The following is a 72,089-nucleotide window of genomic DNA, read 5'->3' as shown; positions in this document are numbered from 1 at the left end:
CTCCAATTTTCTTAAACTTAACAGCAATGATAATGGATTGCATTTATATAGCACTTTTTTAGGCACTCAAAGCGCTTTACAATTCCACTATTCTGCCTCTGTCAGTGCGCCCCAGGGTGGCTGTGGCTACAATGTAGCTTGCCATCACCAGTGTGTGAATGTGTGTGTGAATGGGTGGATGACTGGATGTGTCAAGCGCTTTGGGGTCCTTAGGGACTAGTAAAGCGCTATACAAATACAGGCCATTACCATTTACCATTTATTTATTCACTCTCACATTCACACACTGGTGCAGGCAAACCACAGCTGCACTAGGGCAGACTGACAGAAGCGAGGCAGCTATATCGTGCCATTGGCCCCCATGGCCAACACCAGTAGGCGGTAGGGTAAAGTGTCTTGCCCAAGGACACAGTGACCAGGACAGAGAGAGCTGGGGATTGAACCGGCAACTTTCTGGTTACAGATGAGCTTCCCAATGTGGACTTAACTGTCTACTTGTTGGTACAGCCTCTATCTTATCCAAATCCCACAGTTTTTCCATTAACATTGAAAGTTCTCCCACCCTTCCCTCCCCTCAGGTTAAGAGTTTGGGTGTCATACTTTTGTCCATAGTCTTATTACGTCCCGTACTGATTACGGCAATTCCCTCTTATTTGGTCTCCCTAAAAGGTCCCTTCATAAACTCCAACTTCTTCAACATTCCGCAGCTCGGGTCATAACTCGTACTCCAGCTTCACTGGTTGCCCATAGAAGTCAGGATAAACTTTAAAATCTTATTTCTCACGTACAAGTGTATCCATAAATCTGCTCCTTCCAATTTGTGTGACCTGCTCCATATCACCACTGTCTCCCGCCCTCTCCGATCCTCATCTGCTATTCATCTTACTGTTCCGTAGAGTTGGACCACTTTTTCGTGGTCTTGGTCTTGTGTTGGTCTTGACGGACTTTGGTCTTGTCTTGGACTTGCCGTCTCGGTATTGCTGTCTCAGATCGACATAGTGGTCAGAAGATTTGTAATCAACATCATCCATGACACACAATGTAACATTCGATAATGTGTCATGTGCAAAAGCATCAGCTCTAAGAGCCGGGCTTAGAGAGTGCTTTGCAGTGAATCAGAAGAGTCGACTCCCATTGAGTGAGAGCCGGCTCCTCACTTAATTTCCTTTGGCTGCTCAGCTCTCACACAGTGGCTCAGCTATGCTCCAATCCCTCCATATTAACCAATCACATGCTAGGATATAGGATAATATCATTATGTGAAAAACAGAGAGGGTGAGAGACGCGACAATCAAGTGAAGCGTGCGTCTGTCCTCTCAGTAAGTGAGTGAGACAGTAGACAGCGGTGAGGAGGGCTGTGCGAGTGCATCGCAAAAACACAAATATGCCTGACACCCGTAAATGAAGCAGCATCTGGTTGCAGTTTAAAGACTTTTTTGTCTCGGTCTCAATCTTGGTCTCGTCTCGACTTTGTCTTGGTCTTGATTCGGTCTGTCTTGGTCTTGATACCCTCTGCACTTGGTTTTGTCTTGGTTTAGGCGGTCTTGACTACAAGTCTACTGTTCCGTCCGCAGTGTTGGGGAGTAACGGAATACATGTACCGCCATTACGTATTCAAAATACAAAATATTAGTAACTGTATTCCGTTACAGTTACTGTTGAAAAAGGTAGTATTCAGAATACAGTTACTTTGATGAAAAAAAGGGATTACACGGCGGTGTTTTCCCATTTCATATGTTAGGCTATGCCCTCTCTATTTTTGGTAATTCCACGCCGGTGGAAACCCAAACGAAGCACGCATTAAGAGGCTCAAATACCTGTTTCTCAATCTCGCGTCTCATAATGATGTGAAGAAATATTTTTAAAAATGAATTACTATGAAGGCAATAGGCAGAGTGTTAGAGGCATCACCCTAAAGAATGGAGCATCATTGGCAGTGTAGTCCGTGCTGCAGGGAAAATGGACTGTCCTACCCGTTATGTGTCTGTGAGCGAGGGAGGGAGAAAAATAAGAGTAGAAAAGTACGAGCTGTCACCGAGCAGAAATGGGAGATGGAAGCATGTAAATATAATAATAACCACTGAAGCCAAAAAGAGTGTCTGACGAGCCCAGTTGTGAGCAAGCTATTAAGACTCAACTGTACACTTTTTTCAATTCAATTCAATTTCAATTCAATTTTATTTATGTAGCGCCAAATCACAACAACAGTCACCTCAAGGCACTTTATATTGTACAGTAGATCGTACAATAATAGATACAGAGAAAAACCCAACAATCATATGACCCCCTATAAGCAAGCACTTTGGAAGGAAAAACTCCCTTTTAACAGGAAGAAACCTCCGGCAGAACCAGGCTCAGGGAGGGGCGGGGCCATCTGCTATGATTGGTTGGGGAGAGAGAAGGAAGACAGGATAAAGACATGATGTGGAAGAGAGACAAAGGTTAATAACAGATATGATTCAATGCAGAGAGGTCTATTAACACATAGTGAGTGAGAAAGGTGACTGGAAAGGAAAAACTCAGTGCATCATGGGAATCCCCACGGCAGCCTACGTCTATTGCAGCATAACTAAGGGAGGATTCAGGGTCACCTGGTCCAGCCCTAACTATATGCTTTAGCAAAAAGGAAAGTTTTAAGCTTAATCTCAAAAGTAGAGATAGTGTCTGTCTCCTGAATCCAAACTGGAAGCTGGTTCCACAGAAGAGGGGCCTGAAAACTGAAGGCTCTGCCTCCCATTCTACTTTTAAATACTCTAGGAACAACAAGTAAGCCTGCAGTGTGAGAGTGAAGTGCTCTAATAGGGTGATATGGTACTACAAGGTCATTAAGATAAGATGGGGCCTGATTATTTAAGATCTTGTACTTGAGGAGCAGGATTTTGAATTCTGGATTTAACAGGAAGCCAATGAAGGGAAGACAAAACAGGAGAAATCTGCTCTCTCTTCCTAGTCCCTGTCAGGACTCTTGCTGCAGCATTTTGGATCAGCTGAAGGCTTTTCAGGGAGTTTTTAGGACTTCCTGATAATAATGAATTACAGTAGTCCAGCCTGGAAGTAATAAATGCATGAACTAGTTTTTCAGCGTCACTCTGAGACAGGATATTTCTAATTTTAGAGATGTTGCGCAAATGGAAGAAAGCAGTCTTACATATTTGTTTAATATGTGCGTTGAAGGACATGTCCTGGTCAAAAATGACTCCAAGGTTCCTCACAGTGTTACTGGAGGCCAAGGTAATGCCATCCAGAGTAAGAATCTGGTTAGATACCATATTTCTAAGATTTTCAGGGCCGAGTACAATAACCTCAGTTTGATCTGAATTAAGAAGCAGAAAGTTAGCGGCCATCCAGGTCTTTATGTCTTTAAGACATTCCTGCAGTTTAACTAATTGGTGTGTGTTATCTGGATTCATGGATAGATAGAGCTGGATGTCATCTGCATAGCAGTGAAAATGTATGCTATGTCTTCTAATGATACTGCCTAAGGGAAGCATGTATAATGTAAACAGAATTGGTCCTAGCACTGAACCCTGTGGAACACCATAATTGACCTTAGTGTGTGAAGAGGACTCTCCATTTACATGTACAAATTGGAGTCTATTAGATAGATATGATACAAACCACTGCAGTGCAGTACCTCTAATACCTACAGTGTGTTCTAATCGCTCTAATAGGATATTATGGTCAACAGTATCGAACGCTGCACTGAGGTCTAGCAGGACAAGCACAGAGATGAGTCCACTGTCAGAGGCCATAAGAAGATCATTGGTAACCTTCACTAAAGCTGTTTCTGTGCTGTGATGAGCTCTGAAACCTGACTGAAACTCTTCAAATAACCCATTCCTCTGCAGATGATCTGTTAGCTGTTTGACAACTACTCTTTCAAGGATGTTTGATATGAAAGGAAGGTTGGAGATTGGCCTATAATTAGCTTAGACAGCTGGGTCAAGGTTTAACTAAACAGCCAGCTTGAAGGCCTGTGGTACATAGCCGATTATTAGAGATAGGTTGATCATATTTAAGATTGAAGTATTAATTAATGGCAGAACTTCTTTGAGCAGTTTCTTAGGAATGGGGTCTAAAAGAAACATTGATGATTTGAAGGAAGTAATTATTTAAGTTAACTCAGAAAGATCAATTGGAGAAAAGGAGTCTAACTTAACATCAATGGTACTAAAGTAGCTGTAGATAATATTACATCTGTGGGATGATTATTGGTAATTATTCCTCTAATGATAAAAATTTTTATCATTTCCTCTCCAGCTTACAAATTATCGGCTTTAGGCTACGTATTTGAGAATTATACCACGGAGTCAGGTACTTCTGATTTGAGGCCTTAGTTTTCACAGGAGCTACAGTATCCAGAGTCATACGTAGTGAGGAGGTAAAATTATTAACAAGATAATCGACCTCTGTTGGGATAGCTCTCAGATAGCTGCTCTGCTCTATGTTGGTACAGGACATTAAAGATGATAACAGTGGGTGGATTATATTCTTAAACTTAGTTACAGCGCTTTCAGAAAGATAAGATAAGATAAGATAAGGGTTCTTTTACATTTTGAGAGAAGCCAATTGAGTCTAATAACAGATTAAATGCCAAGTTGAGACTGTAATTGTGAGCATCTACATGGATGTTAAAATCACCCACAATAATTATTTTATCTGAGCTGAGCACTAAATCAGATAAAAAGTCTGAGAAAACAGAGAGAAACTCTGTGTAAGGCCCAGGTGGACGATAGATGATAACAAGTAAGACTGGTTTCTGAGTTTTACAGCTGGGGTGGACAAGGCTAAGCATCAGGCTTTCAAATGAATTAAAAGTCTGTCTGGGTCTTTGGTTGATTAATAGGCTGGTGTGAAAAATTGCTGCCACACCGCCCCCTCGGCCTGTGCTTCGAGGTTTCTGGTAGTTAGAATGACTCGGGGGTGTTGATTCATTTAAACTAACATAATCATCCTGCTGCAACCAGGTTTCTGTAAGGCAGAGTAAATCGATTTGTTGATCAATCATTAAGTCATGTCGGGTGTATTGGGACCTAAAACAACATGGTCGCTTCACTTGCTGCCAAGCAGTAAAATAAAAAGCACGTGCAAACAATAGTACTCACATCTCCAGGCAGTTCAAGGGGATAGAGGGGGAAACTGAGTCAAGGCCACTAGCAGGCCATGGCAGCAGCACTCACAGTCGTCATCTCCACGTGCTCACCCGTGAACACACAAGTTCAGCACACCAGCAGAAGGGAGCTCTCTGACATGCCAGCAAGACGTCCGTCTCCTCCTACTGAATCACACAACCCCGCTAAATGCCAGTTCACATGCTATAACATTCAGTCTTAGCATTAGCTTAATACATAAGAACAGAGCAGAACTAGCGATTAAGCTAGCGGGTAATCGCAGTTAGTGGTTAGCCTGTTTCACACAACAACTTACAACAGAAGTGTCAGGCAAAATTTACATTTACCTCACGGTAGGGTAAAACAATTTTCTACTCCAGTTAACTATTCGTCAACCTGAAAATTCGTTGCCCTTCTATGAACTCTGCATCCACATGACACTGTTGTTCATCAGTGATGCGCGAATCATGAACAAATCGTTCAATACTCGAGAATCACTTTACTGACTCTTGAATCATTTTTTACAAGCCCAACTGACTCACTGACTCATCCCTGTTGCTGTTAGCAAACTAATTTCATTAGTAGAAATATATCTAGCTTATAATTAAAATTGTGGGGGAAAAAACAACAGCCAGTTTCTTAACAGAAACATTCCTGCTCTGAACTGGAAGAAAAAACCCGAAGCTCACATCAAGACAATAGCTCCTCGGTTCACAGTAGCATCGCTCTGCTAACATGCTAACAGCACATTTTAGTTACTCACCCCCTCCCTCCTGTGCTGAATCATACCACGAACGAATCACTCAGGACTCACTCACCCCCTCCCTCCTGGCTCACAGCTTCTTCTTCTTGGTTGGCAACCAATGTTAAGGCGCTTTACCGCCCCCTGGCTCACAGCTCAGTGAACATTTAGATGAGAAAATATATATTTGACACATTTGAGGAAAATACTAATAAAATAAAATAAAAATAAATAAAATAAATGTTCCCTTTACAATTTGTTTCTCTTTTTTGCTCCATAAAAATAGTTGTTTTTCTTTTTAATCACTCATCTTAGCAGTAGGATATACATGAAAAGAGAAACAAATTAAGTTTGTGTGAAAATGTACATTTTTTGCACTCTCTGGTCAACTGACTCAGTGACTCAAATTAATCAACATGAATTAGGAATTTTGGTGACTTAGAAAGTTGTCGGTGAACTGAGCTTCATAGCATGGCCTCTTAACTTCTTGTGAGTGATTATGAGTGACTAAAACTGGTGACTTCTCTGAGGCCAGTTAAATAGGGCTCATTGGATACAAGCACCCACAAATGCTACAATGGGAAAGTCAAAGGAGCTCAGCATGCATCTGAAAAAGCGAATTATTGACGTGAACAACTCAGGAAAGTCACTTGGGGCCATCTCAAAGCAGCTGCATGTCCCAAGAGCAACAGTGCAAACAATTGTTTGTAATTATAAAGTGCATGGCACTGTTTCGTCACTGCCACGATCAGGAAGAAAAAGCAAGCTATCACCTGCTGCTGAGAGAAAATTGGTTAGGAGGGTGAAGAGTCAACCGAGAAAAAGCGTATCTGCCAAGAATTAGAAGATGCTGGAACACAGGTGTCATTGCCCACAGTCAAACGTGTTTTGCATCTCCACAGACTGAATGCAGTCCATGGATGCAGAATGCAGAAGTCCGTTCCCTGCTGAAAGCCAGGGAAACTGTCTTCAGGTCTGGTGAAGCAGAGAAACTCAGGAGGGCTAGGAGAGAACTGAGTGCAGGCGTCAAGAGACCCAAAGCCACATACGCACAGAATATTCAGGGTCATTTTTCTTCCCATGATCCACGCAGTATGTGGAGGGGTATCAAGTGCATCACTGACTACAAAACCAGGGATACACAATGCCCTAGGGATCCTTCTCTGCCTGAGGCTCTCAACTGGTTCTACGCCCGCTTTGAGGACCTTAACACGCCCACCTCCAGCATCAGACTCTCCCCACCACCAGATGAAGAAACCCTCAGTGTGACTGCAGCTGAAGTGAAGAGGACCCTCAAGAGGATTAACCCCTGCAAAGCTGCCGGCCCAGATAACATCCCCGGGCGGGTTTTGGGGAACTGTGCTGAACATCTCTCTGAGGTCCTGACAGACATTTTAACTCCTCCCTCATCCAGCCAGCTGTCCCCCAGTTGTATGAAGACCGCAACCATCATCCCAGGTATAGGGCTTTGGAATTGACGTCACGCCGCAGTGCATTGTGGAATTGCGGCGCCATGACAGAAGGCCACAAATCAAAACAAACACACTGTGTTGGAAGCAGGACTGCCAGAACCATGCGTAAAATCAGTGCAAAAGACAAAGGGCTGTATCGTGACCGATTGCACCCAGATGCCAAGAGACGGTACTTGGAAAAAATAGCGTGCATCGGTAATGTGGACCCGTATGAAATAAGGCAGTGGAGTGGAAACCCAGACGGCCTACCGCCGTTGTCCTATCCCGATATCGTCGCGTACCTTGTCTGTGGAGTCAGCGCATACACGGCGAATCATTTTCGGAATTATAAATTCCTGGAGGCGCACATCTAATTCACAAACGGTTGGGTACAAGATTTGGCCGTTTTTAAGCCTCCACGTTGTGAGTATGTTGACCATATGACCAAGATACAGCCAGAGGTTGCACATAACATTGACTTCTCCTCAGCAGCTGCCCCCAAAATTGCTCTAGATGAACGATTCACGATTGTTGCCAGCTGTGCGTTGCCATGTAAATAGTTTGCATTTCATGTGTATGTACTTGCTAAGTACATGTGAACAGATCTTGAATAAAAAAAAATAAACATACTTTTAATTTCTGTTTTATTGAAACCACTTTACAGAAAGTACAATTATTTACAATGAAGTGTACATGCAACACAGCAGTTTTATGAATATTCAACAAGAGCAAGTTTCATTTGGCCCTGGTTTGACAACCACACTGGGGCACATTCACCAAAACACAGCAAACCTTAACAATCTTATCAAGCAGTGTTGTGTCTTCACCCTCACATGATATGAGTAATCTGATTGGCATTGTAGTGTCTAGCATGTTGAACTTGTTGCGCAAATACCTATTACTCGCTCAACATGAATTCTCAGGTGGGCAATTGCTCTCGTTTCTTCAACGTCCCTTGCATCAAGTTGACAGTAGCCTTTTGTAAACGCAGGAATCTTGACCTCTGCACACATCATTCCTACAGCATCTCTGATATCAAAGCCTCTGTCAGCCAATACTACATCCGCCGGTAACAGCCTTTGAAGAATGCCACATTTCTCTGTGGTGTGTTTATCTGATGCACCCCACCCCCCTCCCCCCCGTACCGGAAGGACCGGAAGATCAGACGCATTAGTGTGAGTAAGAGCATTTGGAAACCTGACAGTTTCTTCGAGGCTGGCAGGAAATCTTTCACAGTGTTGAAGAGGGACAATAAGACAGCATAACAAGGTAGTCCAGTGTAATATCTTACTTTTTCGGTATCATCCTTTAAGAAATGTTCATTCAGCTCTGTCTTTTGCAGCTGTGATCGAAGCAGTCTGTTCTCCTTCAGCAGTCGGTTTATTTCTGCTCTGCCCTGTTCATTGCACACACAATCCTTCGCCTGCCCTTTAGCTTCTGTGATGCTGTCAGTCCGATCACCACTGTCCACATTTGCAGCTGGTACCTCAACCTCCACTTATCCAACACAACTCCTGTCCACAGCCTCCATGACATTGTGATTTTGTTGTTGGTCTTCTGTCAGATCTTCATCTATTACTTCTGCACGGGGCACACCTTCAGACTCTGCAGCTGCATAACGAAAGCTTGTAAGATAAAATTAGTGCATACACATCAGGTAAATGTACACCAGTATTCCAGGCGCGTGATTCATCTGAAAGTTATGTGCAGATTAGCGTACAATGAGCGCAATTTTGTATGGGGGGGTGTACCTCCGATGGGTGCTCTTTTTCGCTTTCGTTGCATTTGCCTTGCGTGCCGGTCCAAGTTTGACACAGGTATGTCGTCGTGGCCCATGTGCAGCGTTGGAGCCCAGTCTGGATTTGTTACATCCATTTCATATGCTGGTTTGCCTGCAATAATGCCAAATAATAAGCTACTCCGTCAACATGACGTGGTTCTGCAGCATCACACATTAGGATGTTTTATCTAATGATCTATGACCTCAGCGCATTCAAAATAACACTAAAAGCCTATTAAGAGAGATATGAATTTATTTAGAACTCACCGGAAAGAAAATGCCGCGAGCAAACCAAGAAAAAATTGGGGATGGCAGATGGCAGATACATGAGATCCCTCCCGTTGCCTCTAGGAGGGGAAATGATGAAAAGAGAGCCCATTTTCCAGCTTCTTGCCTTCCCTATCGTGTGATCTAACGTTGCAACCGACAACACAGCAGGTACGAACCATAGCTGACGCTTCCATGTGCTTTGTTTGGCCTACTGTCATGGCGGAAGGGGGCGTGGCCCCATCCCGTGACATCACGCTCCAAAGCCCTATAAATGACTATTGGCCAGTAGACCTCACGCGATTGTCACGAAATGCTTTGAGAGGCTGATTATGGCCCACATCACCATCAGTGTCACTTCAGACCCACACCAGTATGCCTACTGGAAGAATCGATCCACAGAGGATGCCATTTCTTCTGTGGTTCACACCACCCTCGCCCACCTGGAGCAGAAGAATTCTTACGTCCATATGCTGTTCGTGGACTTCTCATCTGCTTTCAACACAATGATCCAGCAGACACTAGTTGATAAATTATTGACTCTTGGACTGAGCTCTTCTCTTTGTAACTTGGTCCTGGACTTCCTGACCAACAGGCCGCAGTCTGTGAGGATCCACAACGTCTCCTCATCTTCCATAGTCCTTAGCACTGGCTCCCCTCAGGGCTGTGTGCTAAGTCTCCTCCTGTTCACGCTGCTTACATATGACTGTAAGCATATGTCCCAACCATCCAGGCTGTCATGTTGTAAAGTTTGCGGACAACACAGCTGTGGTTGGATGCATCACAAACAATGATGATACCGGCTACAGGAAGGAGGTGGAACACTTAGAGGACTGGTGCAGGAAAAACAATCTCTGTTTAAATGAGAAGAAGCCAAAGGAGATGATTGTGGACTTCAGGAGGGGAAGACACACACACACACACACAGCCCTGCACGCCATTTTACAGATGTGCAGTAGATAGTGTTCTGTGCTCTGGCATCAGCGTGTGGCACAGAAACTGCACTGTGGCCGAGAGGAAAGCCCTACAGAGGGTGGTGAAGGCTGCACAGACATATACACCTACAGATGCAGGAAGAGAGCCACCTGTATCATGAAGGACCCCACTCACCCAGCACACACACTCTTTGTCCCGCTCCCCTCAGGCAGGAGGCTGAGGAGCATTAAATGCAAAACCACCAGACTGAGAAACAGCTTCATTCCAGAAGCTGTGAGACTTCTCAGTGCATAATGGACAAGAACTGATATTGTAGCACCTTAATCACTGCTGACACTTACTGACACCGTCACTTTATCAATGCTGGCATCATGCCCTTTGCTGCTAAAGTATTTATACCTACATTTCTATATCCATACTCCATACTGGTACTCAGGTTGTTGCACTCTATGTATTGTTATTCTGTTTTTCACTTTAAAAAAAACATTTATTCATCAACTTTTTAAAATTCTCTTTCTTTTGCTCTGGGACGTGTGTACATAATTTCGTTTCACCTCATGTAAACATGTGATGCAAATGACAATAAAGCTTCCTTGAATCCTTGAATCCTTGAGAAACCAGGCTCAGACATTTCAGTAATGACAAACTTCAGACCCATCTCTAAGCTTCCTTTACTGAGTAAGATCCTGGAAAAGATTGTTCACACTCAGCTAATGGACTATGACTTTCAAATTCCAGAAGCTCTTCAGTCCAGCTTTAAGCCTCTTTACAGCATGGAGACAGCGCTCATAAAGGTTATCAATTAAGTTTTGTTAGCAATGGACTGTGGTAAACATGTATTGCTTGTGGCACACCATGCGATACACTCCATGGCCCCTCTGGCTGGCTCCCAGTTAAATTTAGGATCTATTTCAAAATCCTTTTACTGGTTTTTAAATCCTTAAATGGTCTAGCGCCTGTGTATTTGTCCGATCTGCTGAAGCCCTATGTCCCCTCTCGTTCACTCCGGTCAGCTGAGCAACTGTTCCTCTCAGTCCCTAAATCACAGCTGAAACTTAGAGGAGACTGAGCGTTCTCTATTGTGGGCCCGAAGCTTTGGAATGATCTTCCTCGTCACAATAGGCAATCTACTTCAGTCTTTAAGTCAAGGTTAAAAACTCATTTTTGTTCACTGGCTTATATTCTTATTGTACTTTTTTACATTTCGGCTGTACAGCACTTTGGTCAACCATGTGTTGTTTTTAAAGTCCTATACAAATAAATTATGGTATGGTATGCAGGTAAGCAGATTCAGAGGTGCTCACTGTAGACGTTTAGAGTGTTTATTTACAAGAGATAATCACAGGGCACACAGATAAACAGGGTTAATCTGGGAAAGATCCAGGGGTCAGAAGGTACAAACAGCGGTGCAGTTCAAACATCCAATCCTTACTCTCCGTGCACACTCTTACGGTTCACTAACATTGTACGTCAACGTTCCAGCAATGAATGGCTGTCCACACCAACAGCTGTGCCTTAAGTAAGAGCTGTGATTATTCATCTGCCACAGGTGGGTGATCAGCCACAGGTGAGTAGGATGGAGGCTCAGGAACAATCCAACCCACAAACAAAGGCGGGGGGGGGGGGGCAGCAGAATCTACTGGGAGAACGAGAGGAGGCCCCTATTCCTCTTTCCTGGGTTTGTGCAACTTTTCATACTGGAGACCCTTTCTTGGATGTCTGCCACTGTGGTTACTGGTCCCCGTTCAGGGAGGTTTCTGTGGTCTGCTCTTAGATCCACTAGCCACTGAGCATTGACATTATGGGTTGTGTTCTTCTCCCATATGCTCTTCCATTATTGCTTCACCTCCAGCCTTGGTGATGCTGTTGTCATGCTGTTCTCCTGCCACCGAGTGTACGCGTTGGATGGTTCTGTGGAGAACAGATGGTTTATTCTCCTGCCTTCTACTTCTCTGGTTTACCTCTTCAAGTGGCTGGCCAAGGCTGTGAGTTTCCAATGCATCAGGTATGGACAGCTTGCTGTGCTTCTTCGGCACCTTCTTTAGCTCCTGCAGTTGGCTAACGTCCCTCCATGCTATGTTGATCTTGACCTCTAGTCTCCATGGAGGGTACTGCTCATTGTGGCTGTTCATCTTGTAGCCAAGCATCTCACTGATCACTTCTACTGTGGTGTAGCTCAGCTGGTTAGTCTTGGTAATGGTCACAATAGGTATTACTGCATTTACATCTATTAGATCTTCAGAGGGTACTTCACATAATCTTGGTAACCGGATACGGAGGGTCCAGGTTTCAAGCTTCGCCATGATCCTATCTTTTAGGTCAGTTCTTTGTTGAGTTTGCACTCTACGATCCTTCTTCCATTGCACTTGGGGCTTGTGTGGGGGTGATGATATCTCCCCCCTGACCTGTTTTCCTGGCTCTCCTTTGCCATAGCATTTGTGTTGTACCTTGTCAATCTCTAGCTGTAAGAGCAGTTCCTTCTTCTAAATGTTGGAACACTGAGCTACTAGTTGTTTCAATCTGGATGCCAGGTATCGAAGATTCAATAAGTCCCTCATCTTATTCATGTTAGAGGTTACTCAGGTTATTCAGGTTACTTGAGTAGTAGCATTCCAACAGTGCCCTGTTCTCATCCCTTGCCCACTTATGCCTTCTTGTTTCAGCATCCCACTTGTCATCAGTGTGTCCTGGTTCCTCAACAATGGACATGGACCTTGTTAATCCAGGCGACATCCAGAAAATAGTTCCATAAAACCTGCTCCAATGAGCAGTTCTCATGCCATTCAGGCCAGTTATTCAAGAGGTTCAACTGACATGGGTGTTGCTGCTAAGACTGATCCATTTAGTTGTTGAAAATGCTTGAAATGCTTGAAATGATTTGCAAGACTTTTATTTGCTATACAACAAGTCAAGTTAATCAAGATCACTCCAGATCCTTTCTATTGGAAATGGAAGGCATTTATTAAATTTGTTTTGATTGCTTGCAAACAAGCATCCAGGACTCATCATTTTGGTCTTTTTTGAAAAGCCAGCAGGTAAATACAGTAAGTCATTGAGATTTCTGCATTTCAGATAGTACTTTTCTTTTCTTTTCTTTTCCTTTTTTGCACTGTTTTTGCACAGCAGCATTGGCCTTAAACTCACAATTAGAACAACTATATTTTGCTGATTAATGTATCAGAATAAGGTTGTAATATGTTGTTGGCATATGTGCAACCTAAATTATCTAGAAGGTGCGGCTCTACTGTTGGGACATTTCAAGCGACATGCCTTTCTTCAAAGACTGCGTAAGTAAACCTGGAAAACTTCCAAACGTTTAAAGTGACAAACTGTTCTCACTGCACTGTTTCTGTTTCTGCACCTGAGCCAGTCAAACCTGAATATCTGAAACATGTTCATTCCTTCAGATGAGTCAGTACAAATATTTTGTAGGCCTGAATAAAACCTTTCAAAGAGAATTTCCATCACACTGACACTTCTGCTTGTTGCTTTTCCTTAATAACTTATATGTAGAAATTCAGGAGGAGGAATCAGCGGTGATCAGGCCAATCACAAGAGTTCATAAATGCATCCACAACACTGTAGTTAGATTTCCAGGGAGATTCAATTCAATTTTATTTATACAGCACCAACTCACAACAGCAGTCGCCTCAAGGTGCTTATATTGTAAGGCAGACCCTACAATAATATAGATGCATGTCAGGTTACATCGTAGTGTTATAAGGATTATTTATAATGTTTCGCTATAACACTATAGTGTTTATAGTGAAAAGTACAGGTTTGCTGCTGAAGCATAAATACACAGTTAGCCTTCAATTCAGTGGATGTCATCACATGAGGCCAAAAGCTGAAGTATTAATACATATTACATTTTTGACTGGTTTGGCCTATTGGTTTGTTTTCAGGATTCTTCACTCAGTTTTGCACAGCTCTGTAAGAAAATGTTCTCATCCATGAGGTTTGGCTCAACTTTGAACTTGGAAGGATTATTTACCAATGTGGGATTCTACATTCTGACTTGTATCAGAATCTAGTCAAGAACAGCTCCAGTTCTTAGTTACTTTTAAATTATTTTAAGGTTTGAGAAGATGGAACGATGGACCATAACAATAATTTAGACGTACATTTACTTCACAGTAGTGCTCAGTGGAACTCAGAAAATGATCACTGTGGACATCCTCAGTCCTCTCATGAGGGGGAATGCTCTTCCATGACCAAAGCAACATCTGAACTCATTATTAATAAATGTATCCAGTCAAAGCTCAAGTGACTAATTCAAACAGGATCTGTAAACTCAAACATAACAATATCAACATGAAGCGTGTATGAAATAACCAACAAGAGACTCACTGGAATTGCTGTATTGTTACTTTAATGCTCCTTCAAACTGCATTTGATTAGATTTAAAGTACAAAGTGACACCTGCAGCAAGAAAAATTAAAGCAACAGCGCCTCCTTCAAAGACGTAAAGTATTTTATATTATCTGACAGAGTTGATAGACTGAAGTTAAATTAAAACACCCGACTCCCAGACGTGTTGCATAGTGGGAGCATGGCTCTTTATGTAAATGTGATGAGGTATTCTGGGTAGGCCTGGATATCATTGAAGACTACAAACATGGTTGGATTAGCAGTGTCATCTGTGACGCTGTCATACAGGTCCGAGGCACTCCCAGATTTGGGAGGAGGGGTGAGCAGGCCTTTTTGTCCTTGGGTGTAGTCTCCAACTAGAACTCTGGCCTGGTACATGCGCTTGTGTCCACTGGTGTCGGGCGTGGCGTAGTTTCCTGCTGAATATCCAGGGTCCACAGCAAAGTAAGAACCGTTGCCGTAGATCGCAGCTGTAGACAAAGTGAACAAATTAACTGAATAACTAATTCACTTAAATTAGTGTTAAAATATTCTACCCTTGTATGTGTACTGTGTGTGACGGCTTTACCATTTTTTCCTGCGTAGCTGCGGTTGAAGCCTTGTTTGTTGATCAGATGGATGGAGGTGTCAGTGGTGCCGTGAAACAGAAGCAGTTCATTGTTTGTGTGTTTGTTCTTCACTTCCATTTGTTTCTTCATGATCTGGTAATTCTGCCACAGTGACGGATTTTGGACTCTTTCAATCTGCCAATGTAATCCAAACACATCATGTTGGTGATTTTCATCCAAGTACAATAACTCTCCTTCTTACCTCTGTGTGTCTGCTCTCTAATGATTGTTGACAAAGCTGACAAAGTATTTATAATTAAACATTCAGATGCTTCATCTGGTTTGTTAAAACATTAAAAGTATAACTGCAACTTTAATCTAAGATCCAATAAATCTACTTACACAGATATCTGTGTCTGTGTGATGTACATTTTATGTATATCACTTTTAACCACACTATTTTTCTAAGGAGAATCTTCACAGACACACCTATTATTGTGAGCTGAAAACATAGTACGCCACCCTCTTCTTCAAATATCTGACTCCAAAAACACCAAAGTGACAACCTCAAACATTTGAAAAGGGATTTTACAAACCAATGATTGTGTAACATGTCTACATTCATCTTTCAATACAGTTTAAGACAAACCATCTGAAGTTAAAGCTGATACTTGGGCACTAATTTGCTCTCTTTTTATCTTAAATTACATTTTCTATAAATCTGAATACTTCTGTCTGTCTAAATCGTACAGCCTGGTCTGTGTATTTATGACTGAACATACACTGATGATGGTTGGGTTGAGTCCGGTCTTTGTCAGTTCTTTCTCCACATCGTTGTATTCATTAGATGCTGGAGCCACAGCAAACAACTTCAGCAGGTCCTCCTTCATGTCCTCCCAACATGAAGGCAAAGGCAGAGCACCTGTACCTGCAGAACAAAAAGTAAAAACTCACCAGTGAAACTTTTCAAGCTTTTCTTGGTCCAATGCAAAAGGTTGGACACATTGTTTTGTGTTCTTCCAGCAGGTTAAATGAGGACTAAGTGCACATTACTGACTCACCTTTCAGGTCTTTTCGATGGAGCTCCAGGTCATTACGTCCGTTTGCTGAAACTGCTTTTTCACGCTCTGGGTCGGCGGTGTACGCGTCATTGTTGATCTTGATCTTTGCTTTTTGTTTTGTCTTGAAAGCTTCCTCGAGGGTGAGGTTGGTGTTCATGTCAAAGGCCACCATTGACCCATTATGGTCCTTAAATTGCCATTCCACCTGCTCACTCATCTCCAAGGCCTTTTTCATCAAGGCCTCCGCCCGCTCCACCTTACGGATGATGTCCCTGAAGGTCATCAAATAAAAAGGTAAAGAAATACTTTAACATGTAACATGTTAAACCTAAGAATTATTACATGTCAATGGTTTATGTGGCTTTCCTGTTTTCTGACCTGATTGTAGACTCAGCAGTGTAGACATCCTTGGTCAGACCCTCCAGGTGGATCTCCGGGTCCTGGTCCTCTGTTCCTTTATCCAGATGGATGCTGACCGTCAGTTCTCTCTGCAGAGCCTTCAGCTTTTCCACGTCAGCCTGTGACAGCTGACTAATGCAGGGGTCAGAGATGGTTTTCTGTGCCTGCTCAGCCATAATCAGGTCAGTAATCCTCTTCTTGGCCTGACTCGCTGTCTGCAGCATCAGACAAATGTGTGTTAATAACACAGATTTAAAGACAATACATTTATTTGTATTTTACTGAGTGTACTGGAACTATATCTCCTTGACAACGAGACCAGCAGTTACTTCAACACAGTGTCTCTGAATATGGTTTTGGTTGCTCAGTTAGAAACAGAGATTTTTCCTTTGATCTTTATTTACGATGGTAGTAAACCTCGCTGTGATGAAAGACTTGAGGAAGCTGAACTCTGAAGGAACTGTGGATTCATTCTCTAACAATGTTTTCTGAACTTTCGATCAAACAAGGAAATCTGTTTCTCTGCTGCTTTTGTTATTTATGCTAAACTAGCCTCGAGCTCTGCATTACATATGTAGGAAGATCTGAGATCAATATTAATAAAAGAAAGAGACTGTGTGTAATAATATATTTATACATGACTATTACAGTAAAGAGACTATTTAAACAAAGGGTTCATCCTAAAATGCACTGACCTCCGTCTAGAAAGCAGACTTCCTGTCAAATAAATAAATAAGAATGGAAACATGACGTGAATGAATTTGTACCTTGTGGTCATCGGCACACAGCTGAAGCACTACGGGCTTAAACTCCTCCCTCTCCAGGACTAAGTCAGCAGCGATTGGCTGCTCTGCTCCGAGCCCGAAAAACAAAGTTAGTCTAAAACAGCTCAAAATAACACTGTTGTATTATAGCAAAGAGATCTGTGATTGTCACATAGAGTCCAACCTCCATAAAACAATGTGTGAAAAATCCATAAAAACACAATACTTTAAAAAAACATATAAACAATATTTTAATTGAGAATAGTAAAATATAATATATTTAAGACACTGTAGCAGTTTCTATTCTTAGATCTTCATCACTGACAGAGTTTTGTTCAAAGAAGAGCTGATGTTAAAAACTGTATCAGCCTGAATGTGGATTTATTGTTAACAGACTAAAAACAATGTAATACCTTCAGTTTTGCTAACGACAGTCTTCTCCTTCATCGTCTCTCCCTGTCTCTTCTTCATGCTCGTGTGGAAATGTTTCAGCATGGCCGTCTGGAAGATCAGGATCTTCACACTCTGAACAAACCTCGGCTGTTTCTTCTTCACAAACTGCACCACTGCATGCACCATGGCGTCAGCCACCGCTGAAGGGCTGGCCCCTCCCTGACCTGACGGGCAGACGAAGACCAAGCGATGATAATAATGATGATGATGAAAGGATGAAAGTTTGTGAGATTCAGAATATGAGTTTCATTTCAATACAGTGCCAAGAAAAAGAGCTGGACAAAGGAAACATAGTGACTGTTTAGAGACTGTCTGAAAAACGTAGAAATAAATCAATTAGAACACGGAGCACCAACAGTCCACCTCAGAGTCGTTTGCACTGTTGGAAAAAGCACTGATGTGACTGAGATGAGCAAGCATGGAGGAGAGATGGAAACTACCTCGCAGCAGTAAATCCACCGGACAGTTAGCTGCTCTAATCACACATCGCTGTAATCTGACATCACACAGAGACGGTAGAAGGGAGCTGTGTTTCAACTTTGTATTAAAGACATTTTAGTGGCACAGCTGTGTGCATCCCAGGTTGTTCCTGTTCACATGACTGTAGTTTGTACAGACCTGTTCCCAGGGCTGGGAAGGCCACAGAGCTGAACTTGTTCTCCTCGCAGACCTTCAGCACTGAGTAAACCGTTTTTTTAATGCTTGCAGGGTCGTTCTGGCCGACGACGTGGATGATGTTCCTGCTGGGCAGCTGCCCGGCTGATGTCAGGATCATTGCACGAGGCTGAGCCGTGGAACTCACTGCAGAGAGGAAACAGCTGAATGTGAAGCATAGTGAGTCTAAAAAGGAAGTGAAAAGGCTGAAGCTTCATGTACACACCAAGCTGAGCGCACTCCTGCTCAACTGTTACTCCAGCACCGTCTAAGATCGCCTTGGACACTCCTGAGCAGCAATAAGAGGAGAGCAACAGGTGCAGTTAGTCAGATTTTGTTACACAGAAAAAACATGTTTACTTTCACAGAGTTGAACTTCAGTTACCTCTGTCTCGTTCTCTTTATATGTGTATATTTTAAAAAGATAATTCTCCACCCGCCCTGCAGGCGGTCTTCACAGTGTTTTGATTTTTGGTTTGTTCCTAGGACTGCGCTGTTCTGGAATCTGCTGGAGCCTCCAGCCCAGCGTGACGGGCACCGCCCTGAGTGCTCTAAAGCACCAGACAGCAGAGGTGGACAAGCAGACGAAGACAGCTGTAGGAATGTAGCTACACCGAGTGACAGCACCATCAGGAAGAATGAGAAGCTGGAGAAGTACCAAGGGCTCAGAGAAGAGCTCGAGAAGATATTGAGGGTGAGGGTAACAGTGGTCCCAGTGGTAAATCACTCGGTGCGGTGACTATCAACCTGGGCGAGTGGCTCCAGCAGATCCCAGGAACAACATCTCAGATCAGTCCTAGGAACAGCACAGATACTGCACAGGACCCTGAAGGAAGGTCCTACTCAGTGTCTTAACTGTTGTAGCCACAAATATAAAGTCAACACTCACCTGCTTTAAGGTTAAAGCTCTGATTGGAGGAATTGACAATGACATCACTGGCTTCCTTGGTAATGTCACCCGATGATGCCTGAAGGGTGACTTGATCGATCTGCATCTGGTGCACATCGAGGGACGTGGACAAGACTGGGACAGAGAAATGTAGGCGTGCATACACACACACACACACACACACACACACACACACACACACACACACACACACACAGTTTTTTTATAACACTCACTTTTTCACACTCACACCTATTTAAAAATCCACAGTTGACCAACTCTTCCATATAATTAAACAGGAATAGACAGAGCTGAAGATCTGAACCCAGGACCTGTAAGGTGAATGTGCCAATGAGCAAAGCACGATGTCGCCTCTTACAGGTTTATTTCTAAAGGCATTAAAACAAGAACTTATAACAACTGTCCACCCACTAATATTCACACTGTGTGTTTACTCTCTTCTGTCTAATGTGTTTAATAAGCTCAACAGTGACACTTGCTGGACAAACTAGGCTCACAAACACCTTTAACGACATGAATTGTCACTGATGGTCACATCAGGCCACTTAGTGAAAATAAAACATAAGTTTGTCCTGGCCAATCTCTGGCCTGCTACATTAAGACTAAATAACCTGTAAACATCACGTTAAACAGGATTCTGCTGGAGCTCTTTGTAGTTCTGAAGGTTCTTACCTGAGGAGTGCTGTGATTGGTCGACAGCCTGTGGAGCTGGTACCTCATTTAAACCACGTGCTTCATGTTGGACGTTCCTCTGAGCGGTCTGACTGGTGAACTCTCTGGTGAAACACTGATAATATATTTCATGTGTTACGTTCATGCTGGTGATTTCTTTTCTCAGCACTGATGAAGCTACTGTAACTGCAGCTCAGTGCACTGGAAAAATACAATTTAACATTTAATCATTTTAAACCTGAAAGTGGTTATAATTACATGTTAATGGGATTGTGTAATGTAGTCTGATTTAATCTTTGTTGTGTTTGATTTGTCAGTTTTTATTGTCTTTTGTTGCTAAATTTACATGATAGGTTTGTTCCTCCTGAAGCAGCATCAAATATATTCTCACACAGCTCTAATGAAATCAGCTGCTTGTATGCTTCACACTGCTGACAAAACATAATTCTGCTAATGTCATTACCTAAGAAACAAAAAGCATTGACTGCTTAATGGTGTAGCTAAGAAAATTTAAAAAAGCAGGAAATACGTTAAAAAGTCAGAGTACTCGTCTGCTTTCCAGCTGACTAATGAGCAGCTTTCTGTGGGGGAACATTACCCCACAGAAAGCAGTGATCTCCCCTTTTTACTTTACGTTTTCAGCTTTGATAAAAGGTGCTCGTAGTTAGGAAGGTTTGAGGGATGTGATTCAACAATGAAGTAAAGTAAACGTGGTGTGCTCAGTCCAAGTGTCTCTAATGCTTTTGGCTGCAGCCTACAGTCACACACATACGTCACATTTACTTCCCATACACAGGGAGTGAACCAGGGGAGAGAGCCTGATCAAATAAAATTATATTTAATTTGAGTGAAGATAATAATATACGTTACTTTTAGTACAATAAAAATGTCCCAGTAGCAGTTTTGTCTAGTTAAACCTAGCAAACCAAAATGGAAAAGACAAAAATCAAGAAGAGAAAATCTCCATCAGCGGCTCTTTGACATTGTTGTTTGACTCTTTTAATCTTTCTTTGCTGAAGCTGAACACATTCTGTACCGTACAGGAGACACGGCATGAGATTGATTGACAATGGTCTACAGCCGAACGGGACACAGAACACAATGCGCTGTAAAAAAAGAAAAGAAAAAAGAAACCATGAAAAATTGCACAAAAAAAAAATCCGCAAAGCAGCGAGGCCGCGAAAGGTGAACCACGTTATAGCGAGGGACCACTGTACTAACAGTGTGTATTACCACTCAGTGTGGTTTCTGCTACCTGTAGCCACAAGCAGCTTCACTTGTTCCAGTTTCTATATTAAGCTAGGTGACAGTGTGACTGATCAGTGTCTGCCTGCACATTATGTGTCCATGTGTTTGTTGTGGGTTCACTAACAGGGTGGGTTTGCTCGTCTGTAGTGCTCACTGTCAGAACACGATAAGCACTTAAACACTCTCAGCTCCTAACAGAGTCACAAACTCACATCCACGGTTTGGCTGTCACTGGGGTGAACGACGATGACCACCTCTCTCAGACAGCGAGGGTTTCTGCTGCTGCTGTACGAGCGGATCTCCCTCAGCAGGAGTTTGGACACCAGGGCTCTGGGGAAGCTCAGGTTTCCTGTCCCGATGGCCGGGAAGGACAACGATGCCATCTGACGTTTCTCAGCCTCCTCCAGACAGTATCTGATGATGGATGTTAACTCCTGACAAACAGAGATAAGACATAAAGTGAAGCTGGACTTCAGTGACTGGGCAAGAAACACAGTATGGTATGTGAACGACCAGGAACAAAAGTGGCGTTTTCACTGGTGGTGAGGGGCGCAGAGGTTCTTCTGATGCATCCCTCGGTGGATGAGTGCATGAATGATGGTTAAAATAGAGTTTGGGGATAGAAAACAGTGATTGGATGAATGTGTGTAATCGGGCCAGTGAGGCTTGTAGTAGAAGGAATCTGGAGTTCTCAGTTAGAGTAGAGAAGGGCTGTGTTAGTATCAGAAACATGGTGTCTGTCTGTGTCAGGCTACAGTATCTCACAAATGCTGGGGCTTATGGGAATAAGAGAGTTTAAGAAAAGAAAAGAGAATAAAAAGTGCTTTCTGGAGTTTTCTTTGTAAAGACTAAATGTTCCATACTTATTCTTATGAGTGCAGATATCTGTGGGACACACTTTAAGTGTTTGTGCTGGGGTCTGCAGTTCCTCTGCAGAGGTGGGGTGGTGCAGTGGGCTCAGGGGGCGGTACTCAGCAGGCTGACGGGGCAGCTGAGCCTAACAGACTAATCACACTCCTTAGTTCAGTGGCATCAGGACCCAGAGCTGGTGTGTGTGCGACCAGCAGCTGGAAAGCTAAACTGTGTATCCTGGTCCTTCATGTTTACAGTGTCTAACCTTTATTAAGCCTCACCTCCTCTGCCTGGCCACCTCCGTTGTCCCAGGAAGGACAAACAGCGTGAAAGACTTTCTGGCACGTGAGGTTGTAGCCGTCAGTGACGACAACATCACCGTATCGCAGTGTGGACCTTTGGGCTTCAGAGTAGATGGCGTCCTGCAGACTACTGCCAGCTGCTGACAGGATGGCTTTGGACACTGCTCCCTGGTTCAGTTTCATGTCCTCTGAGATGGTGTTGACGATGACGTCAGTCTGTGGAACAAGAGTAAAATCACAAAAAGCTTGGTAAATAAAAGTTATTTTCAAGTAAAAATCAAAAATATCTTATCATTTTTGCATTAAAAAGGCTGAGACACTAAATGTCTGCAAACTACAGTATATAAAATACACAAACTGTACTGTCTTCCATAAAAATATTGCAGTATAAATTCTTAATTATGTGATCAGATTTGTATGTGCCTTCGTTGTTCCTGCTGATAAAGCTGTGTAGCTTTGTTCTTTGTTAATATTTTATTTCTGGCTGATCATTTTGCCCACCTGATATAGAAAGACCAGGAAACGTATCCATGTTAATGAAATTGTAGTTAAATGAGCAAAGTTTGAGTCGTGTTTGGAACATGTGACACCTTCACACTAGTCAATTAAAAACATAAAGCAGCTTTCAAATTGGAATCAGAGGAGGTTTGAATGTGCTGTATTTATCAATGCACTAATGTACAAAAGTCTTTGATGAGCATTCCTTTGTAAACTCAGCATTCAAATGTATTTATGTAGTAAGCTCATTTGGCCCTGTAGTGAACACTGTTGTGGTGAACAGAGTGAAACGCCACAAAAACATGAAAAGACAGCGACAGAAAAAACAACTGCATAAACCAGAATTTACTTTTAATCCTGGTTTAAAGATGTATGTAAGCCAAATCCATCCCTTCATGTTGTAATTACATGACCATTTACAGAATCCTCTTAATTATGATCCAAATAACCGCACAGGTACTCACAGTCTGGTCCTGAATGTTTCCCTTACATAAAATGATCTTCAGCCCCTCAGCTGTGGTCTGCTCCAACCTGCATCCAATCAGAAAACAGGACTGATGATATCAAAGAGGCCTCATGAACATGATGTCATCAAGAGTGTGATAAAACCAAAGAAATAGAAGGTGAACCACCTTACCCTCCATGCTCTCTGTGGCTGATTTGTTGCTTGGGGCTCTGGCCTCCCCTGTTACCGTGATGATTTCCCCGGAATACACCTCCCCTTCCACCTCCTCTTCCACCTCCGCCTCTTCCTTCTTCTCGTTTTTCATTACACCAGCTGGCACCATGTGATTGGTTCTGACCTCTGCCTCGACCCCGCTGATGTCCACTAGGAAGTAATGACAATTTTAAATACTTTCCAAATGACTCCAATTTGACTGAATACTTAAGCAGCCATTTAAAGTTAATAATAGCTGCTCAACCATCTTTGTGGCTTAGGAAGCCATAAACCATAAATCTGACCAATAAATTGATATATTTTTTCTCAACTAGCTCAGCATCAACAAGCTTTACTGAAAAGATTTAAAGAAATAGTTTTATTTTGGGGGGATTGTGGATATAGATTAGCTCCATGCTGTCAGGTATACAGAAGTGCTTCTACAGTTATAGAACAGACACAATCCAATTAAGGACGTTACATGGAGCTGGATGTTGTTACCTGTGATGATGAGCTTGATGTGTATGAATGTTAAGATGTTTACAGATGACAGGGGATTTCTTTAAATCACCCTGCCATTCTTCAGCTGAGACGTCTGAGTCAGAAAACACAACACTGCAGTTTCTTTTACTCGCGAGGACGGTCACAGAAGCGCTCGCACAGGAGACACTCATGGACTCGCGCTTTGTCACCGTCTGCGTTCTTTATTTATACAAGATTGTTCTGTGTGTGTGTATGTGTGTGTGTGTGTGTACAAAGATAACAACGTTATTCTCAGAACTCAGAGCTGAGGTTCCCCTTTTCTAAATCTGTATGTTCTAGAACAGAAAGAGGAAGCTGTAAGTTGTTTATCACAGAAGAGTTCATGTCAAAAGTTATTAGGTGAAAAGTCACGTAGACATGTGCTTCACTGATAAACATAAAGAATACATTTCATGTAACTGATCAAAACATAATTGTCTTCTGACAACAGAAAAAGTTCATTATTAAAAAACTTTAACATTACCCTGAAGGCCCTGTTCGTTTCCCGCCTGCTTGCTGTGGGATGGTCATGGTAGGTCTGAGGTCAGAGAACTCCTTGCTCACAGCTGTAGCCATGACTCTGACGGTCGTATCGTTGTTGTCCACCAGGTGAATCTCAGTTAATGATCTCAGACCTTGTGGGCTGTCACAGTACTCCCGAACTGCCTGGGCTATGGTCTCAGCACAGAGGTCAACAGGGAAACCAAAGATGCCCGAGCTGATCGCTGGCAGTGCAATGCTGGAGCAGTTGGCCATCTCTGCTTGTCTCAGACTTTCTCTAACGGCAGTCTTCAGGCGTGACACTGCTGTCTTCCTGTCAAAGTCAGAGAATCGTGGACCAACTGCATGGACAACATGTTTGCAAGGCAGGTTGTAGGCATCTGTTATGATGGCGTCACCTGGACGTAGACGTCCATTTTTAGCAACATAGTCGCCGCTTTCCTTCTGCAGCTGTGGTCCTGCAGCCTTTAGCAGGGCCAAAGCCAGGCCACCAATGTGGTCTAAGTCCTCATTAGCTGCATTGACCACAGCGTCCACACCAAAGCTGCAGATGTCCACCTTACTGACAGAAATCAGAACTCCACTGTTGGTCTGCACTTTACAATAACAAAGGGTATTTTCTCCTCCATAATTCTCTACTTCCTCTTCTTCTTCTTCTTCAATCTCTGGACAAAGGAAGACTGCACATCTTAATTCGGTCATTAATGTAGACAGTAACATTTTTCCTTGGTTTTGGAAATATTTCTTTGCTCCTGGCTTGTCCACAGTTAAGGTGTCAGTGAAGAGAGCATTGGCCAGTTCCATAAAGCAGGATTTGGCTTTCTGGACATGAAGACGAGCACCAAGGATGCTGATGCTCTGCTTCTGTACATAAAACCTTACTGATACATGATTATCTTTGGCAATCCTGGACCATTCCTTTGGTTTTTTCTTTTTAATAAACAAAACAACAGCACAGGATTGGACACGAAGGATTTCTTGGACTTGTGAATTGCTTGCAATAAACTCCTTCAGACTCTGTCTGACCTCTTTCACTGGATTAACAAAACCAGCCACTGTTATTTTGTTTCTTCTCTCTGGATGCATCTCAATGGCAACCGTTTTTTTCTTGGATAGGTTGTAGGTATCCAGCAGCTTTTGCTTCAGGTGGCCCCAGGTGGGAAGTTTTAGAACTTTTTGGTCTTCCACATTTACAATCTGATGAGCCAAAGCAGCCTTCATCTTACTTTCTGCATCAACAAGGGCTCTGTCAGAACATCCCAACAGCAGAAGCCCTTTGTTGTCAATGGTGTAGATTGCACCGATGCCTTGAGATGTGAACAGATCCTGGGACAAGTCCATGGGATCCAATGTTCTGAGAAAGTCTAGAAGACATGGGGGCACATTCTGGTGTTTCTTACTCATATTCATTCTCTTCTCAGAGAGCCATGCCTTGGTCTTGAAGACCTCTGCAGTGAGTCCTGTAATGGTTAACTTCTGGGTGCCTTCATCATAAGAGAGTTTCATCTCAGGAGAAATATTCAGAGCAGCTTTCTGGAGCCCTTCCTGCTTCAGGATGTAGAACCATGCAGGGGACAAAATCATTTCCTCAGAGACGCTGTTTGTCTGTCGTTCAATGTGACTCATGGCTTTCAGAAGAATGTTCTCCACAGGAGCCCTGATTCGTTTTATATCATCAGCTCGACCAGCAACAGTCAGAACCCCTTTGGATGCATCCAGCACCAGGATGGCATCTTCCTTCACAACTGAACGGACATCTTTCTCTGCAGCTGTCCATCCTGGTGCATTTACGTGACATATGAATGCTGTGTACTGAGACATCAGGCGACGGAAGGCCTCTCGGGCCTTATTCATCCAGTTATCTACATGTTCTGCAGTCAGATCTTGCTGCCTCAAAAACTCTGGCACAGGGCTGAGTTTCACGTCGGGGTCATTCAAATTCACTCTGCAGAAATGTGGACGCATCTGATCATTGATGCGTTCTGATAGTTTCTTTTCCACAAGGAATTTCCAGATAACGTGGTGAACACGCTCTGTGAAGGGCTCGGGCATCTTCCATGTTGGTCGTTCTTTGCCGTACAAGGCGGTTCCCAGTGACTCGTAGTATGGATACACTTTCACTGTGATAGATTTCATCTCAAGGTCTTTCTTTACACAAATCTTTTCCACAACTGCAGCAAACAAGGAGCAGAGAAGCAAAGGTTAGATAAGTTGTTACTCTGCGGTTCTGAACCTTCTTGATCTGACAAATATCATTTTTCTACAACACTTTTCATCTTCAAATTACTTCAGTTAAACACATTTCAGATTGGATCTAGACTTTTTACAGTTTCTCAGTCACTGTTAGCTAACCGTTTCAGTCATTTGTACACTACTTCTAAGTACAACAAGTATTAATCTAAAGCATTTTTTATTTTATTTTATTAACTTTAGTAATAACTGATTTCTTTGCCTCTAAGTTCAGGTTCACTTTTAAAAACTGGAAAAGCTGACCTAATATTTCCTATGTGAAGCTAGCTGCCTCAGACGTACCTCGTCCTTGGGAATAAAATCACTTTATAACCAAAGTACAGGAGTGATGTGTTCTAACGTTTGTGTTTGTTTTTTGTTGTTTTCATCTCAGCTGCTTCGCTCCAGTAAGGACAACAAGTCCATTCTGAAAGCTTAAACACTAACATGTATCCAAAGTTTGCTGAACCAGTTTCTGTTTAAAGATGTGAAAGAACTTGGTGGCAAAGCCCTCACATTAATCACCACTACTACATCAAGCTAGTGTCTGCATACGTTCAGCAAAGGTTTACATCAACAAAAAAAAAGACCTTTAGGATCACTGAAAGTGATGATGGCAGCCTTTTCTTTTGGGATCATGATGATGTTGTGGGGATGAGTCCAAGTCTTCTCAAAATACAACTCCAGTATGTCTAGAAAAAAGTCAGAAATGCAGTTTTACAGATGCATGAAGGATAAATTACTTTCAAAGTTGGTTATCTGGTTATTTTAGCAGAAATGTTTTTGCCATTAAAAATCTGAGTACTTCTATTTTTTCATTGTTAGTATAATGAAAAATGTCAGGGGAAAAGTATTAAACACGCAAAGAAAGGGACGCTGAAGAATAGGCTTAAGTGTGTTTAAAGTTTGCTGCACAATATTTAGATAAGCCTGTGAAACACTGAGAGAACACAGTCTGATCAGATGACACCACAGTGGATTTTAAATGTGGCAGAAGTGCAGATTTTAGCTTTGATTCAGCAGATTTAACAAAAATATTACATAAACTGTTTAGGAATTCAACTAATTTGTATGCATAGTCCTTATTGTTGAGAGGGTTAGGGAGAAATTTAGGGTTGAATCGATTTAACAGCCATGTGGTAGCAATGGCAAAGCCCAGCTCAGCACCAGGGAGACCCCTTTAAGCACTCAGCACCATTTGGATTTGGGTCAGCAGGGGGCAGAGAATGTGGAAGTTACACTGTATACAGCTATGATGATGCATGAGCTCAATCATGGCCTGAGTTCATTTCCTGTATTGAGGAGAAGATAATTATTTCTATATTTAGCTTGTTTGTGTAGTTTTTTTTTTTAAATTATCTGTGTAAGTAACTATGGCTCTTGTTGTACTGATTAGCTCCTTTCTAGATTTCATGTGTTAATTTCAGGTGAAAATGGAAGCGACATACAGCCACTGTAAAATGCTAACCTAAAATCAAATATAACATAACAGCTATACTGAGCAGTAGACTCATGTTCTGGTAAACTTTTTTCAACCAGAGGAGTCGACCCCTGCTGTTTATTAAAAATAATGTATTAATTATCCAGAGGCTTTTACATACAGTCTATGGTTTTTAGGAGCACATGTACCTTTCACCACAGTCGGAGGAAGACTCTCCACTCGGATGTTTGTTGCTGCCTCCAGAGGCCCAGCGGTCAGTCCATGCTTCTTCATCTTTGTGCTGGTCTGACTTACGGAGAGGAATCTCTCCACATCTGCAAAATAATCCAGATGAATCCTTTCAGACTGAAACAGGATGAGAGAGAAGAGCTGGGCTACAACGTATCATCTAGAAATGTTCTGATGAATGAATGAAGCTCCCCAATTCTAGATCAGGCTTCCTCTTTTTTTCAAAATGTAGAGTCAATATAGATTTATTTTCTAGATTTAATAATCCTGCTTTATTGGAGACAGATCTGCTGTCATTTTATGCTGTTTGTGTTCTTTCAAATTTGAATCAAGGATTAGGAGAGTTAATATTTTCACTAGTTGTGGTCAAAGGAAACAATATTCATTCAGGTTCTTGATTATCCTCAATGCTGTGATCTTAATTTGTATGTAGACGACATTATGTTGTATGTAAAGCAACAAAGATGTTGGGATCAGTGGCAGCAAACAGAATGGTGATAAAGGAGAGCAGTGATAAAGAGTCTGTAGAGGTATTTGTATCTGTTCATTCATTTGCTTTACTGATACCAATTTATTTATGATCACTGATATCAAAGTAAAAATTGTTTAACATGTGCTTCACTTGTTTGTGTATGAGGTAAAGTCAAGTAGGTTGTCCTCACTGCAGGGGCGCTGAAGGTGACCGAGATCAGGACTCATCTGATCCTAAAGACCTCATAGTACCATATGACCCCAATAGAGCACCAGTTATCTACATTCTTGTTTCTATCACAAATGTTCTTAAAATAGCACGATTTAAATCCAGCATCAAGCTTTATCTTTCTGAATCCTGAGACAGACACTTTAAGATTAAGCTTAAAACTTTCCTTTTTGCTAAAGCATATAGTTAGGGCTGGACCAGGTGACCCTGAATCCTCCCTTAGTTATGCTGCAATAGACGTAGGCTGCCGGGGATTCCCATGATGCATTGAGTTTTTCCTTTCCAGTCACCTTTCTCACTCACTATGTGTTAATAGACCTTTCTGCTGAATCACACTTGTTATTAATCTCTGTCTCTCTTCCACAGCATGTCTTTATCCTGTCTTCCTTCTCTCACCCCAACCAATCACAGCAGATGGCCCCGCCCCTCCCTGAGCCTGGTTCTGCTGGAGGTTTCTTCCTGTTCAAAGGGAGTTTTTCCTTCCTGCTGTCGCCAAAGTGCTGCTCATAGGGGGCTATCTGATTCTTGAGTTTCCTCTGCATTATTATTTTACAGTCTTAATGGTATATACAGTAAATGGAATGCAATGTTTGTGTAGTTTAAAGTAAAGTTTATATGAAAATGATTCATTATTCAAATTTTATCACGTGGTTTTGTAATTTGTGCTTCTCTACACTTTTCCAGATCAGATATGTGATTTTGTATAAAGTCAGGTTTAAAATTAGACTCAAAGGTTACTCTAAGGGGGATTTTGGATGTTTGTCCTTTTGCCTTGTTGTGTTTGTGTATGTGGAAACGTCCAGCTGTTTGCTTCCTACCTGCAGGGCTGCTGAAGGTGACCACAGCTTTGTTGGATTCCAAGATCCTCTCCATACTGTAGCCGTTCTCATCCAACCCGGAGATGTTCTCCACCAGCATGGAGAGCAGATCTGTGGACATGTTGTCTGTGACGTTTTCCAAAACCACCGCACAGCTCTGAGACGACTCTGAGTCTGAGAGAAACACACAAACCTGATCAAAGAAAGTGTCTGTGAGCAGTGGGGGAAGGAGTCTTTTGTTCGGTCTGTTATTCCTGAAACTTTACTTTCAGCAACATTTCTCTCTCTTTGAATTGGAGGGCCCCCTCCATGGGTGAGGGGGGCAAATTTTGGGCTGTTTGCTTGAACTAGCAGTAGAGTTTTAGTGCTATTTGGTTAAGTAAGAGTGAACATCATTCAGCACACACCCACGTTTGAGTTGTTATTTGTTTCTCACCACAGTAGGAAGTTTATTCAGCTATAACTGAGAAAAAGTGATCAAATGACAGAATTATGACACTTATTGTTTTGTTTTTGCAGCTGCTTTTATAGGAGTTATAATTCTGGAAGTTAGTGAAACATTTTCCTTTGTTTTCTGTTTCAAAAATTCACTAAAAAAACCGTAGTGACTCACTGTGATACTGACACAAGTATCTGTCTGAATAATCACTATGCACTGAAGGCATCAAACTATGAATGAACACATGGAATTATGTAGTAAACAAAAGAGTGCGAAATAACTCAAAAAATGTTTTATATATTAGATTTCAGCCGGCCTTTGCTTTGATTACTGCTTTGCACACTCTCGATGAGCTTCATGAGGTCGTCACCTGAAATGTTTTTTCAACAGTCTTGAAGGAGTTCCCAGAGATGCTGAGCACTTGTTGGCCCGTTGCCTTCAATCTGCGCTCCATCTCATCCTCACACAGCCTGGAGGTGTGTTTGGGGTCATTGTCCTGTTGAAAAATAAATGATGGGATGGCATGTTGGCGCAGGATGCTGTGGTAGCCATGCTGGTTCAGTGTGCCTTCAATTTTGAATGAATCTCCATCAGTGTCACCATCAAAGCCCCCCACACCATCACACCTCCTCCTCCATGCTTCACAGTGGGAACCATGAGACCATCGTTCACCTTTTCTGCACAAAGACACGGCAGGTGGAACCAAAGATCTCAGATCTGGACTCATCAGACCAAAGCACAGATGGTCTCCTTGTGTTTCTCGGTCCAAACAAATCTCTTCTGCTTGTTGCTTTTCCTTAGTTGTGGTTTCTTAGCAGCTATTTGTCCATAAAGGCCTGATTCACACAGTCTCCACTGAACATGTAGAGATGTGTCTGCTACTGGAGCTCTGTGTGGCATCTATCAGGGCTCTGATTTGAGCTGCTGTTAACTTGTGATTTCTGAGGCTGGTGACTCAGATGAATTTATCCTCAGCAGCAGAGGTGACTCTTGGTCTTCCTTTCCTGAGGCGTCCTCATGTGAGACAGTTTCATCGTAGAGCTTGATGGTTTTTGCAACTGCACTTGGAGACACATTCAGAGTTTTAGCAGTTTTCTGGACTGACTGGCCTTCAGTTCTTAAAGTAATGATGGGCTGTTGTTTCTCTTTACTTAGCTGATTGGTTGTTGCCATAATATGAATTCTAACAGTTGTCAAACACGGCTGTCAGCTGTGCACCAACCTGACTGCTGCACAAAACACCTGATGGTCCCATTAAGAAAGTAAGAATTTCCACCAATGAACCCTGACAGGCACACCTGTGAGGTGAAACCATGTCAGGTGACGACATCATGAAGCTCACTGAGAGAAGGCCGAGGGCAGCGCGATCAAGGGTGGGATCTAAAATATATGTAGAGTTATCAATGTTTTCTTTGCTACATAATTCCATGTATCTTGCTTCATATATTTGATGTCTTCAGTTGGTATCTACTATGTAGAAAGAAGAAAAATAGAAATAGAAAAAACATTAAATGAGAAGGTGTGTCCAAACTTTTGACTGTTAGTGTATATCTGGCTGCTTCAGTTAATTTTGGCAGGACTACACTTCTGCCCAGCAGTAAGTGCAGCATATACTGCTTTCCGTGTGTACCTTCAACCACAGTCGGAGGAAGACTCTCCACTCGGATGTTCGTTGCTACCTTTAGGGGCCCAGCGGTCAGTCCATGCTTCTTCATCTTTGTGCTGGTCTGACTTACAGACAGGAATCTCTCCACATCTGCAAAATAATCCAGATTAATCCTTTCAGACTGAAACAGGTCAGAGGACGAGAGAGAAGAGCTGGATTACGCAGTGTTATCTATATAATGATGTCAGGCTTTGTCCTTGTTTAAAATATAAAGGCAATCTTTGTTGGATCTACTTTATATATTCAATAATCCTCCGTTATTACAAACAGATGTGTTAATATTTTGTGCTGTTAGTGTGTTGACTGTTGCAGGAGCCAACTGTAGACCCAGGCTGTCAGAGGTGAGCTTAACATGAGTCATTTATTGAAGGTTAACTTTCCAAAAGCTGTGGATGAACCAAACGAGCCTTTATCCTGGTTTCAACAGCTATGCTAACCTAAGCTGCTGGCTGCACTTTAAAATATCTTTGGATCAATTTATCTCAATGAATGGCCCACGGGCCTTTAAAGTGGCAAGTGACCCAGCTGTCCTAGCTAATTACAGGCCAATCTCCAACTTCCTTTTCTTAAAAAAGTTCTTGAACCAGTGGGGTTTAAATCCAGAAACAAATTTAAAATCCTTCATTATTTTAAATAAATAATAATTATTTTAATAATTATTTTTATTTTGAATGTAAATTCTTCCTGTTAAAAGGGAGTTGTTCCTTCCCGCTGTCACCAAATCAGGGGGTAGGTGTTTGCTTCCTACCTGCAGGGCTGCTGAAGGTGACCACAGCTTTGTTGGATTCCAAGATCCTCTCCATGCTGTAGCCGTTCTCATCCAACCCGGAGATGTTCTCCACCAGCATGGAGAGCAGATCTGTGGACATGTTGTCTGTGACGTTTTCCAAAACCACCGCACAGCTCTGAGACGACTCTGAGTCTGAGAGAAACACACAAACCTGATCAAAGAAAGTGTCTGTGAGCAGTGGGGGAAGGAGTCTTTTGTTCGGTCTGTTATTCCTGAAACTTTACTTTCAGCAACATTTCTCTCTCTTTAAATGAAGCACCGTCAAGGGGCAAAATCAAAATACTTTATCCAAAATAAAATCAGTGAAGAAAATTGGCTCCAAAACCACTGGACTAAGAAGAAGAACCACATATGTTTTTGATTTATTTGTTTAGTTGAGACGAAAGCTGGTGACTGTGCCCTTAATACTAGTAAGTATTTATTTATAATCATTTATGAAGGAAAAACTCTTGTTCTTGAATTTCGACTCATTCACCTCACAGAATGAAGCTCTTTTCACACATGCACTGCAGGCGTGAACTTTCATGATTGATGTGAATATATGATCAAATAAATCTGAAAGGTTTTAAACTGCAGGTTCCCGTGTGTGATGACGAGCTGAGCCCATCAGAGAAGCGTGCAGGTCACAGTCCAGTGTGGATCAGGGTGGATGTTGTGGATGTAGAAAACACACAGCATCATTATTTAAAGAACGCTTCTCCCATTGTGTCGAATGAACTCAGTTTTCCCCTCTGACAGGAGGATGGAGGTCCCGTCCATCTGCAGCTCGCTTCATCACTGAGGTCTAAGACCTGACGGACAGCAGTGTTACCCGCCTCTCTGTGTCTGTGCGTTACATTAACAGATGTTTTCCTCTGGCTGTTTCATCCACAAAAAAACCCTTTAATTAATACTGTGAACACTGAAACACTCCACAGCTATATTTTGCCCGTCCACTCACAGCAGTCCACTCTGTCTTTGTATAGAAAGAAAATCAATGATGAGACCATTTAATGTCAGACACTGTGTGACTCTGTAAGTTCATGTCAAAGTTCACTGCTGTGGAAATGTGAAAGAAGCATGACTGCAGAGTAACTCAGTGGAATTCATTTTAACAAGTTTCACATTTTAACATATTTTCATATTTCTCATTAACAAAAACAGCTAGACTATGATAAATATATAGGTGTCAATTTTCATCATAAAAAACAAAACAGTGTGATTTTAAACTGGTTACATTTTCCCACAAATTCTTTTGAAATTGTTTGTGTCAAACAATTCAATGTCAATGTGTCAAATGCAACTTTGTATAAAGTATAAATCTAAACTTCCTGTAGTTTTGTTCTCTGTTCTCTTTATTCTTCATCAGTTTGTTTTTACCCTCTTTGCTGGCAGCAGCAGCTCCACTTCCAGGTTCAGCCTGAGGCGTCTTTGAGTCTGACATAAACACAGTGAATCACAGAGAGGTCAGAGCACTGAGATCTGAAATATGATTATTAAAATAAGCCCACGTGGAACTTCTTATATTTTACTGGTTTAAATTTGATTTGAGTCTTTTACTCCAGACGAGCAGGAATCATCATTGAAGCAGAAACATATTTGGATTCATCTGAGATTAAAATCACGAGAGAGCAATCTGACGTGAGTCTGCTTCAGCTTGAAGGAAGTCTGGTAAAATATTCCTTCATTGCCACAAACACACAGTGTAGCTTATTTCACATGAAGAAGATGCTGAAAAAAATTAACAAAATTCAGTGATGATAAAAACTGAGGAGGAGGATTTACCTGAGACACGGTCGCTGCTTGTTGGGCTCTGAGAACAAAAAAAAAAAGGTTTAAACCAGCAAAATAAAAAAGAAGAAAATATGTCTACAGTTACTTTTAAAAGAACATTCAAACTGATTGTTTTTGTTTTGGAAAAATATTTATAGTAAAACCAACTTCATTATGAGGTTAATATGTATAAATACATAAATACGATACAAATATGTAATATTATATATCTGCAAATATTACAAAAATATCTTTCTTATACTTTAACTTTCAAGTAAATTTGAGTTTTATACTAATGTTATTACATGTTTTCTGTTGCTGCAAACAAACTGAACTTTGGTTCAGTTCAGTGTTATAACATTAATATGGCATCAAATCGCAGCAACAGTCGCCTCAGAGTGCTTTTTATAGTAAGGCAAAGACCTACAGACAAAACAGAAACAATCATATGAACCCCAATGAGGAGGCCTGATTATTAAAGAGCTTGTATGTGAGGAGCAGGTGTTTCAATTCTGAATTTAACAGGGAGCCAATATTCATGAACGGCCAGCAGAGTTCAGCCTCACTGAACTGAAGCACTTTTCTTTCTGTGTTTGCAGAACAAAAGACAAGTAAAGGAAACAGTTTAAATTGTGTGCAACACACAGATGGTCCTTACCTGACACAGAACAGACTATCTGACAAATATGAGTGAATTATTTAGGGCTGTACCTTTGATGCCCACACACAGTTCAAGAAGTGACAGAAAATCTGATCTATAAGAAATCTGTGTTAAATGTTGTTGAGTGGGAGATCAGAGCACACAGTGCAGGAGTGTTAAAGTTTATGAAAAATGTCTGCAAATTTGAATAAGGGGTAAGACTTTTGACACTGGAAACTGGATTTGAACACAGGCACTGGCGTCTTCGCTCTGCCAGCGGGGTGAGGGGAGCTGAAAACTAACAGTCAGGAAGAAGTACTAAGAGCAGGACGGACTCACCAGCACGAAGCCAAGTCTGTGTCAGGAACATAAAATCCAGTTCATTGAAAGCAAAGAGTTCCTTCAGCAGAAAAGTCTTGTTTGTTAGTGATGCAGCATTACTGAGAGCCAAACAATCACCGTCCTTGTCCTTTGTCAGAGCATCTGTCTTCCCCAGTACGTCTCCCAGTTTAGGTCTTCTGGAACTTGATACTTCCCTGTTATCATTCTGGGCTCCTTGTTTAACCTTTTGGAGTATCAGTGATCAGCCTAAATGATCACTTCCCTTTTTCTCAATTCCTTCCTACCTGCCTGTGTCATCCTGTATTTGGGTCCTCATCTCCACTACTCTAAACAGCACTGACGAGTTAGGTAGGCCCGGACGAACAGAAAGATCGGCTGGTTCCACACAAGCTGCAGCAATCACACCATCATAAAAATACACCCAAATAATCAGGAAAGGTAGAAGGCTTGAGCTTATCCAGGTCATGCTCTATGCAAGTTTTGTGGGTGATCAGATATCAAAGAGAGCATAGATATCATACACCAGAAGAGCAGAAACTCCGTGGCAACAAACACTGAATAAACATTGATCCAAGCAGACCTGGCAGACGGCGAGCTGCACTCACCGCCGCCATCATGACCAGCAACAACCTGTTCTTTCAATTCCAGCCTCAGTGGTTTTCACCTCCTTAGTTTAGAAACTGCATGTTGTGTTTACTTGTGTCATCTTTGTTACATTTGTTTGGTGATCTGAAACATTTAAGTGCGACAAAAGTGTGAAATCAAGAAGAGGGTGAACACTTTCTGTCCTCATGGGTGATTTCACTGCCTTATAAACCTGATGACCATGTGACATCATCATGTCAGTCAGGTTGGTTATTGTTGGCATGATTACAGTGCACAGGCAAACATATGGAAATATCAGCTGAGACTCAAAGTCCAACCTGCTTCTGCTGCTTCACACACCCAGAGACTGATTTATATCCACGAGGAAAACGCCTCTAAAACCTGCCACGCAGGCTGGAGTCACCCTGGTCATAACAGCATGCTTATGAATATGATTCAAACACTGAGGAGACGCGTTTCTGTTTAGACTGTTGGTTCATACGTCACAGTTATTCAGAGTTTTCTGTTTTTAAAGAACTAATTGTGATATTTGTATAAAGGGAGGCGCTCAGTGAGAGTTTATGGAGTCATAAAAACCTAAAGGTGCTTAGTCCAAAGAGCTGACCCCAGAGCAGTGATAGTGAGCAGCAAACATGAAACTCTGAGTGAGGAAAAAAACCACATGAAACATCTAAAACTGGACTTACTGCTTCTGAGCTCAGCCGCAACTGGATGGTTTTACTGTCCAGGATGATCTCATGATTCTTCCTCGCGAGGACTCGCTCTCTCACTGACATCACAGCACACACACACACACACACACACACACACACACACACACACACACACGCACGTTTTATGATCAGCTGTTTGAAGCTGTAAGAATCAAACCTGCTTCCTGTCATGTTTTCACTCAACAGACAGATGTGAAGAATTATGTGTTTCATTCTGTGTCACAGTGAAGCTCTCAGACCTGTTTGTTCCATCATTACACTCACAGGTCTCCGTCTGTCAGTGTTTTTCATTATTAAATGATTTATTTTACTATCTGAACCATGATGAAGCGGACTCACCCTCCGGTGAGCTGAAGTAAACGGCCGCCCTCGGTGCTCCTTCCTCCGCTTCCACCCGGCAGTCTCCTCCGCTCGACTTCTTCTTGCTCTGGAAGTAAATGTGCAGTTTGTTCTTCAGGGCTTTGGTCTGAGCCGGAGTCCAGTCCCCCTCCACGGTCATAGGCGGACACTCGAATCCCTCCATCTTGCTTCACACACACACTGGACACACACAGACACACACACACACACTGACAGCCGAACGCAGAGTCCAGACTTCAGGCTAATCTTTACTTTCACTTTCATTTCGTCACAAATGTCCAGAAAACTGAAACCGTGACTCACAGGTTACTCACAGGTCATCAGGTCTGGTTACGTGCTGTATCTAAAAACATTTTTACTGGTTTATTGGTTTGCGATATTTTCTGACACTCGAGTAATTTGAGTTAAAGAAGTTCCTGTTTCTAATGCTGCTGCCTTGATTTGTTACAGCAGGCGCACATTTTAACCCTGGAGAACCCATGGGGTCAAAGCCGACCCTATTGGTTTTCTAGGGAAACCATGACCCCATGGTTTCTCCAGGGTTAAATAAATAAATAAATAAATAAATAATGGATTTATCGTTTTTATTTTGCTGTGTACTGTGTAGGTCAGGTCGCTGGTTTCCTTTGGACCGAATCAGCTGGTGCGTTTGTAAACTTACAGGCCGTTTATCAATGCCCAAGTACGCGAGTACGTACTCGCGTTCTCGGTGAGTACGTACCCGCCGAGAACGCACGGGAGTACGTACCTGCCGAGAACGCGAGCACGGACTCGCGATTTGTACAGTCGGAACACCTGCGTGCGTGATGATGTCACAGGTCCGGAGTTTTTACTGCCGTCCCCTCTTAATGTAACTGTGAGTAACATGTTATGAAGCTTAACTTTAATCACAGCCAAACCAGTTTACTCAGGAACAAATAAAACACTGAAATAAACCAAACATTAACATTTAGAAGTGATCTAAGTGACTTATATATCATTGTTAACCTCAGTAGTGAAACCTCTATTAATAAAAATAGTGTACATGTACATACGTGTACATACCTTAATAAAAACAAGCAGGTGAGATGTTGGAACGCTTTTATTTCTATTCTAGTGGACACTCAATACTATAGACAGCTGCTGGGGTTTCTTTAACCTGAGTAGTGAGAAGTCCGCGAGCGGTTTGGGGGGGGGGGGTGTTGAAAACGATGTGCCGGGAGTCCGCTGTTGAGTTTTGGACGAAATGCATTCTGGGATATTTAGCTGTCCCAAGTCTACACCGATGCATGCTCGATAAAACGGGCGGATCGAGAACACATCCGGGACTTTTTCGCGTTCTCGGCGTGATGCGTACTTTGAATTGGAACAGTACTTGGTCTCCGACTGATGACGTATCACGAGTACACGAGAACGCAAGTACGCACAAGTACGCATATTGATAAACGGCCACAGTTTTTGGTTTATGTGCGTCACAACAAACCACGTCATTCATTGGCCAAGTGTGTGGGGGGCGGGCGCAACAAAAGTAAACAGGAAGAAGGTGCAGCTCTGGACTGTTGGACAGTTTGGTTCATTTCATGGCGAGCTGCTAGTTCACAGACCTGTGCACGTGTATAGGACCGTCATGCTTTACGAACACAAAGCACACCTGGCTATTTACGTCACCAACACCTGGTAGTCGGTTCGGATCGCGTTCACGCCATAAACGAACCGCTCTGAAGTTCGCGTGGATCCGCTCCAAGGTTTTGGGATTTTATGTACATATCGTTTTTGATGAGTTTGATGAGTTGATGTTCGAGTTCACAAAGTTCCAGGGTGAACAAAAGAGAACCACCTGAGAGGAAGCTGACCCACAAGAAAGTCTGAGTAGATGTGGGACATCTACACGTGAGCATGCACAGAAAAATGTTGGATCACAGCCCCAACAACTTAAAGGGGCTCCACACATTCCAGAGTCAGTGATGCTGTCATAAAGCAGGACGCGTCACTGCATCTCTGACGCGTAAACAAAGTTCAAGGTGTTAACGGGATTAGAACAGTGAGTCATGCTGAGCCCGAGTGCTTTAAACAGCTCATCTTTGATGGAATTATGTCAATGACAGGACTCGCTGAGGATCACAAAGCAGCCTGGGTCCTGGGTTTGAGTCTCCAGGCCAGACTGCTGCTCTCTACAGCATATGTGTGTGTGTATATATAGATAGATAGATAGATAGATAGATAGATACTGCCAGGGGATACTTGTTACAAGAGTAAAGATTAAATAATATACGAGGTCAGCAGGTACAGTACAGGTGTTCTGTTTTAGCGTCAGTAACGTTTACTGAACAATAAAATTATTGTCAAATTGTTTGCTGCCAACAGAAAGAAAATGCAGGAATAAAGTTGTGTCTAATAATCTTTATTTATTATTGATGCTCACCAGGGAGACACGAAGACTTTAGACTCTCCTGCTGAGGTCTGATTGGTCAGTAGGCAGTGATGTCATACCTGCTGATCTCTAACGTGGCCTGTTAATCAGTGTGTAATCTGAACCGTAGGTGTTGATCATAACTAACTTCATAAATGGGGTCTTGTTCCTGCTACCTGAAGATTAATCCTGAGATTAGGATCGTCGCTGCTGTGACCTCCACAGAGAACAGCGAGTTTACTGCGGCGGATCTCGAACAACCCAAATACAAAAGCCAAAGATCTCCACTTTACACAGACCGTGGAGATGGAATCAGCACTGAAACATTCAGGAGGCTGAAAGTGTTTCTCTGTTTCTGTTAAAAATATATATCTCAGATTATTTGCAGAAGCTTCATGATTAAATCAGATAATGGAGTCAGAACTAATATGGTTTGTCTGTAAGAGCACTATTAAGCACATTAAACACAATTATACATTTCACGTGAGAATTAAAGCTTTTAGAGCTGTATGTAATTAATAGATAATGAAGATTTTTCAAAGTGACCAGATTAAAACATCTCCAGGTAATCTTTAAGGTATGAATTCTAAATGTGCTGTAGAAGGAAGCTTACATGTATTTAAAATGTACATTAGAGAGACAAACATCGCCCCCTGGTGGAGTCTCCTGCATACTGTGGGTTGGTTGAGTTTCCAGAAAGTGAAAAGTGAATATTATGAGAGAAGACACTCTTATGACCTTTGTCTTCAGATAACAGATCGTGTTCTTTACTTCTGTGGAAACAAAACTGATTAAACAAAAAACACATTTTAAAATGTGTTTATTTTAATTCTACAACTGTTTATAACCTGCATAGTTCACATTTCTGTATAGTTTTTCATATTTATATCCTGTTCATAGCCTGTACATACTTATAGTTATAGCATATTCCTAACATACCTTCATACTGTGTACATTATAACATACCACAATAGACCCATTTCTGTAATATATTTACATATCTATATTATTGCTAATATATATTTATAATATATCTATATCATGGCTAAAGAACTTCTGGATGGATGCAAACTGCATTTCGTTGCCTTGTACCTGTGACATGTGCAATGACAATAAAGTTTAATCCTATTCTATTCTATTCTATTCTATTCTATTCTATTCTAAAAAAAACTCCCCTAAAAGGCAAAACTAAAACATTTATTACAATTTTTACTAAAATATGATGACGTCAGCCTGTTCTTGTTAAACATGTGTTGTACAGCTGTCTGTTCATGTTCATTACATCAGCAGATGGTTTTTAAACAGAACACAGTGCACAGATCAGAACTTCAGGTTTTTGTATTCAAAGACAGATAATTTGCTGCCACACAGTTCTTTATGAAATGAACACAGGATAGATCATTTGGCTACATTCTGGGGTTTGAAGAACATATACAGCTGAATATCATCTGCATAACAATGGTATGAGATGTACTCAAAGCTATTCAGGATATGCCCGAGTGGGAGCAGATATAGAACATTTTTGAAATAAAAGGCAGTTTTAAAATTGGCCTAAAATTCTCAATTAAAAGAGTTAGAAGAGGGTGAAAAACAGCCTGTTTAAAATATGTAGAGACACAGACGGAGGTCAAAGAATTATTAATTACCTTAAGAACAAACAGTCCAATGGTGTTAAAGACCCTTTTGAAGAGTGTGGTGGGTAAGAGGATGGTTTCATTTTGTCAACCAAATTGATGACAGCGTTCAGAGAGCTTGGTCCAAAGCTCTTTAAGAGTGGTGGCCTGTTAAGGCGTGCAGTCAGAGAGAAAAGAGGAGGATTGATATTTGCTCTGCAAATATTAGACTTATTAATAAGAAAAGAAAGTTTTCACACTCTTCATTTGAGTGACCAGTTAGAGCAGGAGGTGCAATGTTTCTGATTGTAACAAATAAAACTTTTAAAAAGTTCCTTTTATATGTTTAATAAAATTTGTTTCATCTGCTAAAAAGACAAAATCTGTTAAATTGTTTTCTATATCATTAATATAAACATATAATAAAAAGGACTTCATCACTGTCAGAGATGATTCAATAATAATGAATAATAAGTCTTTTTGTTCAACTAAAACTAATCAACAGCTTTGATTAGACTCTGGTTTGTTCCTGAATGGCTTCAGGGTCCTGTGGTGAGGTGGGGGTGGGTGATTTCACTTGAACAATGGAGACCTGGACCTGTAGGTCCTGTTCTGTTTCATCCAATCAGCACGCAGCTCTCATGATATAAAGCAGCCTAAAGGGCAGAGTCCCAGTGTTCACACTGAGAACATCACCCAGACCACAATGGATGGAACCAGGACCACAGAGCACAGATCCAGCAGCCAGACTCCGTCCAGTCCCAACAACAAGACTCCGACCTCCAGGACACCTCCTGTCCTCTCCTCATGGACCGTCAGCCAGACACGCTTCTACTTCGCTCCGATGGACATCTCTGACTGCAGGGACAAACTGGAGACGCTGAGCCGTGGTCAGGACTTCCAGGAGCTGGCTCGGGAGCTGGCTCTGCACTTTGACCAGCACGTGTGCGCTCGCTGCCTGGCTGTGGACGGTCTGCAGGAGGCCAGCGATGTCGAGGAAACAGACCTGTGAAAGACTTCCATCACGTCCACAGCAGCTCCACGTCAGCCGGATGTTCACCCCACAAACCAAAAGGTCCTTTTAAAGGCCAAACACCCACAACTAAGAGCTCTCCAACAACAGCACTCTCATTTCTATCACTGCTGACTGGACACGTCTGATCTTCATGTTCCTTTATGCTTCAGATTTAATCAATACCAGTTATTGATTACATCATTAACTGTCTGTTTAACAAGTTTCATGCAGAAGAATAAATTTGAGCCATTCAGTAAAACAACAACCAGGTGATTGAATCAACCTTGTTGGATTCATATTCAGAGCGATCAGTCAGATCATCTTTACTTTGCATAATCCTAACCCTGCGTTTTTGTTTTTTATTCATCTCAAACTAAACGATATTTCTACAAAGTGTGAGCAACAACAGAGAGCACCACAAAACATCCTCAAGTCATCGCTCACACAAAGAGTCATTTTCCAAGATGTTTAAACCTCCAAATATAGGATCAGATATGAAATGTGTTCATTTAGTTCTGTTTTTAAAAAGATTCATTTGTTGTAGTTAATAAAAAATGATTGAAAAATCCTGATCAGCATTTTCTAAATGACAGAGTGAAACCAAGCTTCTCTCCACACTTCAGTTCAGAAAGGCAGCAGATGGAATAACTCTGCCTCTATCTTTACGTTGCATTTATTGTATTTATTCTTATAAACAGCAGCTACAGTTGTGCTGTATGATCAATTGTGTTGTTTTATTTATATCTGTTTTATATTATTGTGAAGCACTTTGTGGTTCTTATCCTGTGAAGAGTGCTTTATAAATGAAGTTATTATTAGTATGTTTCATGGTTTTTCTCCAAGTTCAGATAAAAATCATGGCGACAGGATGTGATGAAGAGCAGGGGGAACAGAATCAGCTGCTCAGCCTCCATCATTCTCCACCCAGAGACTGATGGAGGCTGTCGATCAGTTATTGGACCAATATTAGATTTGAACTTCAATATTTTCAACATTGATTTAAAGCAGATGAAAAATGAGAAAAAGAGGAGGGACTGCTCAGTCATTGGTTAAAAAAAAACCATGAAACATGAGTTATTTTATTGTTGCCATGGAGATTGGATGATTCAAACAGTTTGAAATAAAATCCATGAAGGTGCTGCTCTCCCTCCCTACCTGCTGCAGAGGGGTGGGGTTTTTTCTTTCATCCAATCAGCATGAAGCACGAGGTGAGGCAACTCTGAGCCAGCTCCCACTCAGCCTGCACTTAATTCAGACACAGAGCTTCTTTAAAGCACCAACACCTCCACCTAAGAGCTGGAATCCAGAAATATTCTGGTTTTCCTTAAATGTCACAATCCCAGAAACAAAAACACTACATGAGACACAAACTGTGCTGCTGGTGAAAATGTGACACACACCACTCTGGTTATTAAAAGGTCACTGGAGAAGAAGTCAGTAAAACCTCAGCTCTGAGTTTGCAGCGGATCCATTCAGACAGATCAGCGTCACATGTTCGTCCCCACAGTGAGAGACGTCCATCAGAGTGAAGCAGAGGCGTGTCTGACTGACGGTGGACGAGGAGAGGACAGGAGTTCTCCTGCTCACTTCCTCCTGGTTCTATGCATTGAGGTCTGGATGCTCTTTGTGAACAGTGGAGTCTCTGGACTGCATCATTGTGACAGAGCAAGGAATACTGTGTTGATTGGAGGAAAAGAAGCCCCGCCTCCACAGCAGGTTACACACCTTTCTGAATAGAAGAAGAAACCTCACTGATCCTGGGCGTGTTCAAATAATCTATAAAACTACCTCCTGTCTCATTTTCCTAACTTCTTCTTACTTCAGCCCAGCTGTTTGATGAAGACCATCATAAAGACTGTAATACAACAGGCACTGCTTTTTACAGTAAATCTTTCTGCATAAATAATATGACAGAATTTATTTGTCACAAGAAATCATCCTGGAAAGGATTCTTTAACATAATACTGAAACATTTAAACGAAGCTTATGGGTGAGTTTAGTAAGGAAAATCTGCAGTCACTCATTTGCCTTCATTAAACTAGTAATGATTAGGAAAATATAACTGTTGTGATTATATTGCATTCTCTGACATACTGAAAATCTGCAGCATCACAAAAGTCTACATGGCATCAGGAGCTGAATCTGCATCAACATTTAGTTCAGATTGTTTTTTATCCTCATTTAAATAATTCTATAGATGCTTGTGAAGCAAATGCACAGTGTTAGATGATGCATATGATGCAGGTTAATTAACTACTATTTAACTGATACACGAGCAATGATGCAGAAATCAAAAACATTTTTATATTTTTATTAATTAAAGCTGATTAAAAATATGTAAGAAAGTAACCAATGGGATATTTTTGAGTCCAGCTCTCACACTCAGGTGTTGGTCTTTAAAAGGAGTTGTGTCTCCTTTCATTGCTCATTTGCCAAAAAACATCTGGATGATCCCTGAGACATCTGGACAATGATCCAAAACCCACCAGCAAATTCTCTTTAAAAAAAGAGTTTTTGAGTGGCCAAGGCAAAGTCCAGACTAAAATCAGATTAAGAAAAAAAAAAGTTTTTTGAGAGCTCTGTAGCCGAGGGATCCTGCATTTACCTGCAACGATGCTGAGGATGAAAAGGCACCAGAAATATGAATCGACTCATCCTGCCACAGTAAGACTCAAGAAACAAGTTAAAACTTTGCTTAAAATTCCAGTACCTTTGTTTTTATTAACAACTGTTTCTTTATTAGGACTTTGTTGTGCACATTACAATTACTAATTACCATAATACTGGTTATACACATTTTTCCTTATGGACAAAAACGTATGCAAATCAAATATGTCAGCATAGGTGGAGCAGTTCATGTAATTTGGTAAGTTCAGTAATATAAAAACACAAATTCAGAGCTGAATGTTTGACTTCATCATTTAACAATGATCAGAGCTGATTACAGAGAAAACCTGTTTACAATAATAATTAAAGAAAACAAGGATACAGTCTTAGTTATGCCATTAATTATAAATTTTAAAAAATCACATTCATAGATTTTCATTAGAACAAATAAAAAATCAAAGCATTAAAGGCATTTTGTCTGACTGGTGTAAATGATATGCAGATATGTTTTCATAATGAATAAATGCTGTGATATATGGAATGTGAGAGAATAGGTTAAATCATAAGAAAATGTTAGAAAGAAAATTATTTAGTCATCATAAGTGAAAGAAAAATAATCATTAAGTTTTCTTTCACTTATTTATTTATTCATCTTGTGTTTATTATTAATGACACATTTATGTAAAAAAACAAAAACAATATATATATATATATATATATGAAATAACACATAACTTCAAGGTTCCTTTTAACAACAATTTAATATTAAAAAAGAAAAAAAGCATTTTGGTCTAATGGTAATTTTTACCAAACCAGAGAAAATCATTCAAATGAGTAATTTTACTTACATAGTGCAGGTTAAACGTGTAAATCAAAATGATTATTATTGGTTTTGAGCAGTGTTGGGTAAGCTACTTTAAATTAGTAACTTAGTTACATTACTAGCTACTTCTATCAAAAGTAACTCAGTTACTTCAAGTTACTCGTTACTTTCAAAGTAACTAGTTACTAGGGAAAGTAACTTTGGTTGTACTCAGAATTCTCTTGTTAATGTGTTCCTTTCCTAACTGGATACACAGCAAGATTGCCAGTCTTCTAGCTTGTTTACATGTTAGCACTATCCTGCCACAGTGCACTGTGCCACCTACCAACAGAAAGGAAAAAATAACGTGCATATTTCCACGAGAGAAATCCCACGCCTGGACCGTCGTCGACTGCCGCCATGATTCTAGCCTACATCACAGCGTCACGCAGATGAGCTGCATACAGGGCTTGAGTGGGACAAAAAATCGTCCCGGGCATTTTGACTAGAGACCGGCCCGCCATTATAGGAAAAACCATAAAGCCTTTGAATGAAAACAAACGCTGTTGTGACAGTGATGTACACTGTTCTGATGGTATATATGTATCAATCTATCAATCGTTTGTTGTAAGATTCAGATAATTATTTAATAAAAGCTAGATATTTTAGATGAGAATAAGAAAGAAAAGTATTTCTTTGTGTCCCCCTTTCCCTGTTAATGCCCTACCTGCCCCCCTGGCAACACTTTGCTAGACCCGCCCCTGCACAGTTACCAGCTGCCAGCTACATAGAAAAGGATCCTGGTGTTATTTGTCTCTCAGAAACAGTTCATAACTTCCCTTCAACTCATTCATGTCACCTGTTACGTTCTCAGTCTAGGCGTGTATGAACGCAACAAGAAGTTGGCCCACTCACGCTCCACCAAAGCAAAAACACAAACAACGTCTTCTAAAATGCTAAGCAGCCATTTATTAGCTTCAGCAGTGAGCAGTGCCAAAAATAACAAACAAAACTCCCTACTGGTCCCTGTGCTTTCCTACACAAAAATAAACACCAACCAAAAGACAATCCACTTACCTAACTATCTAACAAAAAACAGGAGAAAACTTAATCAACAAAAATGGCTTCTCACGCCTACTAGGCTGCTGCAGTGAAGAATATGTACAAGGTGAACAAAATACAGACTATTTACAACTATTTACAAAACTAAAATACTAACACCAGACACACAAGTGGAACATGGTGGATACACAGACGGACCTGCCCCCACAACAAAGACAGAGGACGCGACTTAAATACACACAGGGAAACACAGGGAGATTGCACACAGGTGGGGAACACAGCTGGGAATAATCAACAAGACGAGACAGAGGTAAAACTGAACACACTCACATGAGACGCAGACCTTCACAATAAAACAGGAAACGAGAACAAATCCTTAAACATAACATAAAACAAAACACTGACAACATTAAACCGTAACACACCTAAAAGGTAAACCTGTTTCTCCATCACCTGTTCAGCTCTGATGATTCAGTAAGGACATCTCCTGGTTTCATCTTCATGTTTCCCTCTCACCACATATCCAAACCGATATCATGACCAGCAGCTTTACAGCTGTGGCTCCAGCAAACATCAGCTGATACTAGAAATTAATATTAAATAAATTCTAACAACAGCTGATCAAGCTTAAACGTGCTGCTGTTTTTTAGCGCGACATCTGCTGGTTTCCTCTTTCTGACACAAAGTGGGCGATAAACAAACAAGAGAGAAAAGCCGATCAGCTGATCATTGATCAGTTTCATGATTGAAGTAGAAACAGGAGAGGGAGGGGAGAGAATGAGAGAAGAAGAAACAGCTGCAGCGTAAAGACACAGAATAACTCCAGCTTTGTGTCTTTTTTTTTTTCATTGTAGCTGAAGTCCGGGACAAACTGTGTTCCTTTTCAGCTCAATACGAAACGCGTAATATTTTCTTTGAATGCGAGACGATTTCGTTTTTTACGGGACGGTTGGCAACTCTACTAACTAACCTTATGAATAAAATAAAGTTCACTATCAGTAACATCATAGCACCCACCCAGCTGTATAGAAACTCCGTCATGCTAGCTAGTACCCAGTACGAGTTATTGTAACTGACTGTAAAAAGTCAGCACAACGAACGGTCTTGGTTTATATCTGACCCAGATAGACTGCAGGTCATAACTTCTTACCTGAAGTTCAGTTCACCTGACACTCGGACCGGCGGCCGCCTCGGGTCTCTCCTCCTCCTGCCTCCCCTTTCCCTCATCCACCTGCTGGCCTCCACCACTTGCTAATGTTACTGAATCTGTGGAAGCTCCGCGATGCCACCACCAAACAGTTGAGTTATTTTTTCCACATCTGCCAGCATCTGGCCAATCCACCACCTTTCGTTGTTTATACCGTTACGGAAAAAAAAACAAAAAAACATCGGCACATCAAAACGAAAAATCACCATCAGCCCACCGAGTCCAGCTATGGCTGCATATGTGTTTAGTAGTAATTTCTTTTTGTAGAGGGCTAGCAAAACAACCATTTTCGAGGGCATTGCCATATTGGAATCCCGACTTCTCTGACGAAGCTAACCAGAACGCCGTTTACTCGAGTGTGACATTATTCCCAGGTCTGTGTTCCGATTTCCGAGGTAAGTCGAACGCAACACACTAAGTAACGAATAACGAGCCTATGTAAATCCCTGTAACGATTAACGCCTTCCTGATTTTGACATAATAACTAGTTACTGTGCTCGTTACCACAATAATAACGTAGTTACTGTAACGCGTTACTTAATAACGCGTTACTTAATAACGCGTTAGTCCCAACACTGGTTATGAGTGGAGTTAGTGGGCGGATGGCCCCGTCCCTCTCTGAGTCTGGTTCTGTTGGAAGTTTCTTCTTGTAAAAGTGAGTTTTTCCTTCCCACTGTAGCCAAAGTGTAGGCGTAGGGTCATCATAATACGGGTAATCTGATTTTAGAGTTTCTCTGTATTGTTGTAGCGTCTTTACGTTACCATATAAAGCCCCTTGAGGCGACTGTTGTTGTGATTTGGTGCTATTTATAAATAAAACTGAACTGAACTATTTTAGATGCTATCCAATCAGCAGATTTCTCTGTGGTTGTGATGAACAAGCACGTGTAAAACGTGCAGAGCAACAAGTCTGCACATTTTTGATGTTTCTGTCCTCTAACATTTAAAGAACAGCTGTAAAAGTGGATTTCTCCTCATAAAATGCTGCAGGCTGATGCGTCCCTGAGCTCTTCATTCAGGATTTCTTGCATTAACTTATTTAGCTGATCTTTATGTTCTTCCTGGAGGTCTTCAATCTCCTCTTCATTTGTCACAGATCTCATTTCTTTTTCATGTTTTTGCATTAAATTCTTGATCTTTTTCAAGTTTTCAGTCTTTTTGGTCACACGTCTCACTAAGTCATACATTTCCTTCTCGTGTTCCTCCCTCTGAGCCATTAATTTCTCCATGTGTTTCTTCTGGAATTCATTAAACTCTTCAGCCTGCTTTCTGGCTTCCTCTTCATGTTTCTTCTTTAGATCATCCAGAGTTTTCTTGTGATTATCCTCCAATTCTTTTATTTCCTGTTCTCTTCTTCTTTGATCCTCTTCTTTTTTTATTTTTTCACATTCCAGCTTTTCATTATAATTGTCCTGTAGTTTTTCAATTTTTTCTTTCTCTTCCTCTCGTCTTTTGTCTTCGTCTTGTCGTTGTTTGTCCCACCATTCTTTCTGTTCTTTCTCCCACTCCTCTTGTTTTCTTCTCATCTCTTCTCTGGCTTCTTCCAGTTTTCTGTCAACATTTTCTTTTGCCTCTTTTTCTGACTGAATTTGTTTGTCCAGCTTTTCAAGTTCTGTTTCAAATTCTTGTCGACGTCTTTCTTCTTCAGCTTCCTTTTCCCTTTTATCCTTTTCCCTGATTTCCTGTTCCTGCTTTCTCTTCTCTTCTTCTTCCCTAATTTTATTTCTCATTTTTTCTAGATCTTTTTCTCTCTGTATTCTCTCCTTTTCTCTCTCTTCATCGATTCTTTTCTTCATGGCCTCCATTTCTTCCTTACGTTTTCTTTCAAATTCTGCCTTTTGTTCCTGAATCTCTTCTTCCTTCTTCTTTAAAATCTTCTGCATCTCCTTCCTTATTGCTGCTTCAGCCTCTTGCAGCATCTCATTGGTGTAAAAGCGTCCTCCATTGTCCTTCACCATGGTGTCAATCTTTGCTATCAGCTCACTGACTTGTGTACGGTTTTGTTTGTCATTGTTATTGAACACATGGTATCTTCCTCCACAGTCAGAGATCAGCTTCTTAAAGGAACTGTGACATTTTTTCTTGATGTAATCATCAATAGACTCTCCCTGATGCTCCAGATCGTCTCCTCTGGTTAAAAGAACGATGGTGAACTTTTCAGAATTCTTCCCAAAGAATTTCTTGATGAGTTTCAGTGTCTCCTTCTCCTCTGCTGTGAATCTCCCAACCTGTATCACCACCAAGAAGACATGTGGTCCTGGAGCCAGGAGGCTGATACATTTCACCAGCTCTTCTTGAACTTCTTCATTGGTCAAAGTTGTGTCAAACAGACCAGGAGTGTCGACGACAACAACAGGACGACCGTCCACCTCACTATTTGCTTTCTGACAGCATTGTGTGACCGACATTTGACTTGATTCAGCTTTAAACTCATCTCTTCCTAGAATGGTGTTTCCTGTAGAGCTCTTTCCACAGCCGGTCTTCCCAATCAGCACAATCCTGAGACAGTCTGAGTCCTGTTCTCCAACCTCATCACCTAAAACATGAAAACAATCAGAGTTAAAGTGGATTAAAACTCTGGATCATTGGAAAATATCACAGTCTAAACTGCTTACCACTGACAAGCTTTAAGACTTTCTCCATTTGTGCGTGTAAAAATGTTGTAGTTGTATAACAGCACAGTTGTCCTGTAGGCTGACTAATTTTTTCTATAAACTCAAACAGCTGTGGGATCTGCTGTTTGTCCTTGATGTTGAGAACAACAGATCTTCCTCCACAGCTCTCACAGAGCTCCTGGATGTCTTCATTGTCCTTTAAAAAGTTAACAGCAGCTGGATCTGTAGGATCTGAGTCCACAGTGAACAGAATCATGGTGAAGTCATTGACTCGAGAGCTGAATGTGTTCTGGATGGTCTCTAACTCTCCCTTGTCTTCATCAGTGAGAGGAGCCACAGGTAGGACCAGGATGAAGGCATGGACACCCTCAGGATCACAGAGGGAGATACACTTGAATGATTCCTCCATCACTGCCTCCTGAGGTTTTCCATACAAGGCAGGCAGCTCCACCAGGGAAACCCAACGTCCACACACCTCTCCCTGATGTTTAACACACTCTGATGAGTTGGAGACTGAATGAAGCTCAGTCTGACCTAAAATGGCCTTGGCTGCTGACGTCTTCCCTGCTCCTCTCCTCCCACACAGAACCAGGTTCAGACTGGACTTCAGATTGGGTTTAGCCTCTTCTTTTAACATTAGATATTTTCCCCAGTTTTCACTCACTATCTCATTCATTTCTTCCATCAACTCTGAATAATCTGTAGCGGAACATTTTTTTTCAAACCAGTTCTGTCTTTGGTTGCAGTCTTCAATGAGTTTTTCCACTGAGTTATTGCCTTTCTCTTGTTTCTGTGTTATAATGACCATTGAGTGTTTAAAGGCATCTTGACCAAACAAGCTCAGAACCAAATTCAGAGTTTGTCTGTTCTTCTCAGTGAAATCAGAAGGTTTCACTAACAGCAGCAGAACGTTTGGTCCAGGAGGACAGAGACTCACACAGCTCTTCATCACTTCTAACAGAGTTTTCACAGACAGACTGAAGATGTCGGGGGTTTTGACTACTGTTAACGGTTTCCCGTTCCACTGTCCAGAGGCAGCGCGACATTGCTTTCCTCCAAGGACTTTAGGCATATTAAACTCTTTCTTTCTAATAATGATCTTTTCCAGGGATGATTTTTTGTTCTCACTTTTTCCAAACAGCATTATCCTGAGTTCATGTGCTGAAAAACAAAAAATAATAATGATAAAACCTTTAAAATTGTGAAACACAATATCAATACAGTATTACTACATTCTGTTACATTGTTTGAAATATTAATAAGATCACCTCTATTTCTTAAAACAGTTAGCTGATGATTACTCACGATAACAAGAAAACTGCAGATGCACCCTCTACTCACAGCCACAACCAGTATCAGCTTTTAATATTATCTGCCCCTCTGTGAATCACTGCCTTATTGGGGTGGAGGGGCTTGTGTGTTCCAGGGATCCCAGGGGCTATGTTGTTGGGGGGCTTTTGCCACCTGTGTCCCATCACAAGTTGGTCCTGGGCGAGGGACCAGACACTAAGCAATTTAGAAGACCCTTAAGAGTACCAGACCAAGGGAACAGTTTACCCTGTCAGGCATCCGGTAACCTGGGCCCCATTTTGGAGCTAGGTCTTGGGAGGGGACCCGAGGGAGAGTATCCGGTGACTGGCCTTAGCTCATGGGGCCTAGCTAGGTGCAACCTGAAGAAGGAACATAGGCCCATCCTCCTTTAGGGAACCCATCTTAAGATGCCATAGAGGTCGGGTGCAATGTGTGTCCTAAGAACATTGACACTGGCAGACTGATCCCTGCTACAGAGACTGGTGACTTGGACATGGACTCTCACCTCTCTGGTGGGGAAGGAGCCTGAGCTAGTGCATGAGGCCTGGGAATGCTATGGTATTCAAGCTGGAGGAGTTGCCTAGAAAGAGTAAGGTCTGAGGTTCTCTGCTTGGGCTGCTGCCTCCAGAAACCAGAGTCTGGGGACAACAGGGACGAAGTCATCCATCACTGTAAGTGAGGACACAGAGGCAGTTATACAACTCGTTGGCGGCAGAGCCCCTGGGGTGGATGAGGTTTGCCCTGAGTTCCTGAAGGCTCTGGATGTTGTAGGTCTGTCTTGGTTGACACACCTCTACAGGATCTCATTGAGAGCCTTTAGATTGGTAAGCCAGGGTGGGGGTTCTCATCCTCAAGAAGTTGGACACAAGGGGGTACTCCAACTATATGGGGATCACATTCCTCAACCTCTCCAGGAAAGTCTATTCCACAAGGATGGAAAGGAAAGTCCATGCTTTAGTCAAAACTCGGATACAGAAGGAACAATGTGGTTGTCGTCCCAATCGTGGAACACTGGACCAGCTCTTTACTTCACAAGGATATTTGAGGGTGCATGGAAGTTTGCCCAGCCAGTCTACATGTGTTTTGTGGATTTGACAGTGTCCCTCACTGTATTCTGTGAGAAGTTCTTTAGGGGTATGGAGTGTTTCACCTGTTGCAGCAAGCCATTTGATTCTTCTACAACCATTGCTAGAGCTGGGTCCACACTGCTGGCAACAAGTCAGACTCCTGGTGGGTGTTGGACTCCAGCAGGACTGCCCTTTGTCACCAATTCTGTTCATTATTTTTAGGACAGAATTTCTATGTGTAGTCCAGTGGTGGAAGGCTTCCACTTTGTTGGCGTCAGAAATTCGTCTCAGAAATTTTTTTCAGATTATGTGTTTCTCATCAGTTTGGCTCATCAGGTGGTGTCCTCCAGCTCGCACTGCAACAGTTCACAACCATGTGTGAAGTGGCGAGAATGAGAATCAGCACCTCTAAATCAAAGGCCATGGTCCTCAGTTGGAAGAGGGTCTCCACCTTCTTTCAAACTGGAATCGTTCAAACCTGAACTGAAGTTGGAAAGTTCACAGCTAGACGCAGATGATCTCACCTCTCCATATTCCATGAGTTTTGAAAATAGTTTCCTAGAACTGTTATCAAGCAAAACACAGATTTTTCTATGCGTTTGGGCCTTTCGTCTACACATAAACAGCATTTTGGGTCACTGAAAACTGAGATTTTAAAAAGCTCCTGCCAGGGTGGAGATTTGCAATTTACTCACGCAACATCAATGGTGTGCGCCGTTTTTGACGTCACGCTGTGCGCCACGTTATTGTTTATGGATTTCAACAATAAAGACGAAATACTGTCTCTATCCGCTGTTAATCTTACTATCTGCAGTTTTCACAGGCTTACATATAACACACACAGTTACTGTCCCTCCATTAAGAAAGACAGAGGCGTCAGAGTGAACTTCAGACGTGGTTTCTACATTCAACACAGACGTTGTCACAACCCAAATCCTGACATCAGTTTTGAATAAATGGTTTTTTTTTTCAATTACATTTATGTATGCTCTATGCATGTTGTTCGTTCCTAACTTGTGAGTCTACACAACAGCCAAAATACTGTCTTTAGTTATTAACATTTGAAATAATGAAAGCACTTGAAAATGGCACTTGCAAAGTAACACAAATTTAACTGCCTTTCCAGAAAAACAAAAACATTTCAGAAGTACTGAAGGTTTTGTGAGGGTACAAAACCCTGTTTTCCCTCCCAGGCTTCTAGACTTCTGATTGGCCAACATTTCATTTTTAGCGTTTACATGTGGACTGGATCATTTAAAAAAAATGTCATCTCCAGGATTTCTTTCAGAAAGGTAGTGAGCCAGCAGTTGTCAGGAGTTTCCAGACAGTTTTACAAATTGCAGGATTTGTAAAACACTGTTGAAAACCCTGAACTTAAACCTGACCATCACATTATACTGTACAAAAAACACAGTTTTAGACTCACCACCCCTTAGAGGATCCAAGTTGGCAGGGACTTTTTCTTCCTCATCTTGACTGGGTGAAACCGATGTTTCCTCACTGGAAACTTCCTCCCCCATGCTCTTCTTCACCACTGTATCGATGGCTGCTAACAGCTGCTCTCGTTCCAGGTTCTTCTGCCACAACAATTTTTCTCTACATTTCTTGATTATGTCTCCTAACTGTGGATGCTGCAGATACTTTTCAATGGAACTTGAACTCTTGTCTTTGGGCATTATCAGAACCAGTGAACGATCAAATGATGGATCACCAAAGAGTTCAAGGACCATTTGTAGCCTCTGTCTGTGATCCTCAGTGAAGTCTGCAGGCTGGAGGACCAGCAGAAACACATGAGGTCCAGGAGCAGAGAGTCTCACACAGTTCTCAACTTGTTTCGTCAGATCTTCTGCGGAGATTTTAGGTGACAGCAGATCTGGAGTGTTGATGAGATCGATTTCTTTCCCCTTCAGCTCTCTTTTGACTCTCAGACAGAGGTCTGCTTTGTCCTCAGAGGTGAACACAGTCGCTCCCAGTATGAAGTTCCCCACTGAGCTCCTCTTAGACCAGCTGTTTCCCAGCAGAACGACCCTCAGCTCAGACACTGAAAAATAAGTTCAGTTACTGAAACACTGAGTTTATTTTAAAAACGTTTTTCAATTTATTCATTTATTTTTCGTAAAAACAGTAATATTCATGTCTCATTCTGTGGTCTTTTTAACCACATTTTCTTCTTCTTTTTTAAAAAATGAAATGATTATGCTCTTCAGTCCAAAACAGCTTTTTAAACATGTAGGAAACAAAAGTTCGTCTGTTAATGTCTAATATTTTACCCATGTTGTAAGATGTACATATTGGTAATAATTTAGATTTCAATTGTTAGGGTTAGGGGTTAACACTTAAAATACTGGGGAATTTCACTTTACTTTAAAATCACATTTTAGTGTAATTTTCATGGTTAATTACTGTTTTTCTACTTAATTAGTTTCTGCTGTTGCTTTAATCCACTGTAATAACGCCCATGCTGGGCAGTCGGACCGCTGCACTGTGGAGGCTGTAAACAGATTATTTGGATGGATTATTTCAACTGTAAATGGACTCGTGTGCAGCTTCATTACCAGCTAGTGATTTCCACGGTCACTGACCATTTTTACTCAGTTTCTTCATAAAATATAATATATATAATATATAAAATATAATATGTGAACAAAACAGAAATATACACCTTCATTTAATCTTCATTTAATCACTTTTTTCCATTCAATCCATTAAAGATTTTGAGCAGGAAATCAGGATTTAATAGACACTTCGTTCTCTTTTTAAATCAGAAAGTTCCTGGCAAAACATTTCATACCTCTAATCCACCAGTTTTTCTTATTTTATTCATGATATGAAATGTTGTTAGTTTGACTTACAGTCCTCAAACTCTGAGCTGCTGTGTTCTGGTTTGTTGAAATCATCATCTGCAAAAATACAGAAACATGAATCAGTGCTCCAATTTACAATTTCAGCCTGAAATTGTCAGAGCTCACCACTGCTTACATCAGTACAAAATGAAAATGATTGAAATTAAATCATCAATCATCATATTTCAATCAACTCATTATTTTCAGTGACGATAAGTAAATAAACACTGTGTGTGTGTGTGTGTGTGTGTGTGTGTGTGTGTGTGTGTACGGGTTCGTACTATCCTGGTGGGGACCAAAATCTGACTTTTACTATCCTGGTGGGGACTTTCTGCACCATGGGGACCAAAATCCAGGTCCCCTCGGGGTTGAAAGCAATTTTCACATTCAAAATGCGGTTTTACTGTCAGGGTTACAATTAGGTTATGGTTAGGGTTAGGGTAAGGGGCTAGGGAAAGCATTATGTCAATGGGATGTCCCCACGAGGATAGCAAACCAGACATGTGTGTGTGTGTGTGTGTGTGTGTGTGTGTACATAATCATATACCACGTGTCCCAAAACTCCCCGTTCACTTCCTTCTTTCGTTGCTGGGATCATTCAGAGAAACTTTGGGCATCAGCGTGTGAAAGCTCAGACTTTACAGTTCTTGTAAGACGATCACTCGCCTTGCTCACCAACACTGAAGCAGAAAAACCTGCTGCTTGGCAGATTTTTCAGTCCCTGACTGCAGTTCAATGTGAGTTTGAGAAACTTTATTGACGTCACATTGCTGCAATGCATAACACAATTAATGGAATCCATAGTAAGTTTCTTGAAACAGGATTTGTTTTTGACAAATGAAGCAGCAGAAGGCTGTTACTGATGAAAGCACCAAGCTCCTGGAGCAGGCGTTCATGCAAAGCCATCGAAGGTTCATCGAAGGGCTGCACTCTAACTCAGCATCGACAAAAGCTCTGTAGGAGCCATAATTAAATATATAGAATTTTGATGATCACTGGGTTTTCATTTGTTTGGTTGTTATGGGAGTCACGTGGGTGCTGGCGGTGACATAAATGGGCGTTGTCAGTCTGTCATTCACTGGGTTTGATTTTGACAGAGAGGAGGGCTGGGTAGCCGTAATTTTTGTTGACCGCTGGACAACATGTTTTGCTTTGTTATATTAGAGCCTGTGACGTTGTAAGAGTACAAATCGTGAGATGATTACATTACTCTGTAAACTCTCAAAGCACTTTAATAAATAAGCAAACAATTCCACCTTTCGCATTATTGCATAAGTTGACAGCGCGTCAGGCAAAGAGGCAAGCTTCATCCCCGGCCTCTAGCGACTGTGGAAGTCGCTACATTTTTAGTCAACAAAAAACGGCATTCTGGAGAAGCAAGCCGCAAGCAGGATCAAAGAAATCAGATCAAGGAACCTGAAAGACGCCAAGTAAGTGCAGCGCATCTGAATGAGTGAGCCAGCAGCACCGACACACCTGACGCAATTCTGAGGAGCGCAGGTAAGAATACCTGTGCATGTCTGGTTGTGGAAAAGGAAGCCACATTGCATTAGCGCTAAGATGTTTCAAGAGGAGACACTGAATGGAATGAATGGTGGTTAAATGTGCAACGCTTTTGCTTCGCTCTTGGATTGATGTCTGCGCTGCGTCTTATTAATTATGCTGCTTGGATGACGTTCAATGGACAATTAAAGTGCCGTTACGTTGAAAGGATTTTATGGTCAAAGTTTATTGTGGCTTCCAGTGGATATATGTTTTATGGATGATCACTGAAGATTAAATTAAATAAAAAAAATCGAACAAACAAACGGGAAAATCATGAGTCAAACAGGTGGTGATGATTGTTCCTCTAATGATTTGGAGGCAAAGAGGCAAGCTTCATCCCCGGCCTCTAGCGACTGTGGAAGTCGCTACAAGCTCCATTCTGCTTCAGAGAGGATAAAGCTCTACCTGTACCAGCTTCAGGTTGTTCGAAAACTGAAAGCATTAAATTATAATGCTGAGTGTAAATGTGTGAATCACTCCTGCACCCTCCGTCCTGGAAAAGTTCAGTGACGATTCTCTTCTCTCTGGTTGAAGCTGGTGGTTTAGTGTGCAGACTGGCCTGCAGCGAGGTCAGGGAAGGGATGCTGTAAAACGTCTGAGAGGCTCAAGGTGGCTGAAAGTTGAGCTGCTCATGAGGAGGTATACAGCTAATCTTCACAGTGTTGGAATGTGACGGCAAAACTAGCAAGTAAAACTGCAACAACTTCTTTGTTGATGATAAATCATGAATAAACTCAGTTTGTTGTGTAATTTTTAGGACCTTATTAAAGTATATAAAGACTCTTGGGACACCCTGTGAACACATTTAGAGTTCAAGCCAAGAGAAACTTTTTCTTTGTCATCAAAGCACAACAACAGTCGCCTGAAGGCATCTAACACATCAGGCTCACTAAGTTAGAAGTTAATGATCTGTTTGATTGAAATGAAACCTTGAAATCAGAAAGTTTCATTTGGCGCTGATGTTTGTGCTGAACATAAATGTTTTTTATGTTTGTTTTTCAGAGAAAACTAATTCAACAGAAAGTGGAGAAACACTCAACACATTAATTTTTCTGTTTACAAAACAGAGAATTATCGTTATTATCATGATGTGTATTTTTTCTTCCAACAGGTGAACAGGTGTGTTGCATGTCTTAGAATCACAGTAAGTTACCAAAAGCCAACAGTGCCAACCAATTTTCACACTCCTGTCAGTATAAAACAATGAATCTGATCTCAGCAGGCTGCAGGTCTCACCTGCAGTCTGTCTGGACTCACCAGGTGCTGCTGCTGCCATCATGTCACTGCTGAAAGTCCACCGACTGACTGACCTGCAGAGAGGAAAAGATGATTTTAAGCTCTCTTGTGCTAAACTTGCTTATACAGACACATGCAGTATCATACAGTAAGTCTTTGGATGAGCAGTGAATACTAAATACTTTACACTGTGTCCCCACAACTCCAGAAAAACAATGGTCTGCACAGCTCAGATGCCAAAAACACAGTAAGCTGCTGTGCATCAATTATTTAATTATTATTTTGCATCTTTGATGTGTTTCTTTGGTCTGTTGTTCAGAATAATGCAGACAGTTAGCAAACGAAAGTCTTCTTCACAAGCACTGAAAACATTCATGCCAAAACTCTCCTCTGAAATCAAAATGAGCTTCTAAGCAGTCATTGTGTATTGTAGGTTTCCTGTCATTTGTTTCATTTTTAAGTATCACTGAACTTTTCTTCTGCTTTTATTTGTGTGAACGTGAACAAGAAATTTGATGTGAGTAGTTTCACAGTCTGTTAAAACGATGAACTAAAATGACCTTGTCCAAAACTTTAGAGGTGGAGCTGAAAAACTACGTAACAGAAATCACTGAAAGTGAAGAGAAATGTGGAAGTGCAGCAAGACAGCAAGAGCAAAGTAACTCTGACGTGGACGATCTGTTTTTGGACAAACAAGGTTTAAGAGATAAATGTTTGTATTTTAAGTGGATTCAGAAGGTTATCAACACACCTACACAGAGTGAGACCATCAAAGAGCCATTTAGAGAGGACTCAGCCTCAAAATGATCACAATAATTGATTTTATGAGCTAAAAATGAAAATTCAGACTGACTCAAACACTTGTTAAAACATGTTAATACTAAACAATATTGGTGTTTTCTCAGAAATCAAAAGTGAAAAGCATTATTTTAGCTCACTGAAAGGCTCTTCTGGACTCAAACTAAGACCCTTGTTAATGTCACAGGTCACAGTACCAGCATACATGTAACATGTAACATGTAAATTTAAGGATCTTTTCATAGGAAAGAGATTCTTATCCACTTCAAAAGTGGACTTTATTAGTTTGTTTTCATGTTGCCACTCATTACGTCAGTCATTCCATAAAAATACACAAAATGTTCAAGGACAGTTTCAGGTTTAATAAACATTTGCAAGCAGAGCTGTTTGTCTAAGCAGCAGAGTGCACCAATCAGAGCCACAATAAGGACAGCTGCAAAAACATCTGTACACTCAAAAACGGATTCTTATCCCTCACAAACATGAAGAAATAATTCTGAGTAAAATGCAGCTGAAATCTGTAAAATCAAAGGTTTATTGATTTAATAAATATTAAATATTAAAGACAATAATCCTGGTATAAACTGAATGTATATCAATCAACTACATTTCACCACATTTAACATTTTATATTGTTCTTATGTAACAAATTTACATTGAAAGTCAGCGTTTTGGGCATAAATATTATTTTTGAGTGTGTCCACATCTCAGGAAAAATGCAAATGAGGTGGAAAACCTGATGCAATTAAAAGGAAGAAATGACCGAAAGGTTATAGTTTGAGTGATTGATTCCTTTTAACAGCAGGTGTGTGTGTGTGTGTGTGTGTGTGTGTGTGTGTGTGTGTGTGTGTGTGTGTGTGTGTGTGTGTGTGTGTGTGTGTGTGTTACCTGTTTGCCTCGATCCGACTTCACAGCTGAACACCTCTGCACGCTCTGAGATACAGCAGTGCTTCTTCTTTTGTGTGATTGTGTGTCTGATCACATGGTGTGTGTGCGTGCGGTGGGGGGTAGTAATGGTGATCATGTTTTCTGTACTTTTGCCTAAATAAAAATCTTTTTTTGTTTGTATATGTTAGTAATTATTACGAGTTTTCGTTTTAAAAAAACAGCAAATAAGAAATGCTCATAGAAATAATAATTGATCATGAAGAACATTAATGAGGCTGAAGCTGAAGCAACACTTTTCTAAATAGAATCAACTAAAACAAAGATCAGAGGAAATAATAAAGAATATTTCAAACAATAATGATCCACACTTGAGACTTGATTTTTAAATATTCTTGTACACGTACATATTAAAGCAGGTAGCATTGCGAGGGTGTTTTCCTTTAAGAAATGAAATCATTATTTTAAAAGTGTACTTTGGTTTTACTGTGGTCGTCTTTGTCCAATATTTTATTTGTCCAAGTGTGACAAACCTCGCAAATCACGATGTATTAAATGCTTTTTCACAGCACATCCACCCACTGGGTTTCAGGGGCAGCAGCAGGCTGCTCACTGCCTCCTGTGAAGAGCTCGCCTGACATTTGTGATGGAAAATCTTCGAATGATCATCAGCAAATCGAAGTTTTCCTTTTGTTATTTATTGAAAGCAAACAAATCAAATTCATTGATATATAAAAGTGCATCATATCAGACTCAACAAAGACTGAAGCAGAAACAGTGCTACTGCACTTCTGTCACCCGCACGTCTGGATACGTCTCACTTCCTCCTGTTGACAGATGACACACCGTATGTGGTGAACAGTCCGCTGACCTTTCAGCAAATAATAGAAGTGGTTTCTTTCTTACCGTAATGTTTCCACCTACAACTTCCTGTTTACCACAGGTATGTTACAGTAAACAAAATACATCAAACCTAATAAAAAACAACATCATGGAGAAACTTTATTAATCCTGGAGGGAAATGTAGTTGTCATTACAGCAATAATATGTCTGACAACAAAGCAAATTTATAAAATGAAGCATAGAAATAGAAACATGTAGCCTCCACCTTCATCCCTAACACTCAGCAGGCTGGATCGTGTTAAAGGATCTTGAGAACTCAAAGATCAATATACAAACTGTGGTGTTGGGTCAATGCAGGGAGGAATAAACTCTCAACATGCAGCAGATGTATAACTGCATCATCCACCCCAAATGAGGCTGGTATGCGAACCACAGAGGGTCATGACCTTCATGATACCAGAGATCAGTGCTACAGGCCTGCAGTCATTCAGTGCCACTGGGTGGGTCTCAGGTAGACTTGTAGTCAAGACCGTCTAATCCGAGACCAAGACAAGACCAAGACCAGAGGGTATCGAGACCAAGACCAAGACCAAGTTGAGACGAGACCAAGACCGAGACCGAGTCGAGACGAGACGAGACCAAGACCAAAACCAAGACCGAGACAAAAAAGTCTTTAAACTGCAGCCAGATGCTGCTTCGTTTACAGGTGTCAGGCATATTTATGTGTTTTTGCTTTCGCACAGCCCTCCTCACCGCTGTCTACTGTCTCACTCACTTACTGAGAGGACAGACGCATGCTCCATTTGACTGTCGCGTCTCTCACCCTCTTTGTTTTTCACATAATGATATTATCCTATATCCTCGCATGTGATTGGCCACAATATGGAGGGATTGGAGCATAACTGAGCCACTGTGTGAGAGCTGAGCAGCGAAAGGAAATTAAGTGAGGGTAGAAATGACTGAAAGATTAATAGGCTCTGTTTTGAGTTTTGTTCAAAAAAGAATAACTTCATATAGGAAAATAAATAAATATCACATATGCAGGACACCTTAAACTAGTTTTTTAATTAAGCAGCAAGGCAGAACAAAGTCGGGCCTGTATCAAGACACAGGGACTAAACCCCAATTCAACCAGACCCAGAACTGATCTGGAATTAAAACAGGACTACAACAGTAACCAAGACAGAACCAGAATCAGAACTAGATGATAGTAGCACTGAAAATCATCATAGACCTGCACTACACTTATTTTTTAATTCTACCAAAGTACACTATTTAGATTCTGAAAAGTTTATATCATTATTTAGCCTTGTACTGCAAAAAAGCCTGCAGAACTTAATAAATATAGAATTTGAAAAGTAACAAATGGTATCTAAAAAGAAACAGGCACTAGATACATGTTCTGATGAGTTTTGGCAAACAACCATTTGACTAACATGTGTGTCTCACCTGCTCTTGTTCCATCTCTGTTCTGTCCTCATTCTCCTCTCTCTCTCTCTCTCCCTCTCTCTCCCTCTCTGTTCCTCTCTCTCTCTCTCTCCCTCTCTCTCCCTTTCTGTTCCTCTCTCTCCCTCTTTGTGCTGACAATCAAGCCAAACACCAACATCATCAAATATACAGTTGAAACCAGATATTTACACACTCTTCAGATAAAAACAAAAACACTTTTTTAATTGTAACATCAAATCAGACTAAATGTTTATTTTTTTAGATTGATAAATATAAAAAACATATTTGTTAACTTTAAGAGTAAAGAGAGAAACTATCTGTATTTCTTAATTGCAAATGGCACCAAATTGTATTCAAAATGAGCCACACTTATGGAGCTCCACAATTCTTTTCCTGGTGTTTTGGTTGATATCTCTTGATTTTCACATGTCACAGAAACAGGCTCTGTGTTTTGTCTTATATGCATCCACAGCTGTGCCACCAATTTACTCACATGGACTCTACTAACCTATCAGAAGCTTCTTCAGCTCAGAATGGAATCGTCTGGAGTTTTCTTATTAATTAACAATAAACTTAGTGTATATGTACTCCTACATTTGATGAAAGTGATTAAAATAGACAGCTCCCTCTTTTTATTCTGACATTTAACTAATTCAAAAGATATCTCAACATTTATTTATCTAAAACAAAAGTTTACTCTAAATTGATGTTTAACAGTAAAAAATTGTTTTTATGTTTTCTACCTAAAGTGTATGTAAATATCTGGTTTCATCTGTGAATATACTGCTGTGTATTGAAATTCCTCTTGTTTTGCATAGATATACTGAACAACATACAAAGCATAATATATAAAATAACATCTACCTGAGTTTTTTCTTTGAAAGAAGCTTCTTATGTCCATTGTTGTGTTCATCAGTACACAATTGAAACCGATTTAGAGAGTTTGTTTAGCCGTGGAGGGTAACAACTGAAAACATGAAATGTAAGCTAAGACTCTCTAAAAAATCAGCATTGTTGTTCGGCTTTTTATTTATCCATTTGTTGATTCACTCGAAGAGTAAGTAACGCAACCAAGTGATCAGTTTGATATCAATCTTTTGTGATACACCGTCATATTTACATTATTAGTTCAGTACGAATGATTTGCTTTGGTACCTGGTCAAACTTAAGCTGTCCTCTGTCTGCAGCAAACTCGCAGGCAGCAGCTTCTCCCCCCTCGCTCACATGGGTGCTGTGCTCAGTCGCCTAGTGCCTGAGCTCGGATCATACCAAAATTAGGGGGAATTTACGACGGTGCCCCATGCTTCTGAAAAAATGACCCGGGCTTAAGCCCAGTAAGCCACCCCCCGCTCCGCTGATGGTTGACTCCAAATCTCCCGAACACTATGTCGATTTGAGAACGGAAGACCGAAACAGCGAGACCAAGACCGAGACCAAGACAAAAGTCTGTCGAGACCAAGACGAGACCAAGACCACGTAAAAGTGGTCTCGAGACCGGTCTCGAGACCAAGACCGGTCTCGAGACATCCAACTCTAGTCTCAGGCAGTGGGGCTCTGGAAGGAGCAGGCTCAGGCTACATCCACACTAGCCGGGATAAATTTGAAAATGGCATTTTCGTTTGAAAAACGCTCCACGTCCACACTAGCGTTTTCAGGCCTTTTCACAGAGTTGTGCATCCACATTGAAACGGCCGAAAACGCTTACGTTCCAGTACTGTGCATGCGTGAAATGCAAGAAGATTCGACCTGCCTCATTTAGTCTGCCGTTTATTTACTTTCTCGCTCTTTGAAACGTCGCAGTAAAATGTTGAGGAAAAGCACTGAGTTTTTTAAGTGGACTAACAATGAGGTGGAGTTGTTGCTGCGAGTAACACAAAAGTACAAAGTTGCAAAAGTGAGTGAGAATGAAGAAGAAAAGCTATCTGGAGCATGTACAAGCTGATCTGAATCTTTAATAGGGCTGTCAAAACTGAGAGCAAACAAAACAACTGCTGTGTAATGCCCTCCGCTATCTTAGTTTAATTGGTCACATGACTGCATCATATGACTAACATGCGTCATCGTTTCAGAAAGTCTCCATTTTCGCTGTCCACACTGCGACGCAAAAGCACCGTTTTCAAATGTATGCGTTTTCAAGATCGTTTTCAAAACACTGCGTTTTCCACCAGTGAAAATGCCGTCTTGTTGTGGACGGGAGGCCAAACCGGAGAGAAAACGATGCGTTTTCAAATGAAAACACATTAGTGTGGACGTAGCCTCAGGTTGTAGAGGTGGTGCTGAAGTACTCCACACAGCCTTCAGCACTTTGGGGCCGATGTCGTCAGGTTTAGCTGGTTTTCCCTTTCTGAGCTTCTCAACTATCTTCTCACCAGAGTGGGCGTGCTGGCTGGTCTGACTAACTGGGGGCGTGGTGGTATCTGGGGCTGTGATACAGGGTGGCATGGAGGGCGATGGAGGTGAGAGTGATGGGGGTTTGCTGGGGGCATGTGGAGGTCTCACAGGAGTACAGATGGTGTGATGTGATGATGTTTGAGCAGGAGGAGGCAGAGTTAAACCTGTTGTTTTAACTCGTTTGCTCTATGCATATCCCCCACAGTTTCACCCCCACCTTCAGTGATTTTTCTCAGCCCTCTCCTCACGTCCCTGCAATCTCTGCTCCAACTTCCTTCTGTAGGTCACAATCAAGTATCAAGTCTTTGTAAAACCAAGTATTTTTAAAATCTTCAAAAACTAACAAAGCAGAGACACTGCTCTGTAATTGAATACATTTTATTTCCATATCTGTATATAATTTTTCTGTCTTATTTATATACTGTTATTTACTTATGGTCTATATTATTCTTATAAATATGCCTGTGTTTCAAGGACTGACTGCAGACTCTTATGTTATTTAACCATGTCATGTATTTCATTTCTATTAACTCCTCTAATTAAAAGGGAACGATGGCCAGTGATTTATACCCTCCTTTCTTGTTCTTTGCACCCCCAGCTGGTCGTAGCAGAAGCCCGCCCCTCTAGCAGCCCGATTCTGCCAGAGGTTTCCTCCTCCTAAAAGTGAGGTTTTCCTTCCCACTGTCACCAACTGTTTGCTCAAATGTGATCATCTGATTCTTGGATTTCTTCCTACAAGATAAAGTGTTTTGAGGTGACTGTTGCTGTGAATTTTAGCTTTCTAAATTAAATTAATTGAATTTCTCTTTGGGAGCACAATGATTAAAAACAAAGGAAAAGCAGTGCACATCCCACTCTAAGTGCATCTTATCAAAGCCAGACTACTTCCTTCACACACCCATCCCACATGTGGCTATGGCTCATGTCCTCATGATCACAGCGTGCACCACACAACAGAAGTGGTTTCTTTCTTACAGTAATGTTTTCACCCACAGCTTCCTGTTTAACACAGGTATGAAATGTCAAATGTTTTGTGTACATGTTTAGTCTACAACACAATACAAAAGACATAAAACCTATTGTTTCTACTGTGCAGCAACAACAGTGCATAAACGTCTTTGAGCTGAGGAGAGCAGCAGCTCAACTTCTGGGAGAGGAATGTTGTCCCATCCTTGTCTAATGCAGTTTAGCATCATTCTGCTGAAACATGAAGGCCTTCCCTTAAAAATACTTTTTTAGATGGGAGCATATACTGCTCTAAAAGCTGTAGATACCTTTCAGTATTGACGGTGACTTTCCAGACGTGTACGCTGCCAATCCCATAGATGCGGACTCCCCCTCATACCATCAGAGATGCAGGCTTTGAACTGAGCACTGATAAAATGCTCTGATCCTTGATTCTCTTTAGTCCAGAGGATGCAGTGTTCATGCTTTCCAACAAAAATTTAAAATCTAGATTAGTCTGAGCTTAGAACAGTTTCCATTTTGCCTCAGACCATATTAAATGAGCTTTGGTCCAGGAAAGATAGTCATGTTCATATGTGGCTTCCTCTTTGCATAATGGAGCTTTAACCTGCATGTTCAATTCACTTCACTTCAGTTTTATTTATACTGCGCAAAATCACAAAAAAAGTCACCTCAAGGCGCTTTATATAGTAAGGTAGACCCTACAATAATAAAAAGAACACTGACAAAACCCAACAATCATATGACCCCTTATGAGCAAGCACTTTGGCGACAGTGGGAAGGAAAAACTCCCTTTTAACAGGAAGAAACCTCCGGCAGAACCAGGCTCAGGGAGGGGCGGGGCCATCTGCTGTGATTGGTTGGGGTGAGAGAAGGAAGACAGGATAACCATCAGTGTTGGGGAGTAACAGAATACATGTACCGCCCTTACGTATTTAAAATACGAAATATGAGTAACTGTATTCCATTACAGTTACCGTTTAAAAAGGTGGGATTCAGAATACAGTTACTTTGTTGAAATACATGGATTACACTGTGGTATTTTCCTGTTTCATATGTTAGGCTTTTTTTAAATGTTTTTTTTAATAATTATTATTCAAAAAATGATTTAATATGAAGGCAATAGGCAGAGTGTTACAGGCATAGCCCTAAAGAATGTAGCCTCATGAGCAGGGATGGGTATCGAAAACCGGTTCTTGTTGAGAACCGGTTCCCACTGTTGCAATTCCTTGGAATTGTTTGCCATTTTTGCAAACGATTCCCTTATTGCCAAAAGTTGATTCTGTTCATCTGGACGTAGCGTTTTGTGGGAGAAACGTTTCGTCACTCATCCAAGTGACTTCTTCAGTCTTCTTCAGTCTTCTTCAGTGACTTCAGTGACTGAAGAAGACTGAAGAAGTCACTTGGATGAGTGACGAAACGTTTCTCCCACAAAACGCTACGTCCAGATGAACAGAATCAACTTTTGGAGATTTACTTTCCTGGATGATTGAGAATGCATCAAGACGATTCCCTTATCGATTCCAGTCGCCCCGAATGACGTCACCACGTTGCGAAGCGTCATTTACCTGGCAGGAAACATGGCGGCTCAAAAGCTCAAAAGTTTGGTTATACTTTACGAGAACGGATGAGAACAGGGCAACTTGCAATACTTGCAAAGTAGATATTTCATTTAAGGGAGGAAACACTCCGAATATGCAAAAGCATTTGCTCACAATAACCTTAAATGAATGTCGTGTTTTTAATTCCGCTCCGGACTCGTGAATCTCAACCCAGCAGCAGCGGTAACGTTTGCACGTCCTCTCCCGTTAATGCGGCAGGTAAATAATCAACTAACAGTGCATATTATGTTAGCGCGATCTGCCTTATTACAAAACCTGCCATTACTGTGCATTTAGGTGACCATGATGAGAGAGACAGAGTCTGGCTGGCTCAGATGCTGGCAGTTCTCGCTGCAGTCTACCGGTAGCGTCTCCTTTCAGGCCAGAATGTCACCGAGCAGTGACTAAGTTTGTGGTCAAAGGCTTGCACCCATTTGCCACAACAGATGCCCCCGATTTTCGATTTTGTAAGGCCATGTTACTCCTAAATTTCTATCTTGTTCAAAGAGAAGATATAAAACAAAGTTCTAAGCTAATCGACCTTAGTGTTCTCCTTTTTTAAAAAGAATCGATAAGAGAATCAATAAAGAATCGAATCGTTAAACAGAATCGAGAAAATCTTATCAATACCCATCCCTACTCATGGGCAGTGTAGTCCGTGCTGCAGGGAGAATGGACTGCCATACCCGTTATGTGTCTGTGAGCGAGGGAGGGAGAAAAAGGAAAAGTACGAGCTGTCACCGAGCAGAAACGGGAGCTGGAAGCATGTAAATATAATAATAACCACTGCAGCCAAGAAGAGTGCCTGACGAGCCCAGTTGTAAGTAAGCTATTAAGACTCAACTGTACACTGTGTTTGTGTTTTCCTCCGAAACAATAAGTTCCGTTGGAGCAGCCTTTCAACGCCTCTCTCTGTCTCTCGCTAGCAAAGTTGACCCAGATAACAAAGTAAAGCTAGTTTTCGGCTACGAGCCCGACACGAACCCGACGTATTAGCCAGAGGTCTCTTTACTACGGTTCGGAGCCGCGGACCTGTTTTATATACGCGCCGAATAGTTTCTATACGAGATCGCTGCAAAAAGTGCAGCCTTACCTAATGTCCACCTACTGTTACTCATTTATATTAAGATTTAAACATCTAGCTGGTATTGGTATGGAGAGTAACCTTCAGTAATAGTAATAAATCACACAGCAATAGTTCATTCATGTAGTTGTAAACAGCATGATAATATATTAAGTAATCCAAAGTATTCAGAATACGTTACTGTCATTGAGTAACGTAACGGAATACGTTACAAAATACATTTTGGGGCATGTAATCTGTAATCTGTAGTGGAATCAGTGTTGGGTAAGTTACTTTAAAAAAGTAATTAATTACTATTACTAATTACTTAGTCAATATTGTATTTAAAATACTTATCTAATTACTGTGTCAGAAAAGTAACTTAATTACTACATAAGTATTTAACTAAATACTTCTTAAAATCCATATAAACCTTGAGTGGACAAACAATAGAAATTAAACTCTTTAAATAATAAATAATTTTTTTTAAAGACGGACACGCTACAGTATGCAGTGGTAGCATCTGTTCCACAATGTAGCCTGGCAGGGCTGGACTGGGACAAAAAAAATGGGCCCGGGCATTTTGACAAGAGACTGGCCCACCAGGTATTATAGGAAAAGCCATAAAGCCTTTGAATGAAAACAAACGCTGTTGTCACAGTGATGTACACTGTCTTGTTGGTATAAATGTATCAATCTAATAAACTTAAACCTACACCATCCTCCCTATTCTGGTATTGGTCGAGTTAACCTCCTGAACTATCTACAACACATAGTGAAAACCTGAAAGTAAGACAGAGAAGACTAGAGGTGAGACATGATCATTACTGATTACTGATGACAGATTTAGATATATTTTCATAAATCATTCATTTGCCACATCAATAAACAGCATGGCAGGGCAAAATATTTTTTCTAACATGGCAACCTTTAAAAAGTGAAAGGAGACAGAAAGACAGGTGAGAAAGAAAAACTTAATTGACTTTTTGATGGCATTTCACACACAGTACTGGTACAGAATCTAGAAAATGTGGGAAAATGCTGGCATCATAAACAGTACTTAGCTACTTCTGAAGAAATTATGATGGGACCCTAAAAAATTACTATGTACAATAATGGATTTCTATACATTTTACATCAGATGAAAACGTTTGTTGTAAGATTCAGAGCGATAAACAAACAAGAGAGAAAAGCCGATCAGCTGATCACTGATCAGTTTCATGATTGAAGTAGAAACAGAGGGAGATCACCATCGGCCCACCGGGCAAATGACCGGTATGCCCGATGGCCAGTCCAGCTATGTAGCCTGCAGTCATTTTTTAAGCTCACCTTCAGACGCTTTCTGTGCTGCTGAAGTAAAATCACGTTTTGCTGCTTAGCAGGAGTTGCTGCGGTGTTATCCATGGATGATGAACAAGGATCACTCAGAAGTGTTCGTCTATGCTCTCGTGTCAGGCGCTTCAGTAGATTACTCGCGCTATTAACAGCAGCCGATAGTTTTTTCTCCCCAGCACATAGCTTACATGTTGCTGTAATATTCTTGTCTGCTTGTTTCAGAAAAGTGAAGAGACGGGAATATGTCCATTTCGTAAAACAGCCACACGCTTCAGCCGAGTCCGACGTCTTCCGCTGTAGAATACGACTATGCAGCAAACTGGCGCGAAATGACGTGCAGCTGCACTACAGCGATGTTAAAGCGGCAGAGTTTACTTTTACATTTAGAAGATAAATTAATGAAATTAAATAATGATATTCAGCGAGTTTAATTATTTTACAATGTAACGCAAGTACATTGTAAGTAATTGTAATTAAAATACCTAAAAATGAACAGTAATTAGTTACTCTACTTTTTCAGTGGAAAAGTAATTTAATTACAGTAACGCGTTACACCCAACACTGAGTGGAATACATTTTAAAAGTAACCTTCCCAACAATGGTTACAGATATGCTGTGGAAGAGAGACAGAGATTAATAACAGATATGATTCGATGCAGAGAGGTCTATCAACACATAGTGAGTGAGAAAGGTGACTGGAAAGGAAAAACTCAATGCATCATGGGAATCCTTGGCAGCCTACGTCTATTGCAGCATAACTAAGGGAGGATTCAGGGTCACCTGGTCCAGCCCTAACTATATGCTTTAGCAAAAAGGAAAGTTTGAAGCCTAATCTTGAAAGTAGAGATAGTGTCTGTCTCCTGAATCCAAACTGGAAGCTGGTTCCACAGAAGAGGGGCCTGAAAACTGAAGGCTCTGCCTCCCATTCTACTTTTAAATACTCTAGGAACAACAAGTAAGCCTGCAGTGTGAGAGTGAAGTGCTCTAATAGGGTGATATGGTACTACAAGGTCATTAAGATAAGATGGGGCCTGATTATTTAAGACCTTGTATGTGAGGAGCAGGATTCTGAATTCTGGATTTAAAAGGAAGCCAGTATTGACTGAAACTCCTCTGCAGATGATCTGTTAGCTGTTTGACAACTACTCTTTCAAGGATGTTTGATATGAAAGGAAGGTTGGAGATTGGCCTATAATTAGCTAAGACTGCTGGGTCTAGAGATGCTTTTTGAGTAACAGTTTTGGTAACTACAGCCAGCTTGAAGGCCTGTGGTACATAGCTGATTATTAGAGATAGGTTGATCATATTTATATTGTTTATATTTAAGCCAGTTAAGTCCACAGGAACCACAGATTCTGTGTTAGAGCCATTTTATTTATTCTGGCTGTCAGTCGCACGTCACACCACAAAAACTAACTCACAACAACCCCAATTCCCCTTGTGTAGGTCAGCGGGGGTAATTGTGGAGGCCGCGCAGGTGTGTCCGCCCTCCCTGCAAAGCACCACAGACCACGCCCACCACAGTCCAATAAGAAGTTGAATGCTGTGTTGAAGGTGTCATTTTTAGTATTCTACATGGATGTTAAAAGCTGTGTAGAAAACTACACAACTTTTGTAAATCACCCATAAAGCTAACCAAATCTCACGTTCAACACTGTGGGGATTGCACTCATATGCTTTTACCTTCTTTAGTAAATTTGGTCCTTTGTCCATTATGCACTTAATGACCTTTTCACTTACTGAAAGAAATGATGTGCTTTATTAGCACTGCTATTGAACTTGAAGGTAACTGCACCTACTACCAACAAATCTCTTAGCCTAGCAAAACTACACTGTGGCTTAACAGTCTCAACTAAAAATCATACTGCTTCAATATTACTCCATGATAAATGTAATTCTGTCTGTTCCTGTTCTTTTATTTACGTTGTTTGTTTGGGTGTAGATGATTTACTGAAAAACTTCAATAGGTTTTAGGGCCCACAGAGGGCTAAAAGGCTAAAATACCACCCAAAAAGAGAATAT

General features: G+C 41.3%; 2 protein-coding genes across 3 annotated transcripts; both read right to left on the bottom strand.

Annotated features, from left to right (window-relative positions):
• Positions 1–14,651: 14,651 nt before the first annotated feature.
• LOC134638977 (protein mono-ADP-ribosyltransferase PARP14-like) lies at positions 14,652–38,845 on the bottom strand. Of its 2 annotated transcripts, none has more exons than XM_063489960.1 (26): positions 38,469–38,845; positions 37,404–37,604; positions 37,038–37,120; positions 34,776–34,803; positions 34,371–34,427; positions 32,970–33,143; positions 32,186–32,311; positions 30,117–30,290; positions 28,559–28,684; positions 27,520–27,621; positions 24,684–26,871; positions 23,657–23,848; positions 23,484–23,550; positions 22,501–22,737; positions 21,580–21,801; positions 20,120–20,234; positions 19,427–19,561; positions 18,764–18,826; positions 18,502–18,684; positions 17,844–18,047; positions 17,434–17,516; positions 16,646–16,881; positions 16,268–16,539; positions 15,989–16,134; positions 15,227–15,401; positions 14,652–15,128 (listed from the first exon to the last, which is right to left on the bottom strand). In XM_063489960.1, the coding sequence occupies exons 2-26, from the start codon at positions 37,585–37,587 to the stop codon at positions 14,848–14,850; spliced, it is 5,853 nt and encodes a 1,950-aa protein (XP_063346030.1). In that variant the 5' UTR covers positions 37,588–37,604; positions 38,469–38,845; the 3' UTR covers positions 14,652–14,847. The 2 variants fall into 2 exon arrangements, with proteins under 2 accessions (XP_063346030.1, XP_063346038.1); XM_063489968.1 differs by having other exon boundaries at positions 37,404–37,633; positions 38,469–38,483.
• Positions 38,846–49,093: 10,248 nt separating this feature from the next.
• LOC134637971 (GTPase IMAP family member 8-like) lies at positions 49,094–65,153 on the bottom strand. Its single transcript, XM_063488574.1, has 5 exons — positions 64,997–65,153; positions 55,965–56,012; positions 54,539–55,153; positions 50,735–51,895; positions 49,094–50,694 (listed from the first exon to the last, which is right to left on the bottom strand). Exons 1-5 carry the CDS (start codon positions 65,151–65,153, stop codon positions 49,094–49,096), a joined length of 3,582 nt encoding a protein of 1,193 aa, XP_063344644.1.
• Positions 65,154–72,089: the final 6,936 nt, after the last annotated feature.

The sequence above is a fragment of the Pelmatolapia mariae genome, linkage group LG2 (assembly GCF_036321145.2).
Source record: "Pelmatolapia mariae isolate MD_Pm_ZW linkage group LG2, Pm_UMD_F_2, whole genome shotgun sequence".
NCBI classification, from domain to species: Eukaryota; Metazoa; Chordata; class Actinopteri; order Cichliformes; family Cichlidae; genus Pelmatolapia; species Pelmatolapia mariae.
This window is presented reverse-complemented; position numbering and strand designations above follow the sequence as displayed.

Bases quoted from the DNA above. Each gene is read 5' to 3' on its own strand.
- LOC134637971 (XM_063488574.1), bottom strand. From the start codon at position 65,153: ATGCCACCCTGTATCACAGCCCCAGATACCACCACGCCCCCAGTTAGT. The intron at 56,013-64,996 runs GTACTTCAGCAC...GTATTTTTGCAG, and splicing joins AGTGCTGAAGGCTGTGTGGA to ATGATGATTTCAACAAACCA. The intron at 51,896-54,538 runs GTGAGTCTAAAA...TTTGTTTTTCAG, and splicing joins CTTGGATCCTCTAAGGGGTG to CACATGAACTCAGGATAATG.
- LOC134638977 (XM_063489960.1), bottom strand. From the start codon at position 37,587: ATGGAGGGATTCGAGTGTCCGCCTATGACCGTGGAGGGGGACTGGACT. The intron at 34,804-37,037 runs GTAAGTCCAGTT...TTTTGTTCTCAG, and splicing joins TGCGGCTGAGCTCAGAAGCA to AGCCCAACAAGCAGCGACCG. The intron at 32,312-32,969 runs GTAGGAAGCAAA...ATTATTTTGCAG, and splicing joins CACCTTCAGCAGCCCTGCAG to ATGTGGAGAGATTCCTGTCT.